We start from the raw sequence: 72,089 nt of genomic DNA, 5'->3' as shown, positions 1-72,089 counted from the left end.
CCAACAAAAGGAGCTGCAACCTAAAAGACATCCTGGTCCACACGAGACCTGCCCCAAAAAAAAACAGAGACATGACAAACTTATGGGGGAATCCACAGGTGACGGGACATTACCCATGCGGGTCATGCTCAGTGTGCAGTCTAACAAAAGCCACAAAAGAGTTACAATTACGACCCGATTTTAAATGGGACTTGAGGAGCCACACGAATTGTAATACCAGCCACGTGGTCTATATGATCACATGTCCTTGCCACCTCAGATACATCGGAATGACCTGTAGAAAAATAAAACAGAGAATATGTGAGCACCGAAGCAATGTGAAGTGCAAAAAGAGCACAACGAAAATGGCAAACCACTACCTTGAGATGGGCCACACGACTGAAGACCTAAAGTGGGTCATTCTTGAAACTTTGATTACAAAAGACAGAAATGCTGAAAAAATCCTCTATGAAAAAGAACAGAGGTGGGTGCATAGACTCCACACCCACAACAAAGGATTGAATGATAACATTTCACGGCTCAGTCTCACCAGAAACTGATCGGGTACAATAGAAAAACACACCTCGACAATCCCAATAATATATGCACATTGACGTGCCCCTATTCCGATCTTGTATGCACCTATCAGTTTTTCAACCCATAGCGATCAAGATCTAATCATCACAATGATCTACCAGGCACCATATAGCCTCTGCACAAACAAACATCGAATTTAAGCATATGTTTTTGTATATCCACGTAGTGATTTCGAGTAAAACATCGAATAAAAGAGACTGACTCTTGACGCCATGGTTACCATAGTAACCTTGGGAGTGGCCAATCAGCTCCGTTTACGTCAGAGCCCCGTCCTCTATCTCGACCCGGAAACTCTGACTCACTGTTTTCGGGTCAGAGAGAGCAGAGCGCGCCAACAAGCCGCCAGCAGAAGACGCAATAGGTGCTAGTCACACTGAGCACGATATCAACAAACCGCAAGTATAATTGGAAGAAACGAACCGCTAACTCACTATCTCTTCCTCTTAGTCTGTCTGAAGCTCTACTACCCGATTGGAACGCGTTAGTTAAGCGCGTGAGGTAACTGTGTTCCCCGTGATTATAGAATAGTCACAAATACACATACGATAATAATTAAATAATACCACCATGAAATGTTCACTTTAAAATATAAGCTGTGGGCATACCGCATGATCACCATTATTTGCAACGGTGAAGCACGCCCGCAATATTGGTGAAACACTGGCTGATCTATGCATGCATTGTTCAACCTTGAGTATGTTACAGTCCCACGCATGAGTTTGGAAAGGTAATGAATGAGTTGACATTGCCATACACTAGCGGGCCTATGAAGTATTGCCATTTTTTAGTTGTGAATGTGTCTATCAATGAATAGACTGGTGAAGCAGATTTCTGCTTTATATGTGTCCCACTGTACCCTGCCCTTTGTTTGTTGTTACGCCATTTGTTTTTCTTAATTTTACAGGTACACTGTGACCTCCATAACAGAAAAACAGGTTTAATATATCCTTATTTTCTATCACCATTTGAAAGAGCACTATTTCATATATTTTCCTCACTTTACTCACCCCGAGGTCCTGATGAATGTCCGTAAGTCCTAGTTTAAGGCTGTTGAGGCAGAAACATGTCGACCGTCTTTTAACCCACTACCGTTCATGATTTTAATACTCTGAGTGCATCTGTCACTCATAATCGGTGCCATATTATGCACTACTACAGAGTTTACCAGTCCCAAATACAGAACGAATAAAATTACCATCTGATTTTTGGGATTTTTATAATTCTAATCACTCTCCACTCCCTTATCACTGGCTCACTACTGTACCAACCTTGGGTAAGAACCTCCTGGTGGAGGCTGCATAACCACACTGACCTGATGATTATGCACACACGTGAAAAAAGCGGAAAATCAAGATATACCGCTAAATTTACCACCATACCCATCACGTGCATGAGGGTCTTTTATTTGGGACACCCCACGTTTTTCCTGCATACCAAAGGTTGTGCAGGACAAGTGATCCTTCCCCACTTGATTAGTATTTACACATATCCAGGAAACTGAATGGATCAGTCTTTCTACCTCCCTCTTATGATTAGATAATACTATCATTATCATACAAGTGTAAATTTAGCCCTTGCATCATACTTATATAGCATCTATTATGTGAGTATATGGTAAGTGCTCATATCCGGTGACATACATCAACTTCTAGTGTTGGGGTTTGTGGCTTTAATTACGTGCTCGGCAATCATTAGTCTACAGAGGGTTTCACCTTCCCTATTTATACCGTGTGTATTGATTAGAAGCAGAAATGAGGCTTACCCCAAAATCAGCGCACGATATGTGTGCACGCTGTAAAGATCCTTCTATTTTCAAAAAGCACGGATTGGTATGCGTGCTGCGTTGCGAACTGTATTATAGTCCGTGCTTGGATGCTACAAGGCAAATACAAAGGAGAAACGGGGACTACCATTAGTATCCGAACAAACATCCATATCTATGAAGAAAAAGGGTGCGTGGTGCGAGTTAACTCTAACCGGCGTCACTTCTAACCTGTATTCGGCATCCTCCGTGATCCTCACTCGTCTCCCGGCAACTCAGTATGGTCGAGAGTTCAGAGCCGGATGCCAGAAGCACTGTAAAAGAGTGCCAACCGTGCAATAGCTAGACCGTTTCGCCCGATTCGACAGTTTAGTAAACTCAGCCATATTGGATGAGTATGTGTGCCCAAATCTGGTATGATAACCGGAAATACCCATCTTTCAGTCCGAGGCCCCATATAATCGGTGCAAGTGTATTATAGTTAAGAGAAAGAGTAACTCAATACAGTAATTATTAGTTCACTTAATACATGGGCGTAGGAACTGTGGGGGACGCGGGGGATATATCTCCCCCAGATTTTGGAGTGGGGGGGACGCAGGGGACAAGGGTGAGGGGGACCAGGGGACAAACACATTTCCCTTCTCCCTCCTGAGAGGGAGATTAGCAGGCCTTTAGCGCGTGAAAAAAAATTGGGAGGGGAGCTGCCTGACCTAATGGCCCTGCACTTGACCTGGCGCCTCTCCAGTTACCTGTCTGTGAGCCGCCAATGATCCGATAGTCACAGAATAAGGTGACGTCAGAGGCCACTCGCCCCCCTGCCTCTGCCCTTCAACTCTTTGTGTGGCGCAGCACCCTGAGGCTCTGGAATTATTTATTTCTCACCTCAGCTGCCTTTAGCCAGTTGACTGATTGATTTGCTGACCTCGGACTCCTCTCCCCCGTGTCTGTTGCCGGCTTGAAGACATATACACATATACTTTGCTGTTTCATTGCGTGTGTGCTTTCAAATGGAATCGAAAAGGCTAACTGGATGTAAAACGTTGAGCCCAGCCCGTTCTTGGCCAAAACATTCACTTTAAAAGAAGCGTCTTGTTAACCAGGTCTAATCCTGTGTTGCTTTTCTGGCAATCTTTTGGCACCGGAGGAGGGGGAGACTGCTAATGACCAGAACACGACTGGTTGTTGTCTGTATCACTGTGTTTTTTCGCCCTATTTTTTATTTAAGAGAAAAATGCGCTTGGATCAAAAATGTATACGAGGATGCATTTCTCACTAACGCATAGCACTAAATGACATTTTTGTGTATTTTTGCTCAATTCTGGATTTGTCTTTTACCGTGTCGAAAGGCAACCGTGACGTGCTGTTTACTTCAGTCTAAAGGTCTATTAGACTTCTGTAGTATTTTGGAGCAAGCAGTATCTCAGATTTCTAACTGCAGTATTTTCCTGCAGATTCAAAGATGATGTAAGTGACTGGGTATTGGCTGCTTGTGTGTAACTCAAATCCAGGATCTTGGGCCTTGAAAAATAAGTTACTAGACCTGCAGGTGTAGTGACTCAAATGATCTACTCCGCCCGATTATAATGCTATTGACCCATTAATTGGCTTACATTTATGCAATTCAGGGCAAATATTTTAATTTCGCTGAGCCGCTATTTTCTTCTTTATCACGAATGAGAGCACTTTCAAATGCGGGAATTCAGCTTGTCAGCTGTACACAACACTATTGATATATTTTGAAATATATATGCTATTTGCAAGCTGTTTAAATGTCAGTATTTTTCTAACAGATCTTACAGCCATTTGTTTCCCAATGATTGTCAGATCACTTGACAAAAACCTCCTCACTGTAATAAGAGAGAGAAAAGTAAACTCAGTTTTCCAAGAGAAGCTTTCTCTTTTGATTGTTCTCTCCCCCTCCGCTACACTGCATATGTATTTCCCATGCTACATTTTTTCTCTGTTGTTTGCTTCCTTACTGCCGACCTACTATGTAATGTAATGTCTGTTTTTTACTGTATGTATGTAAAGCGCTCTGATACCTACGGATCAAGCTGGCGCTATATAAAACTTTTAAAATAAAATAAATGCTGCCTACCAGTGCCCTGACGTTCACACACAGCTTTGCGCTGTACACAGTACTTTTCAGGAGCCCTGCACCAAGCTGCATAGTTGAAGTTGCACTCTAGTCAGTGGTGACAGAGTAGCGATAGTGTCACTCATAGTCGTTGAAATGTCACTCAATTACACTGAAATTATGAACACGTCACACATAAGCAATTTAAAACCTTGGCCATGCATGGAGCTGAAAAAGCGTGTTCTGTTCAAATAAAAAAACATAAAGCAACACGCCTTTGCTCAGCTGTGACAGAACTGCGTGAAAGACTCAACGAGGCATCAGTAAACCACCACGGACTGGAGAGACACGCTAAACTCAAGTAGTGAAACGCGCCCCGCAGTTTAACAACCCTTCTACCCCCTCCCCTCCCCAGAATCACTGTTAAGAGTGGACTCTGCAGACAATCTGCACTTCGGTATGCGGTACAACGAGTGTAGGTTGGCTGAAGTGAAAGGGATAATTCAATCCTAGATCACTTTTCACATTACGAGTCTCACCCACTCCTAGAATATGTTTAGCCATATAACTGGCTCTCTGTCGACCCGGACGTAGTGACAATACGGACACATATTATTTAATGTTAAAAAATCAAAAATGGACAGCAAATTGCATTCACGGGCGGGCCTGTCATGGTGTGCTTTAGCCGAACACTGCTGAGGAAGGTACTCTCTGTTTCCATGGAATTCTTTCCACTGCAAAATTTAGTTTTCCCCACCTTGTGCGCTTGCAGTACTGCCAGATCGGCCTTGCCTGGCAGGGGAGTACTGTAAGGAAAAGGCCTTGGGGGCTTGTGCGGGAGCCCCGGGGGCACCAAAGAGTCCTTCTTCCTGGTCTCTTCCTCTGTTGTTGGTGTAAGGGCGAGGAGGGACTGTATATACCAATGGCCCGGGACTGTGGAGGGGAACTCGGGTGCAAGGAGGTGAGAGCAGAGGAGGACAACACAAACGTGGACGCGGTAGCAGGATGACCACCAGGAAGGCGTGCCGGACAAGGTGGCTTTGGCTCTGGCTCTGTCACAGACGAGGTCCATGGGGGTAAGTCATGAGGGGGTGACACCATGAGTTACTCGCACTGGGTGACACCAACCCTAGTGAGCCACTGCTTCAAGAGGTGAGCTTTCGGTGGGAGCGTTCTCCTTTACTGAGCACAATCTAATAGTGGGAGTAATATGTCCTTGAATCTGCCCCTAGGTGTAGCTAACAAAGGGCCCTGATTCCACCCAGCATGTTAAAGTGTTGTTTACTTTCCACGAAGAGAGCCCTGGTTCATTAAGCTATGGGTAAAGGTGAAGCCCAGCCATGTGGGTTGGTGCTGCCGAAAACTAAATGCATTGGCATGCAGCTTAGACAACAGTGAAACTAGCCATTCCGCCCTTAATCAGACCCCCCAGGATATAGCGGCATGGATTAGCAAATTTAGCGGCACAAAAATGAAAATTTAGCGGCACAAATATGGAAATTTAGCAGCAATTTTGCGGCATTTTATTTGGCCATTTTTCCTACAACAAACACATATATCTTAGTTTTTTTAGTTATTTAACAGCACGAAGCAATGTATATTTGTTTTATTTACAATGTAGACACTTTGTTTGGGTTGATTGAAATGTAGATTTAACATACGTCCGGTCCTACTCTTGCCATGTCGGACAACCTTAACCCTTGCCTTCTACTCTCGATCCCCTCGCTCACCCTACCACTATGCTTCAAAATGGTGCGGCCCGGAGCCCCTGAGAGTCAAGTTCGAAATGGTGCGGCTCGGGGCCCCGGCAGTCACCCGTGTATTGGTGCATATCAGACTTTTTCTCCTGGATCACTTCCCTCATTTGGCTCCGAGTCACTTTTAGTGCATTAGTGAATTAGTGCATGAGGCGATTGGACAGGTCTCTTGCTGGCGTTGGCATGCACATATTGCATTTCGGAGCTCTCTGAGTCTCCAGGGCCCGTGCCTCCCTTTTCACAGTGGATTCACGGCAACAGTAATAGACGCCCAATGATTCTTGCAGTGTGGGGAGAATTATACCGTTTAATGTGGGGGATCATAAATTCTTGTTACTATATGGCCCCACACTTCACTAGAGTGCCTAATATGGTCTCTCCAATGCAATACGTCTTGCAACATCACCAACAGTGTCAGCATCCCAGTAGGCTGATGTCTCATATGGAACATACATACTATATTCATGTCACCTCCTGGGATCGTCGTCAAAAACAAATTTGCCAGAGACCCTGAGGTCTTCATTCCTTTTAAATGAGTTCATAATAGTTTTTGCCAAGACGTTTTGAAGTTTAAAAAGCAGGTCCGCTTTGCATACAAAAAAATGTAACACCTCCTTGAAGCATATGCTAACATGAAAAAATATATTAATTTCTCTAAACATTAAACACATTTAATGTGTGCTGCACAGTATAGCACACAGATAATGTGTGGAATTGTTAAGAACAGTCTATGTATAGAGTTTTGTACTGGAAAAGGGGTGCTTTCAATGCAAATCAATGCGAGACAGCAGCATGCTCAAAGGATGTGCACTGCGTTAGGCAGTCTGTATGTGCGCCAGCAATAGGCAATTGTTTTGTGAATATAGCTCTAGGGTGCTTTCTTCCCGTGTGTAATGCAGTGCTAGTAACTTTGGTTGCTGTGCTAAAAAATAAAACAATCTCCCCCTTAGTTTGCATGTCTGGCCTGCAACCCTTAACCCTTGCACTCTAAAGCAGATGGTGACTATCCGATTGATAATTAATCTATCTGTGTCACTTCTCTCGCCTCAGTTCACCTCCCCTCTCCTCTCCTTAACACTCTCCTTAACCTCTCCACCTCTCTATTTTAGCGTTCTCTACCTCGCCTTTCTCTCTCAATATACCGCAATCGACTTTAACTCCTTCAGCCTCTCTATGACCTTGACCTTTTCACCATCACTCTGTGATTACATCTTGATCTCACTCTCAATTCTCTCTACCTCATTCCTCTTCCTGTGACATGCTGCTCGTTTTCAGCCTGACTTCCCTGTATCTCTCCCCATCTACTTCTCTTCTAATAGAATCTCATCTCTATTTTTACCTCAACTCTTTATCGCTTTGTTTTTCTCGCTACAACCTTATCTCGTTTTCTATCTCTCTTTCAGCCATTTCTCTGTTTTGCCACTCCCCATCTTTCTTACACCTTTCTATACCTCATTCCTCTCATTACCTGACCTAACTCTACTCAATGGTGTAACATAAGCCCAAGGAGCCCCTGTGGCGCAGGTCCCTGAGCACCAGGGGTCCCCGCCAGCACAGTACATGGACAGCGGGCCCCTAGCCTGGCAGCTCCTGACTGGGTCCATGGGTGAGGGGGCCCCCTACGATTACTTTGCAGGGGGCCCCCCCAAGCTTTGCTACGCCACTGAATGTCTGTGCTCATTCCCTCATGAGTTGTGCCCCCTCCTGCCTCAAAGATTTACCTCATGAGCCTGCCACTTCCAAAGCCCCCTTGTCCTGTCCTTTTTCCCTGGCTGGTGCTGTTGTCCCTCGCTGGCCGCAATGTGCTTCGTTTCCAGATCTGAGCACTTTTTAAACTCTGAGAATAATCTGCTGTGTAATTCCATAAATAACCACTTGATGGCGATATACTAATATCTATTATGGAAGAAAGACCAAGAGATTACGAGCAAAATGTTTCCCCACAAAACATTTCTGTGCCATCGAGAACGCAGAAATAAATCCCAGCATGGATTCACATTTTTCAAATTTCGCGGGCAGTTTTGTAAAAATCGCGGCATTTTTACAAAACGGACGTTTTCGCGATTTTTTTGCAAATCGCGAAATCGCGAAATCCTGGAGGGTCTGCTTAATGGGACTTAGTTCACATGTATGACATGACAGTGAAATCGTCCGGGAAGGGGGGGATGAATTACTACTAGTGAAACAGCAATAAAATCAGCTGACATGAAAAAATAGAATGATCCAGAAAACCAAGATGCTGTTGTGATTGGATATGTTCTGTGCCACACATTACAAGTTTTTTTACAATACATGTGAAAAACACATGACTTTAGTTTTGGTTAAAATTCTTAATTTAGGGGAACAATTATTAATTTAAGGAATAAGTTACTTCAAGTGAATTTTGACATTTTTACACATACCTACAGTCTCTGCAAAGATTTTGCCTCGTTAGCACCAGTGTAACATACAAATGCAGCAATGAGAAAGGTGACCAGTCAACCTTTGCGAAGGGCCCTCTACTTTGCAGCAACATAAGTCACATTTAATCAGTAATTTTTGATCCCTGTGAGCTACAAACCCCTTTTTAGTTAAAATTGTCAGATTATTCAGCAGATGATGAATTATGTGGCAAATATGGTACAACTATAATTATGATCAAAACATTTGCAAACTAGGATAATTTGCTATTCATATTTGAACTGTGGAAAAGAGAAAAGTGCTGATGACAGAACCTGCTTGGCTCAGAGACAAATGGCCTGTGATTCCACTTTTAAGCGTATTTGGGACATTCTGTGATTGGAAACATATCCCACTTTGTGAATGTATTTTAATGTCAATAACTCATATTAAACCTTAAATAAGCATATTCGGCTATTGGTTGAATTAGATAGCGTAGTAGTTTGTAACTGGTCAGTGAAATGCTAAATAAATACTAAATACAGGGAAGATTTGCTCTTTCGGCCACACCTCTGACTCCACCCATAAATCTAATCCTCAGGTTATTCTGGGCCTCTGATTCTCTGCCCACAGTTCTCCTACTTTGTTCCCCCACTCTGACCACTGCTTTCAGCTTATTATGTTTTCAATGTCGAACCCCCAGAAACTGGAGTATTATCAGAGTAAGGGTTAAGCGCGACAGTCGCAGATCATAGTTAGCTCAGGTGGGAACTGGTGTTTGAAATTAGGAATCACGGGCTGCATAGGGGCACGGGCACTTTCCCTGTGCCTTGCCATTTTACTAATGAAGCCCAATAAAGGTACCAGATGACACTATCAGGAAAAACGCTATTTTGTAGTCCCTGACTTTCCTTAACCACACTAATGCATCTTGGGATGCGTAGTCTTGCATTACATCAGCTTAACCAAGTGGACTAATACACCTGAGAGCAATTTCAGGAAAAGGGAAGAGCCATGGCTTGACCACTGTGTATCTAATGATATTATAGAGTACGCTGATAACATTAATGGTATGCTACATTTATTCAGGCAGAACCACTCTGAACCCGGAGAGAAATATGAGGGCCCTTTTTGCAGGCGTGGCAAGTGTAAACTGAGTTGCCCCATTATCAAGTCTTTTACCATTAATGGCCTGACAGTGTTCCCAAATTAAAAATTGATTTTCCCACTTGTACTTGTGTTTGTGATTCACAAAAAGTGCAAGAGATTTACTCACAGTCTTGAACCAGCATTTGAAATGTGAGTAGCCCATATGACCTTACTGCACCAGTCGGCGCCTGTCCACATTTAGAAGTGTCAGGCCTGCTAGGGCATCTTCTTGATAAAACATGTGCCAAGTGCCACATGCCCTCCAAGCTTTCTGTTTGTGTTTGTTTGTGACAGCTGTGGGTCATCTTGAATTAGGGGCACTCAAGTGGGATTTCAGGAACAATTATGCTTTTAAAGACTGTACAAATTAGATTTTCAGCTGAGTGTCTTTAAATTTTAAAGCTCCAAGTGGACAAGAATTATAGATGAGGTCATCAGCCACTTGTGGCTCTTTAGCCAGCAGCCCTTTGCATTCTGGTACTTGTAGTTTTATGTTTTCTACTATAGGCATGGACTTTGAAACCTAGCCTTATATGGTGCAGCTGAAAGTCAACCAGTGGTGTTAGAGTTAGCTGGTTTCTTGGCTATTAATGCTTTGTGAAGTAGTATTCTTTAAAGCGGTGTTTCTTAAATGTGTAAAATTTCCAACTACAGGGGTCACACCTATCATACAAACAATGAACATAGTATTTGCACTATTTTTTATTTGATTTTTAAGTCTGGGAATTGGCAATTTGGTACTCACTCCCTTACATATTTTGGGTGCAAGGGCAGGCTATGGCAGAGTACCGGTGAATTATAGGCTAGAGGTTACCTGCACCATGGTTGAGCCTTCGTGCATCTCACACACACTCTCTCCTAGTTCTGTGTTTCACAATTCTCTATTGCTCTTAAAACTATGTGGAGTTTTACACCTGATGGTATCTGGGCTCAGGATACTGCTAGTGAAGATTTTGTCTCAAGTCCCTCAGTTTCATTTCTTTGTACTTGTCACCATTTAACAACTGAACAGGATCATCTTAGTACCGCATTTGAGTAGCCAGTACACCTTCCAAGTCCACTACTTGCCTGCCTTTCTTAATATTTCTCTTCATAACTTTGCGATTGTATGCATTTAACGCGCGTACGGTCTCACACAATGGGCGATTTGTATAGGGTCACTGGAAAGTCCACACGGTTGTCCCTGTCCCCCCCAGAAATGAAGTCTCTCCTACGCCCATGACTTAATAGTATGTTCGGCCATGTCCACAAACACACATTCGTGCCCTCCGAATATGTATTGCTTAAATGACACTAATTTTACGCAGGTATAGGCACAGATCCAGCCCATATCTTAGTATCATCATCCTATTTGCACTGCAGGAGTATCTGGCGCAGTTCTGCCAAGTATCACGCATCAGGCGTGATTCTAACGCATTTCAGTGTGGTGATCCGCATCACCGCACTGAAATACGAGGTTACGCATATTAGGGCTTGTGGTCCTCAGCTGTCAAGCGCTGCGGTCGAGCCCTGGCCTGTTTAATTACTAATAAGGTATAGCAGCCAGCCGCGCAGCACGTGCAGCTCCACTACTTAGAGGGTGGCCTGGGTAAGCCCACTTCATGCATTCGATTGTTGAAATAATCACCGTGCAGCAGCGCGCATTCCGCACTTTCCTGATGTCACAGCTACTTCCGCCAATCATTGGTAGACACTGGGCGGGCAGCAGTTAATTCTCCACTGAGCCCGCTCGCTGTGAAATGAGGACTGCTGTGGTTCTGCAATTAAGCATGAGTCCGACCCCCATGGACGACACCACGGGGGGAACCGTGATCTTGATGCCCCCCGAGCAAACCGGACTGGCACCCCTGTCTGTAGCTCTCAGCTGGCACTGAGCCGGCCCAAGCGAGCTCGGGCAGTCAGGCATCACACAAGCGAGGCCGACATGGAAAATGCATCTGTACTCTCTCGGCCATCACTGCATAATTAAGTAAGTATATGCGGAAGGCAATTCCTGGACGCATAACATAAATTCATTGAAGAATGTTCATTGAAAGTTACAAATGTTGTGGCTCCCATAATTTAGAGCCTCTGCCTGCCAGCAGTGTCTTATTCAGTGATAAGAATTGTTTACCAAATGACCTGGATAGTGTTGGGGTAATCATTGCTACTTTACTAAACATGCCTGGTATCATCGGAGCGAACACTTTTGTTTAGAAACGCACATATCTGACAGTACCAGCTTCAAGCGAACAGCTCGTGTGTCCGATAAAGCTTTGAATTGTCTAGTCTCTGCTTTTTCCTCAGGGCACTCTGTTCCTCTTTTCTGGTCTCTTGGCCTCTGGAAGATACCCTCGAGGCGCCTTCAGAGCCATATCTAAATATCCATTAATGTATGAGACTTTTACTCTAGTGTTTACAAGGCTCAAGCTCTAAGATGGTAACTGTGGATGAAGCACTTGGTCAATGGAGCACGATTACAGTCTATTCTGAGCAAATATCTTAATGATAACTACAAGTAGTGTTCACCATGTTTGTAAGTATTTAAGTTTAAGAAGCACCTGCTGTCGCTTTCATTTCCTCCTGAAATGTTCATACAACAATAAAAATGGCACGATAACTCTGATTAATGTTCTTCTTGGAGTACGATCATTTTCTCCAGTGGAAGTTTTGACTGATTACAAAGTAGCACAGCAGATTAGTATACCTACTGCAAAATACGCGATCAATGCGTATCAGGGAGTGCATATATGGAAAATAGGTCAGTGCTTTAGTTAGAAAGGTCATTTTTTACTTGAAGTGTAAAAGTTAAAATCCCAGTTTAGAACAGGGAACTAATAACTGTCATAAAAGAGCTGGAAATAAACTGTGGAGGGGAACTCGGATGCAAGGAGGTGAGAGCAGAGGAGGACAACACAAACGTGGACGCGGTAGCAGGATGACCACCAGGAAGGCGTGCCGGACAAGGTGGCTTTGGATCTGGCTCTGTCACAGACGAGGTCCATGGGGGTAAGTCATGAGGGGGTGACACCATGAGTTACTCGCACTGGGTGACACCAACCCTAGTGAGCCACTGCTTCAAGAGGTGAGCTTTCGGTGGGAGCGTTCTCCTTTGCTGAGCACAATCTAATAGTGGGAGTAATATGTCCTTGAATCTGCCCCTAGGTGTAGCTAACAAAGGGCCCTGATTCCACCCAGCATGTTAAAGTGTTGTTTACTTTCCACGAAGAGAGCCCTGGTTCATTAAGCTATGGGTAAAGGTGAAGCCCAGCCATGTGGGTTGGTGCTGCCGAAAACTAAATGCATTGGCATGCAGCTTAGACAACAGTGAAACTAGCCATTCCGCACTTAATGGGACTTAGTTCACATGTATGACATGACAGTGAAATCGTCCGGGAAGGGGGGGATGAATTACTACTAGTGAAACAGCAATAAAATCAGCTGACATGAAAAAATAGAATGATCCAGAAAACCAAGATGCTGTTGTGATTGGATATGTTCTGTGCCACACATTACAAGTTTTTTTACAATACATGTGAAAAACACATGACTTTAGTTTTGGTTAAAATTCTTAATTTAGGGGAACAATTATTAATTTAAGGAATAAGTTACTTCAAGTGAATTTTGACATTTTTACACATACCTACAGTCTCTGCAAAGATTTTGCCTCGTTAGCACCAGTGTAACATACAAATGCAGCAATGAGAAAGGTGACCAGTCAACCTTTGCAAAGGGCCCTCTACTTTGCAGCAACATAAGTCACATTTAATCAGTAATTGTTGATCCCTGTGAGCTACAAACCCCTTTTTAGTTAAAATTGTCAGATTATTCAGCAGATGATGAATTATGTGGCAAATATGGTACAACTATAATTATGATCAAAACATTTGCAAACTAGGATATTTTGCTATTCATATTTGAACTGTGGAAAAGAGAAAAGTACTGATGACAGAACCTGCTTGGCTCAGAGACAAATGGCCTGTGATTCCACTTTTAAGCGTATTTGGGACATTCTGTGATTGGAAACATATCCCACTTTGTGAATGTATTTTAATGTCAATAACTCATATTAAACCTTAAATAAGCATATTCGGCTATTGGTTGAATTAGATAGCGTAGTAGTTTGTAACTGGTCAGTGAAATGCTAAATAAATACTAAATACAGGGAAGATTTGCTCTTTCGGCCACACCTCTGACTCCACCCATAAATCTAATCCTCAGGTTATTCTGGGCCTCTGATTCTCTGCCCACAGTTCTCCTACTTTGTTCCCCCACTCTGACCACTGCTTTCAGCTTATTATGTTTTCAATGTCGAACCCCCAGAAACTGGAGTATTATCAGAGTAAGGGTTAAGCGCGACAGTCGCAGATCACAGTTAGCTCAGGTGGGAACTGGTGTTTGAAATTAGGAATCACGGGCTGCATAGGGGCACGGGCACTTTCCCTGTGCCTTGCCATTTTACTAATGAAGCCCAATAAAGGTACCAGATGACACTATCAGGAAAAACGCTATTTTGTAGTCCCTGACTTTCCTTAACCACACTAATGCATCTTGGGATGCATAGTCTTGCATTACATCAGCTTAACCAAGTGGACTAATACACCTGAGAGTAATTTCAGGAAAAGGGAAGAGCCATGGCTTGACCACTGTGTATCTAATGATATTATAGAGTACGCTGATAACATTAATGGTAAGCTACATTTATTCAGGCAGAACCACTCTGAACCCGGAGAGAAATATGAGGGCCCTTTTTGCAGGCGTGGCAAGTGTAAACTGAGTTGCCCCATTATCAAGTCTTTTACCATTAATGGCCTGACAGTGTTCCCAAATTAAAAATTGATTTTCCCACTTGTACTTGTGTTTGTGATTCACAAAAAGTGCAAGAGATTTACTCACAGTCTTGAACCAGCATTTGAAATGTGAGTAGCCCATATGACCTTACTGCACCAGTCGGCGCCTGTCCACATTTAGAAGTGTCAGGCCTGCTAGGGCATCTTCTTGATAAAACATGTGCCAAGTGCCACATGCCCTCCAAGCTTTCTGTTTGTGTTTGTTTGTGACAGCTGTGGGTCATCTTGAATTAGGGGCACTCAAGTGGGATTTCAGGAACAATTATGCTTTTAAAGACTGTACAAATTAGATTTTCAGCTGAGTGTCTTTAAATTTTAAAGCTCCAAGTGGACAAGAATTATAGATGAGGTCATCAGCCACTTGTGGCTCTTTAGCCGGCAGCCCTTTGCATTCTGGTACTTGTAGTTTTATGTTTACTACTATAGGCATGGACTTTGAAACCTAGCCTTACATGGTGCAGCTGAAAGTCAACCAGTGGTGTTAGAGTTAGCTGGTTTCTTGGCTATTAATGCTTTGTGAAGTAGTATTCTTTAAAGCGGTGTTTCTTAAATGTGTAAAATTTCCAACTACAGGGGTCACACCTATCATACAAACAATGAACATAGTATTTGCACTATTTTTTATTTGATTTTTAAGTCTGGGAATTGGCAATTTGGTACTCACTCCCTTACATATTTTGGGTGCAAGGGCAGGCTATGGCAGAGTACCGGTGAACTATAGGCTAGAGGTTACCTGCACCATGGTTGAGCCTTCGTGCATCTCACACACACTCTCTCCTAGTTCTGTGTTTCACAATTCTCTATTGCTCTTAAAACTATGTGGAGTTTTACACCTGATGGTATCTGGGCTCAGGATACTGCTAGTGAAGATTTTGTCTCAAGTCCCTCAGTTTCATTTCTTTGTACTTGTCACCATTTAACAACTGAACAGGATCTTCTTAGTACCGCATTTGAGTAGCCAGTACACCTTCCAAGTCCACTACTTGCCTGCCTTTCTTAATATTTCTCTTCATAACTTTGCGATTGTATACATTTAACGCGCGTACGGTCTCACACAATGGGCGATTTGTATAGGGTCACTGGAAAGTCCACACGGTTGTCCCTGTCCCCCCAGAAATGTAGTCTCTCCTACGCCCATGACTTAATAGTATGTTCGGCCATGTCGACAAACACACATTCGTGCCCTCCGAATATGTATTGCTTAAATGACACTAATTTTACGCAGGTATAGGCACAGATCCAGCCCATATCTTAGTATCATCATCCTATTTGCACTGCAGGAGTATCTGGCGCAGTTCTGCCAAGTATCACGCATCAGGCGTGATTCTAACGCATTTCAGTGTGGTGATCCGCATCACCGCACTGAAATACGAGGTTACGCATATTAGGGCTTGTGGTCCTCAGCTGTCAAGCGTGCGGTCGAGCCCTGGCCTGTTTAAGTACTAATAAGGTATAGCAGCCGGCCGCGCAGCTCCACTACTTAGAGGGTGGCCTGGGTAAGCCCACATCATGCATTCGATTGTTGAAATAATCACCGTGCAGCAGCGCGCATTCCGCACTTTCCTGATGTCACAGCTACTTCCGCCAATCATTGGTAGACACTGGGCGGGCAGCAGTTAATTCTCCACTGAGCCCGCTCGCTGTGAAATGAGGACTGCTGTGGTTCTGCAATTAAGCATGAGTCCGACCCCCATGGACGACACCACGGGGGGCACCGTGATCTTGATGCCGCCCGAGCAAACCGGACTGGCACCCCTGTCTGTAGCTCTCAGCTGGCACTGAGCCGGCCCAAGCGAGCTCGGGCAGTCAGGCATCACACAAGCGAGGCCGACATGGAAAATGCAGCTATACTCTCTCGGCCATCACTGCATAATTAAGTAAGTATATGCGGAAGGCAATTCCTGGACGCATAACATAAATTCATTGAAGAATGTTCATTGAAAGTTACAAATGTTGTGGCTCCCATAATTTAGAGCCTCTGCCTGCCAGCAGTGTCTTATTCAGTGATAAGAATTGTTTACCAAATGACCTGGATAGTGTTGGGGTAATCATTGCTACTTTACTAAACATGCCTGGTATCATCGGAGCGAACACTTTTGTTTAGAAACGCACATATCTGACAGTACCAGCTTCAAGCGAACAGCTCGTGTGTCCGATAAAGCTTTGAATTGTCTAGTCTCTGCTTTTTCCTCAGGGCACTCTGTTCCTCTTTTCTGGTCTCTTGGCCTCTGGAAGATACCCTCGAGGCGCCTTCAGAGCCATATCTAAATATCCATTAATGTATGAGACTTTTACTCTAGTGTTTACAAGGCTCGAGCTCTAAGATGGCAACTGTGGATGAAGCATTTGGTAAATGGAGCACGATTACAGTCTATTCTGAGCAAATATCTTAATGATAACTACAAGTAGTGTTCACCATGTTTGTAAGTATTTAAGTTTAAGAAGCACCTGCTGTCGCTTTCATTTCCTCCTGAAATGTTCATACAACAATAAAAATGGCACGATAACTCTGATTAATGTTCTTCTTGGAGTACGATCATTTTCTCCAGTGGAAGTTTTGACTGATTACAAAGTAGCACAGCAGATTAGTATACCTACTGCAAAATACGCGATCCATGCGTATCAGGGAGTGCATATATGGAAAATAGGTCAGTGCTTTAGTTAGAAAGGTCATTTTTTACTTGAAGTGTAAAAGTTAAAATCCCAGTTTAGAACAGGGAACTAATAACTGTCATAAAAGAGCTGGAAATAAACTGGAAGGTACAGATTAGGGCACTATGATCCCCCCTCAGTCTTTCATTATTATAATGTTGCAGAAAGGGGTCATTTCGATAAAAAAAATAAACAGTTATTATTAAAGAGAACCCCCAACCACAGAGTAAGATGTTGAATTATGAGTTTGTTGCTTCTCCAGACCAAGTCCTCCTAAACTATACTGTCTATCAGTATGGATGCTTGTAGTTCTCTGTCTTAAGTAACATTTCTATACACTGATTTACACATTTTGAATGAGTGTATGTGTGTGATGTAAAGTGCTCTAACAGCCTACACTGGTATGAGTGGCGCTATAAACCTAGTTAAATGCATCCGAGCTACAGTGGTTATGGAGAATTGAGGGGACTGTTAAAGGGGTGGTAGTAAGGGAACCCGCAGCAAAGGTGGTCATTGGGGGTCCAGCAAACAAACAAGCCGGCCCTGGATATAATAATATACGTACAGCTGACAACAAGGCGAGTGCTCTTCTGCAATGGCCAAAGTCATACAACTGAATTGAATTACCACCTATCTTAGTGACTCCACTCTTGACTAAGCGTTCGTCCAGTATTAACAGGCTTGAGAGCAGCAATGAGCCTGGCTGACTGTAACTTATGTGCGCCTCAGTCTCACTCTCCTGAGGCTTGCCTGATGCGGAGAGTCTTTGACCGCTGACCGAACAGGTTACAAGGGCACTAGGTTGTGCCCTTCAATTTCTGGTGCTTTGCAGATATATTTTAAGATCTTTTTAGGAGTTTCTCGTTGCTCAAATGGGTGTCATTTCTTATAATTGTATGTTTCCCTCTTCTTCATTGCTTGGTTTTGCTTGTGAGAAAGTGTCACTCATAGTGGTTTAAATGTCACTCACAATTACACTGAAATTAAGAAAATGTCACACATCTGAAACCCTGGCAGCTGTGCTGGTGTATGACAAATGCGGCATCTTGCAGGGGGCTTTGGTTTTCTCAGAAAAGATAATCTGCAAAACCATGAAATGACTGACCCTCTTATGATCACTCGGAGGGTCTGTACAAGTAGTGACCGATGACTGACTCAGCTTCTTCAACACTTCAATGCTTCCCCCGCCCGTCCCATGACCACACTGGGGGCGCTGGCAGCCTGGCAGCTTCAAGCTTCTCCCAGCCCCAGTGGCTGTTTAAATGTCCCAGATACAAAGCGACCAACGCACCTTAGAAACGTGGATTGCTGCAGCCAGGCTTAAAATAGTCTTACGCGCCGTGCAACTGCGCATGCGCGGAAAACACACACTGTCTCCAGCATGCACAAAGAGTATAGTCCCAATGGAGCTTGGAAACTGGGATTAGAGTGCCTCACCTCTACTTTTGCACCGCTCAGTGGAGGCTGCAGGGCCTGGGGGAGAGGTGGGGGCACGCGGGGGGGCCAGCTGCCTGTGAGGAGTGTGTCCCGGTGTGTTATTGCCCCCAGAGTGACGCGCACGCTCACGCCGAGCCACAAGCGCGTACAAAACATGGCGTCTCACGGCTGCGCACGCGCAGGACCGCTCGTCACTGCTGCGCATGTGCGGAGCGAAGACTTTACTTTCTATCGCCGAGTTAGGACTTTGCACGGAGTGCAGCCTGTGAACTGCCCTGGACAGAAGACACTCAGTCTCACTGCGCCTGCGCAAAGGAGAGACACTCAGTCTCACTGCGCCTGCGCAGAGGAGAGACACTTTCCTCAATATAGAGGAGCCAACCCGAGACGCTTTGCACTGAAATCGCAGCGTTTGCTGTGTCGCGAGGCGCCTCGTGGTCCTTGGTGGTAGAGGTGTCTGTCCTCCGCGCATGCGCAGTTAATCCAAGGCCACTTTACCCCGCGCTCATGGTTCAGCAGAGAGCACAACACCCACATGAAACCCCAGGTGAAGCCCGACCAGGTGAGGTCATGAGGTGGAAAGATTGTCTGCTGCTGGAGGGTCTCGAGCCTGCTCTCCGGGGTTCATTTGTTGTTGTTGTTGCATCGATGGATGATTATTTTGTTTCAACAATGCTCATTGGCCCTCACTGCTGGAGTTGGGTCGCTCTTTTCAAGGCCTCAGCAAACGGTGATATTTTGTCTGTGTGATGAGAAGATCGACTTGAATTCCGTTTTTGTCTTTCCCCAGAGTAAAGGGGGGCAGCCCCGTCAACTGAAAGTGAAAGAACGCACTCCCAGCCAGCACCGACTGCGCCTCATTGCACCTGGCCTGGGCCTGCACAGCATCATCTGATGAGGCTAAAACTCCCCCAAATATGTCTCAACCTCACTAGGGCCTCAGTAACCAGGCAGCGGTCAGCCAATGCCCATCAGGTAAACAAGCATTGGCATCGCCAGTAGATCTCGCCTTTGGGACCTTATAAGTGTTTAGTTATCCAGCACAATATCCTTGGTGCAACAACATCAACTGCTGCATGGCGAAACATGTATAAGGTCCCAAAGGCGCTACCTATTAGCTATGCCAATGCTTGTTTTTATTGGTTCCTGTTTGTGCCTTTTAGAGATGCAAGCTTCTGTTTCGTCATCGAGTCTAACTACTCCCGCATTTTGTTGATCTAGGTCATGGGTACTCATAAACATTTTCTCGGGGCCGCAAAGTTTGGTCTATGGTGTGACCGAGGCCCGCATTGATGCCAGCAGGGTGTAAAGTCTGGGATGGGGAAACAAAGCATGTATATCTAGTAAATGTAAATGTAAATGTAGTATACTTGTAAAGCGCACAGCTGCCCCAGCAACGGGGCGTCCCGGCGCTGTATAACTCTGGGGAACCCGTCCTGGCTTTCCCTGTGGGATGGTCCCTTGCTGGGAGTCCCCAAGGTGGAGCCAGGCATCCCCGGAATTGGTGGGGCCGTTGTGGAGATTAGGCAAGCTAATGCCCAGAGTTGCCGAGTGGAACCCCTGATTAGAGTAAGCACCGAAGCGAGAATTATCAAGTCCGCTGACCAAGGTCCACGACCCTGCCGCGTCGGGAATTGAACCCTGGTCCCGGGCTGACTTCTGCTCTCAGGCCTGCTGCCTCTAACCAGAGAGCCACACTACTCCACTAGTGGCTGCCTTTAAGAAGGAAGGTGTTCCTAAAGTTAAAGGCCTAGTTACTTCATTTTCCTAACTGCAATTAACCTTTAATTAAGTGTTTGCTGTATATGTACGTTTCTTTTTCATGTTAGTTCTGAGTCGAGTAAACAGCAGCCCAGTGCTGCTGCTGCCCAGGGGTCCGCAAGTAAAGACCTGAAGGGCTTTAAGCGGCCCCCGGGCCGTACTTTGAGTATCACTGATCTAGATCCTCCCGGCGACCGCCCCAGCTACATGTGTATTTCCATGTTCTTCGAAAAGGGGTTGCAGTTGAGCAGACAGGCTCGTCAAGTCTACAAGGAAGTGTGAGTGTGACGAGGCTGGTGTATTTATTCACCACTTAACTAATCAGTCTCCTGTCTCTCCGTCCTCACGTAAGTCACAATTTGTGACACATTTGCTATTTTAAGGATTGTAATAACATCACTTTTGTATATTTAAGTCCATACAGGTACTGAAAACAGCAAACCACAAGTACAAAAATGAAAAGTACAGGGGGCACGAGCTGTAAACAAAACAAAAAATAGGTTCCAAAGGGGCAGGGTTTGCAAATTAGCATAGGCAGTGTGCAGTAATGTCACAGAGAGGGACATTGCAAGTCTAATATGCCTCTCTTTAATGGTAATGAACCGTGATTCACGTATTATAAGCACGCACTTGAGCAGTGTATACCCTCATGTACATAAATAAAGAAGGCTTAAATGTATTTTGGTACAACAATGTGGGAGAGTTTTAATGAAACGTGGGGGAACATGTTAACATTGACTTTTCTTGGGCAGAGCAAGTTTCTAGTGGGAGAAAGCTAAAATATTGTAATGCATGATATAGAATGAATATAGTGCTCTCTGAATCTGACTTGCATATCTATGTACTTTTTTTACTGCATTGCACATATATTCTATGCAGTAGTCTATTATTATTTTCCTTTTGCATGATAGCGTTTATTACAGTTAGCTTATAGATGCCACTTCTTCAGCTATTCACTAATGGTGAGCATTTTTATTTTGTTGCCCGTAAATATTCTCTATCTCAGTGCGACTCTGGTAGTTGGCAGCCCACTAGCGATTCATTTGATGTTTACTAAATACCAGGCAGTTGGGGTAAACCTGCTACTTGCTACCAAATGGGTGTTTGGACCCACAACAAACTGGAACAAGCATTTGCAATGCATTTGGTCTCACATTTACGTAAGTTTGGGCTATTGGCATTGTAAATGACAATGCCTTTTATTTATGTTTTGGGTTTCAAAACATAAATAAAATGCTTTGTCATTTACAATCCCAATAGCTTAAACTCGTGTAAATGCGCAACCTGTTGCATTGCAAATGCTTGCTATCTTCAGTCTCATGGTCTTTTTAGTAACATTAGAAAACTTAAATTTGAAGCTTTTGTGTGGGCTCTTATGGCCTAGGGCGCTGTACACACAACCATACATTTCTAATTCGTTGTCAACAAAGTTTGAATTTGAATGATTCTGCCCAGGTTTAACCAAAAGCTGTCAGTTACTGAAACATTTTGCATAGTGTATTTTCCTGTCAACAAATAAACATGTGTGTGGCATAAATGCCTCAGTGGCCGCTTACTTCTTTGAAGTACTATTGTCCTTATAGTAAAGTCCCCAATTTAATTATATTCAAATGGCATTAGATTTATGGAATTCCCCCTTCCCACAACAGAACCAATCCTATGGATTACCTAGATACCTGTGTGTGTGGTTTGATTGCCACAGTTGTCCTTGAGGACTCCGGTTCTGGTGTGCATTACTGGGTCAAAGGTGAAGATGGACATATACTGTTTGAAGAAGTTATGTCCAGTGGTCCTTTTGGCAGCGGCTATAAACCACTCGCGCCTCTTTGTCCCATGCTCCACTGACATCCCACTGATTTTTCATGGAAGATTAAATCTGCCCCTGTAAGTGTATCCCGCCCCTGGGAAGCCCGTGGGATCTATTGAAAGCCAATGGCCTGTTAAATTAAACCACGCGAGCTACCGGGGCAGAACCCACAGATGGCCGCCGCGGTGCGTGCATCTGCGGCGCGGCGGCCGTGCTCTCAGGGCTTCTACGCGCTTGGTTTCTTGGCCTCCAGGTGTAATATTACTGTAGCACCAAGGCCGCAGGCCACGGCTCTCATTCAGTCCATTTTTTTCGTAAATGTATTGTTTGGGTGAGGGGTTAAGTTTCTCTAAATTTCAAACAGGAAGAGGACTTTTCTGCAGATGCGCCACTGAAAAATCTGTTAATGTTATTCATTGCATAGGAAATTAAGGTGGTGGACATGGTGGTGGTGGATGCGGTGGTGGTGGACATGGTGGTGGTGGTGGATGTGGTGGTGGACATAGTGGTGGTGGTAGACTTGGTGGTGGTGGATATGCTGGTGGTGGCGTGGTGGTGGACATTGTGGTGGACGTGGTGGTGGTGGACGTGGTGGTGATTGACGAGGTGGTGATGGACGCGGTGGTGTTGGACACAGTGGTGGTGGACGCGGTGGTGGCGTGGTGGTGGTGGATGTGGGGGTGGACGTGGTGGTGGACATGGTGGATGTGGTGGTGATGGACGTGGTGGTGGTAGACGTGGTGGTGGCCTCGTGGTGAATGTGATGGTGGTGGTGGTGGTGGTTGTGGATGTGGTGGTGGTGGTGGATGTGGTTGTTGTGGACATGGTGGTGGTGGATGTTATGGTGGTGGACGTGATGGTGGTGGATGTAGTGGTGGACGTGGTGGACATGGTGTTGTTAGTGGACGTGGTGGTGGACATGGTGGTGGTGGACGTGGTGGTGGTGGAGGTGGTGGACGCAGTGGTGGTGGATGCGGTGGTGGTGGACGTAGTGGTGATGGAGGTGGTGGTGGACGTGGTAGTGGTGGTCGTGGTGGTGTACGTGATGGTGGTGGACATGGTGGTGGTGGACGTGGTAGTAGTGAACGTGGTGGTGGTGGACGTGGTGGTGGTGGATGTGGTGGTGGACGTGGTGGTGGTAGTGGATGTGGTGGTAGTGGACGTGATGAAGGACGTGGTGGTGGTGGATGTGGTGGTAGTGGTGGTGGACGTGGTGGGTGTGGTGCTGGTTGACGTGGTGGTGGAGGTGGGTGTCATGGTGGTGGTGGTGGACATGGTGGTGGTGAACGTGGTGGATGTGGTGGTGGTGCACGAGGTGGTGGTGGAAATGGTGGTGGTGGATGTGGTGGTGGATGTGGTGGTGGTGGACATGGTGGTGGACGTGGTGATGGTGGTGGACGTGGTGGTGGTGTACATGGTGGTGGTGGTGGACATGGTGGTGGTGGTGGTGGATGTGGTGGACATGGTGGTGGTGGATGTGGTGATGGTGGACATGGTGGTGGACGTGGTGGTGGAGATGGTGGTGGTGGACGTGGTGGGGGTGGACGATGTGGACGTGGTGGTGATGGATGTGGTGGTGATGGACATGGTGGTGGTTGTGGTGGAGTTGGTGGTGGTGGATGTGGTGGTGGTGGTGGACGTGGTGGTGATGGACGCAGTGGTGTTGAACGCAGTGGTGTTGAACGCGGTGGTGGTGGATGCGGTGGTGGATGTGGGGGTGGACGTGGTGGTGGACGTAGATGTGGTGGTGGTGGCCTCGTGGTGGTGATGATGGACATGGTGGTGGTGGACATGGTGGTATTGGTGGATGTGGTGGACATTGTGGTGGTGGATTTAGTGGTGATGGATGTGGTGGTGGTGGACGTGGTGGTGGTGGTGGATAAGGAGCCTCGTATACCACACATATAATAATACATAACAGAGCCCGTTTACACACTTATCACACTATCTGCTCCATCCTTTTGTTGTTGTTAGCCACTGCCATGGCACTCCTCACTGTGGTAGTGCCCCCAGCCTCCGCTCTTCAATGCCCTCGATGAAGTCTGCATCGATCCCCTCTCGTGCACAGCTCCCAAGTACACGTCAGTGTCCTTCTCCCACCAGCAATGTCCCCTCTCCCTCCTTGCAGGGCATCCCTTGCCCTCTGCAGCCCCCGTCCCCGAACCCTGTGTTACCCTTTTAACCCCCGAATTACTGCTTGTCTACTACAGTGCCCTTTAGCTCCCTCTTCAGCACATCTGTTACCCCCACCAGGCTCAAGCAGTGCAGCTTTCACACCACCTGGAGTTCTTTCTCACCTCTAGAAGAACCCCTCTCACCCTTAGTAGTGCCACTCTCATCCCCAGCAGCACCCCTCACAGCGTCCTCTCACCACCCCACAGTGCCTCTCACATCCTCGCAGCACCCATCACACCCTCGCAGCGCCCATCACACCCTCGCAGCACCCATTACACCCTTGCAGCACCCATCACACCCTCGCAACGCCCATCACACCCTCGCAGCACCCATTACACCCTTGCAGCACCGCTCTCAATACAGCTACAGTTCTCTCACCTCTCGCAGCAGCCCCCTCTCACTCTTAGCAGCCCCCCTCAAGCTTTGAAGCCATCGCTGTTGCATATTTATCTTATGCAACTAACAACCATTGACAAAGCCAATAGTCCTGGCTTGTAGTAGATGTAATGTTACTTGTTATATATGGATGGAATGCCGAAGCAGCAAAATACCAGTGGGGCGACACACTATGCCGAGCATGTATTTTCAGTTTGGGTTTTTAAGCCTTGCCCTTCATTACACCGACCACGTCCCTCTGGGAGCCATCACAAGGTTTTTCATTTCACTTAAAGCCCTTTCTCCGGTATAGTGACTTCCTGCTGAACAGGGAGAACAAGTTCACTCAGACTTGGCAGTCAGCTCCAGAGAGACTAATCCATGCCCGGGCCCCTCATCCATTGCCACCTTGTGATTCTTACAGCGTTACAGTTCATATCTCATTCCCCTTATTGGATTTTGTCATTTTAGTGTCATTTTGTTCAATACATTTTACTTTTTTTTTTCTATTTTGGTTTGGGTTTTTTATTGTTTTTCATTTTGACTTTTACTTTTTTGGTTTCTACATACATATTTTACATATTACCTTAAGGTAAGCCTGCCTGTTCCGTGCTTAGGTACCAGGGGGTTGATCCTAGGTTAATTGAATGGCTTTGAAAGTTCACTCTGACAACGGTTGTGATTGTTCCTCATCTACCGTAAATAATAATTCAGTTTCTTACAGAAACTATGTGAAATTATCTGCAAAACAGGCAGTTGATAACCTACCAGGCTTGAAGCACCCTGTGGACAAACTGGAATATGGGAATAGTATTGTGTGGCAATAGAACCTCTAAAAAAATTCAGCTTGGATATGAACCAAGAATCACGCTTGAATATCACAACTTTTTAAAACAAGGTAGTCAGGAAAGATTGGCGTATATATTGCAGCTCTTTGCATTTTGGCAGCCCCAAGCAAATTTGAGAACAGAGTGGATGTATGTAGCAGAGGCGAGTCTGTTCACCCAATGTGAGTGGTGATATCCGCTTTGCTGATCTGCCTGAAGTTATGATGCTGCTGACAGTGGCCTGTCTGCTAATAGCGATGGCGTGACTGGTGGATCTATGAAGCCAAATAAGAGAAAGTTATCTTCCGACACCACAGTCTTCGTCACTGAGACCAGTAATACTGAAGACTCTGAGACTCACAGCAGTAATTTCTCCTTTCAGAGCGTTATTGCTGGAGATGGAGTAAAGCCCAGAAGTAAGCACATTACTAAGGTACCAACATAGTTTAATATTGTTCATTTGTATTAACTGTTTCTCTTTTGAAGCATTTGGAAATGCATTTTCTAGTTTTGTAGTTTTTATTGTAGGCTGTTATCTTCGGTTTAAAGGGAATGGTGTTGTAGTGTGTGACCTTAATGTTGCAGTTTGCATTTCATTACCATCATTTGCTTACCCTGGAGAATCTCCGGGGTGCAGGAGGTTTGCTGTTTCAGAGTTCTTTCTTCAGCTTCTGGGCAGTTGTTGCTCTGTGGGGATCTGTGATCCTGTTTCTCTGCTCTTCTTGTAATAGCTCTTATCAGAGCTCCATCCTCCCGCCAACGATAATAAGATGCCAGGCATCACCCAGCACACACCACAGCCTATGATGGGCTACGTCTATCTGCTCGGTGCAGTTAGAGCGTGGATATAGTTCTCCGGACCCATCAGGCTGTGAATGTAACCTAAGGGCTTAAGATGAAATGTAGAGCTTACCTCCTTCCTGAGTGGCTCAAGACTGCTGTGTGCAGACCCGATAGCTGGTAGCACCCTGGAGTATGTATGTATAAATCAGATTATGTTGGAAGTAACCTGCAATATAGTGGCAGGCAGCACCCTGCCATAGAGTAGGGTTTCTCATAGTATTTTATTTCCTGACACATTAATGGAGATTGTTTTTTAACAGGCAGAAGACCAACACTGACCGTACATTTTTCTGGGTTTGTCTTTAAAATGACGTACACATTAGGAATGGCATTTCGTTCTGCTGGAATAATAACACAAGTTATCTTGCACTCTGCTATGATGTTGCATAGTATGTTGGCTGCAATGCATTCCATGTTTCATTCAAACGTGCTTTCTAAAGGCCACACACATGATTTGCTGCTGTAGAGAAATAATGCTCCTGTGTACTGTGGCAGACTCAGAAATATTGAAAAACTTAATGATTTTCTTTCAGCACTTCATGTAAAGCCTTTCACATTTTGACTCAGTCATTTGGCAGAAACATAACTTAGGACCATTAAAATAGTTGTGATGGGGAACATTTGTGTGGGGTTAGGACTGGCTCGACCAGAGTGCTTGCTGTCTTGGAAGAGTATGGAGTTGACCACCTTGCCTGGTCCGGTGTGGAACCAAGCCAGCGATGCTTTGCTGCAGGCTCAATTGGCCTGATAGCTGGTTAACAGTTTGAGGAGGAGGAGGTGAAGAGCTGGCTAAGTGTGCCATGAGGCTGGCATTTCAGTACATCCCTGAGAAGTGAGCTTTGAGTCGATGTAGTGTTTCTCTTATACCACGTGCAATTCATCCTCCCCAAAGCCTCAAGAATTCCTGGGTGTGAAGGGCGGCTGATTCTGATTGGGTGCTTGATAGTTTTCCAGTTTTCTCATGTTCTTGATTGTTCATGTTTGTCAGTAGTTAATTAAACACGCCCAGGTGTTTTATCTCTTCAGTTGGCACAAGCTGCAATAAAAGTTTCTTTGTCATTGCAAAAAAATATGAATGGCCGACGAGCCTCTGTGGGTCAAAGAATGGAAGGGCTGGGGAACTGTCATTCATCCCACTGCTAAGCAGAGCAGTGTCATGCTTCATCCTCCGTCAGGCCTCTGATTTTGACCAACATCGCTTAGAACACTGAGACTTTAGAGACCATCCTTTTAATGAGAAAAACAAAACTACAAGTCCCATAAGCAATAGTGGTGGAAGGTGTCATGCATGACCTGGGACAACATCCGATTCAGCACTTCCAGTTCCATTTTTTAAGTATTTGAGACAATATTGAATTTATAACCTTTGTTTTTTATGGTCATGAGTCACCAGAATACTAAAAACCTGTCTTTTATTTTCAGGGTCAATTAAGTAATGGTCACCAGCTTGGAAGCTCTGGTAATTCTTCAGTATTTGTCATTGATCTCCATATGTGACTGGTTTGGGTCTGCCCCTGCATCGTTCCCGATAACTCGCACAGGTAAGGAGCTTGTAGCAGCAACGTGATAACCCCATACTCGTCTGTAAGAAGTGCACTCGGAGGCAGGTGTCCGATCATTTTTGTGAAACAAGCAAGCGCGAATATCTGCTATGTACATTTGTTAAAATAAAACAGTCAAATCACTGTATATTGTTCCGGAGGTTCGTCCCAGAGACATTATCTGTAACTGAACGCAGACACCCTAGGAAGCAGGTGCTTTTAAGACAAGTTGCGTTCACTCACCTGAAGGTGACATGCTTCATCATTGGGCTCTACTCTTCACCAGGCCCTCGCTACAATGCCTGGTGGGCACCACCAGAAGGCACTTTGTCGCAGATCTTTTAATAAGTACGCCGGATGAGTATAGTTGGACAGAGGGTGTTGTGTCATAAGATGTGAGATTGGTGAAGTCTGAATAAAAGATCAACTATTGACCAGTTTCCGCAATTTAGTTAATGTGATCTTCCTGGTCTATGTTGAGATTAAAAACAGTGGCAGAGAAATTGAGGAACTAATGGCCCCTATCACTGTGTGAAAGTGTCGATCACCTATGGACCTGCTGGTAAGCTGGGGTCTATACTTTAGGTCAACGTTTTACATGCCTTGTGTAGTCATGGAGCAATCTGTTGGCATTTCATCAGGACCAAATATTGGAAAATGGGTAAATGTGACCTAATCTTCTCCACAGCGTGAGGAGCTCTGTAACTCAAAGCCCTGCACCATGCATAGGTGATAAGGTGCCTATTACCATCGTACTACCACAGGTGAGCGCTGTCTAACAGGGTGCACTAGATACTGTAACCCTCCTAAAATTCAGGGCATATTGACTTATCCAATAGCAAGGACGCCACATCAGAGGGCAACTGGTTTGAAAAGCACATGCTTCCTAGGGTGCCTGTGTTCAGTTAGAGATAATGTCTATGGGACTGAACCTCCAGAACAGTATACTGTGAGTTGATTTATATGAAGAATGTGTATACTGGACTGTCATTTTCCTCGTCATCTCTTGTGATATGTAAAATAAAACACAACACACCTGGAGGCCAACAAATCTATTATGAATTTAATGCAAAAATAGCAAAAGGCCAAGCAAACTAACAAGTCACAATTGTCTTTGCAATGGACGAGAGCATCCACCCTAAAGCAAGTTGGAGTATATAATGCTAATGCTACACAATGTATTTTTTATACACTTTTCTCCTAATACAAGTCAATGAAACCTGAACACATGATAGAAACAGTTACTGAAACGACACTAATGAGTAGGAGGCAGGATCTTCTCTCGAGAGGAATGTGAGGAGTCTGTGAGTTGCAGATAAAAGATACACAGACAAGCTGCAGAATTCACTGTTTCTGGAAATAACACTTCTGTTTGTCAATATTGAATTCATTACAAGATGCAGGAAAGTGTGCAGATGGACATCACTAAATAAAAGGGTTCTGGGCCCTAATAGAATCATGTAACTTTGCAGGTTATCATTCTATCCGACTTGAGCCATTAGTAGCACCTTGGGACTAGTGATCATACTAACCAGCTTCAGTCAGTATTGGCTACCTGAGACCTATTATCCTGCTAAGTAACTCCAGTCAGTAGTGACCCCTGTACCTTAAATCCTGCAAATATTCAAAACCAGAGGTCAACTCTACTGCCAACCAGTTCCGGTCAATATTGACATATATTGTTACCCTGCCTGTAATGAATTCCAGAGGCCAGCGTTGTTGCTAGCCAGCTCCAGTCACCAGTGGCCCGTCACATATTATCCTCAATAGGATCAATGCCCAAGGCCTGTGCAGCTGCTAACCTGCCCTAGTCAGTAGTGTCCTCCCAGACCTGTTATTCTGCATATAATCAGCAAGGCTTCGGCCCTAATAACACTCACCCCCACATCCTTACCGTATAATAGCAATGTAATTTATTTACTTACATCATACGGTAGGTACCGCACTTTTTCACACGATCCCAAAAACAAAGAAAATCACAATTTGCCTAATTGTTCAGCACTCCACCATGTCAAAAATGACCAAATCACACCAAGCACTATAGCCTGCCACATCACATGGCACACTCAGCCACAACATGACAAGATACCACGGCTGGGATTTGGGGCCATTAATCCTCTTTTCGAGGCTTGTGTGCTGTAGATGCACATGCTTTACATACTCCTGCCATCTTGTGTTGGGTGCGGATGTTTGCAAGTTATTTTCCTTTGAAGAAGTCTTTCCAGTCACGAGGTAAGGTGACTCCACCTTTCGGTGATAGTGCGCATGGGCATCGACTGCATTGTTAGATTGTTTTTTACCCCAAACGGGTTTGGATGTGTATTACTGCACTCCGAAACCGCTCTTCAGGTTCCCCTCAGTGCGCAGTCCACGCTACCCTCAACTGTATTGTTTCAGTACACGTTTCCCTGTTCTCCGCATTTCAAATCAATTGGCAAACTCTCCATTTTGTGGGCAACCGTCGGGCCTTGCTGTGTAGATCAAGTTTGTAACTTGTGCATCTCTCCGGGGCACAAGAAGGAAGACTGCGACGCTTGTAAGTCGTTTCGGTCCAAGAGGACTCTACACGATTATCAGGCTCGATGATGAGAGAGACAGCGTCAAAGCATTCAACACACTCTGGATATCTTCGGGGAAGAATCTGACCAAGACGAGATAGAAGCATCCGCCGTAGAAGAAGAGGCCCATCTCTATGCTAGAGCGCAATCGCTGGGGCATGCTGGGGCAGCCATGTGATTGCAATTCTACGTCATACCATTACCATAGGCGACTGACCAAATGTATAGGTTATCTTGCGCCCTTCTGACATCTAAACAGGTCTAATAAAAAGCATTTGGGTGTCAGCTCAATACTTAGTTGTGTGGCATGCACTATTTCTTTGACAGCTAGTTTGATCACACATCAGAGTACTGGCTGATAGGTCTGACGACTCCAGGAGCAAAATAAATATCTGCATTTCCAACCACAGATTGGTATTATCAGTTGACTGTAATGCCCTTTGGTTTGAAAAATGCATCTGCCACTTTTCAAAGGTTGGTGAACTAAGCCCTTGCTGGATTGGAATCCTTGAGTGCAGCATATCTACACAATATTGCTGTCTTTAGCTCCACCTGACAGGATCACCTGATTCACCTTAGGAAAGCACCGGGGGCTCTGAGAAGTGCAGGCCTCGTTATCAAGGCATTCAAGTGCCAGATAAGGCAGGGAAAGGTTGCATACTTGGGTCACTTTGTTAGTGGAGGCCAGGTTCAACCATGGCAACCCAAGATCTAGACCATTCTGGACTGGATGGCTCCAACTACCCAGACTCAAGTGAGGGCCTTCCTTGGCTTCCCTGGATTATGTCAAGCAATTCATTGTGCAGACCGATGCCTCTGAACATGGTATAGGAGCAGTGCTATCCCAAAAACATGACCACGGTCAAGATCAGCCACTGGCTTTCATCAGTAGAAGGCTAATCCCCAGGTAACAGCGTTGAAGTGCCATTTAGATGGACGCCTTTGCTGTGGGTTGGTCCCTTGAGAAGTTTAGGTCAAACCTCTTTGGCTCCCCACCATTCCTGAGGCAGTGGTGTTTGCCGGAGGTGCAACAGGTCCCCCACTCTTCGGTTCCTGCTTCTAACTTCCAGGTCTGGCCTTTGCCCGCCCCGCTTGGCTTCGGTGACGGCCGCCTTAGTTTACAGCCGTCGCCCACAGAGGACCTGTTTTCTCCACTGTGGGGCCCTACGGAGGCGGGTGCGGCCTTCGCTCACGCAGTGTCCACGGCTCTGGGTTTTCTGCGCATGGGGACCCGGTTGCTCATTTCCCGGCAGACCATCTTTTGGAGGTTCTCCACCAGGGCTCTGGTGGGAGGGAGCTATTTCTACCCTTTGAGGGTTCGCTCGTTTCTTCCCTGATGGAGACCTGGGGGCGTCCCGCCACAGGCGATCCGGTGCTCCAACACCTCCTGCACCGGCACCTTCCAGCGCCACGTGACCTAGCATGTCTTTCCCTCCAACCCTCTGCTTCCAGTCCACTTTTGCGGACTTCTTTTCCCTCCTTGCCGCCACTGTTGTCTCCGCCATCGCGGGAGGCCCGCTGGCTGGACTCTTGGGGACACAACATGTTCGTCTCGACCAGCGATGCTTTGCGGGCCCTTAACACCTTATGCGTGTTGGCTAGGGCCACCTCTTCTTTTTGGGACTCGGCTGAGTCCATGGGATTCGCCGCGTCACAGGAGACTGTTTAGGTCGACTTACGGCATCATGCGTTTGATGGCCGGGAGCTAGCAGCGTTTATTCTCCGCTCCGCTCTGGACATCTCGGAATTGCTGGGCCATGCCATGGCTACCTCGGTCGCCCTCCGTTGGCATGCTTGGCTTCGGGACAGTGTGTTCCCTGAAAATGTTCGGGAGCGGCTGGTTGATCTTGGCCCGGTAGCTCTACCATCCCTCCCATATCTTTTACCATTTACAAGGGCAGCCCCTGCTGAGATACAACCTGTGTCCACCTGTTGACACCAATCAAGATCTGCTTCCCAATACTCCACCCTGGGGGTGGGGGGCGGGCTGGCTGGCTCCCCAACCGCTGCAATATTACGCTTGCCAACCGCCGAAGCCAGGGCCAGTCATATTCTGCTAAAACTTTGCCATGTCACCTCACTCGTGATATTCATTGAATTACCGGACAACTCCACACCACATTAAAAAAAGCCCCCCCTCACATTCCCTTACTCAGAAAGGTTGTCGCCCACCCTATTCAGTGCACAAAGCTCTGGAGTAGTAGGTCCTATGTAGATCTGTAGTTAAATTAGACCAAAACGAGTTCTAATTGCCACCTCCCTGGCACCCTGAATGGCCTCAACCCAATCGCCATCGCCAAGTGTGCCTAGATCCCTCTGCCACACAGCTCTCCGCGTCCCCAAGGGATTCGGAGAACTGTAGATCAACTTCCTATAGATGGGCTTTTTCAGTCAGGGGATTAGTTAGTAGCTGGTCCTCCAGTGGGGATGCATCAGGCAACTGCCCCCTTCCCGGATGTGACTTTGCAGAGCGTGACCCACCTGCAAATGTCAGAACCGTTTTTAGTCACCTAATTTATACTTTTGTGGTAGGATCGTGAAGGACACACGCACCTGTCCCCTCCACACATCGCCCGGCGTTCTAAGCTAATCAATCCCCATTATGTGAAGCCCTGCAATCCTCCCACTGCACTTAAGAGATCACTATCATACAGTGGAGTCATTTCAGTCCATTTACCTTCTCAGCCTAAACACTTGGTAGCCTCTCTCCACACACTTACCACTGTTTGGCTACGAGTAGGTAGGGTGCTCTCAAGCTTTCTTCGATAGAGCGCCGGGGTGGGGTAACCTCTCTTGCCCATGGCCAATCTATCTACCTGGTAAGCAGGATCCTTACGGTCCGCAAAAACCCAGTTGTTGACTGCCACCAGCTGCGTGACCCAGTAATACTTCTGAATGCTCCGGACCGCCAGTCCACCTTAATGAACTCCCCTCTGCAGCTTACTCAGCATGAAGTGCCACCATCCCACAACAGCAGCCAAAGTTCTCAGACTACCTTTTGAAAGAAAATCTCTAGTGGGATCTTAAAGGACTTTTTTTGCACGATGTACTAGAGGCCCTGGAGGGTGATCACTTAAAATAGGGCGACCCGGCCCAGTAAGGAGTGCCCACTAGTGTGGGGCATCCCTGCGAAGACGATCTAATTTCAGGAGTATGTTCCTGACTGTGGCCCTCTTGTAATAAACACGCCCAAATATTTAATGCCATGTAGTGCCACCCGAACTGTGCAGCCGCAGGGTCCCTGCCACCAGCAGGAATATTAAGGACTTCTTCCAGTTGATCTTATATCCTGAATAATCTCTAAATATGTGAAAAATGTGTAGGATTCGTTCACTCAAGAAGGCTGATTACGTGTCCTACAGCAAAACGTCAGCGTAGGGGGAGATTCTCTCATCCCACTCCTGATCAACTGGAATACCCCATATGAGAGGTCCTTGCGAACCCACTCACGTGAGAAGAGCATAGGAGACAAGGAACATCCCTGTTGGACGGCAAAGACTCGGGAGACTGTATTATTGACGCACATGCACGCTAGAGGGTCCACATACAAGAGCTTGACAGCAACGCCACTGGTTCAGCAAAGGAATCCCCTGTCGCATGTGGTACGCCATTAAGGTGTCGGAGATTTAAGCGCGTTCCCTGGTGTGGCATAACGCCCGATTGATCAGGATGATCCACTGTTACAATTACTGTCCGCAGGCAGATCGCCAAGGCCTACTCAAGGACCTTAGTCTCAAAATTAAGCAGGGAGGTAGGTCTATAAGACCCACACTCAGTTGCTGGTTTGTCATTTTTTGGGATGACCACCACCTCAGACGTTCTTTGGTCCTCTGGGAGACACCCTTATTTTCAGGCAGTCTGAAACCTCCTCTGGAGGCACTTCCTGATTTTATCCATCATGCTTTTATATAATTCTAAGGGGAGCTCATTAGGCCCTGTTGCTTGCCCTGTTTGCAAGGTTCTTATTGTCTTATTTATTTAGTCTACTGTCAGGTCTTGCTCTAGTGCGTCTCGTTCCTCATTTGTTAGCATTGTCAGGGTCAGGTCTTACAGGAAGTCTCTCCCAGTATTTCCGTCCCCTTGTTGTCAATAACCTCAAGGATCCAGTTCCGTCCTTTGTCTCGTCTTTTTAGCCATGTAAGCAACTTATTGGCTTTATCAACGACATCATAGAGACCATGCTGGGTAGCCAGCGCATGAGTGCATGCTATTTTCCATTAGTGCTCTTAATGTGTGCTGCTTCAGTTGATAGTGTAATGGGAGAGAAACTGTTTCCCCACATGCCAAGCGAGCCTCCAGGAAAGCACATTCCCTTTCCTGAGCCTCGCACTTCAATTTACGTTCCTTCAACATTCTCTCAATCAAGGCTTGTGTCTGGTCTTGAATCACTGCCTTGAATTCGTCCTATAGCTCGCAAGTTGATTCAACAGGCCGCCCGTTCTCCTTAAAATAGAAGTCTGCTCCATCTCTCATATGAGCTTTGAACGTCTTGTCTTTTAAATATCACAGATCAACCCTTGGGGGTAGCATGAAGTCAACAACCAGACCATCGAGTTGCACCTACACCAGCGAATGGTCTGAGGTTCCCCCTGCTATGTGCGTAGCAGCTCTAAAATCATCTTTATGGACAGTCTGGGTGAAAAGATAGTGCAGGCATGTCAGACTACCATGTGCTACAGACAGGTGCGTCCGGTTCTTATACCCTCTTCCCCTCTAGGGGCATTTAGGAGTATCATGAATATAGTATAGGGTCAGTTCTGTCACTTCAGTCACCCCAATGCGTGTATACTCTTGTATACTCTATCGTAAGTGTCTTACCCTTTCACAGGATGAGTCAGTCTTGTCTGGGTCTCTTTCCTGTTTCCCGGCACTTGAATGGCACGCCTGAACACTCGAGAGAGCAGTGACCCACCAGCAGGCTTTTGTGGAGCGCTTTTGTCATGGATATAGTACTGCATTCAGTAGGGCACCCACTCTTTTCTTTGCAGTTGCCTGAAGATCAGCAGTCCCAAGGTAGCAGTCACACCTAGCCTGTCTGTAAGTGCAGCCCCCTCTGGAGGCCTGACCATCAGCAATTGAGCCCACATTGTGGCTGGCTGGACCACAGGCGTAAGCTCAGACAGGGTGTTCGACACTGGAGTAGTTGTAGTCCCTCATGGGCCTCTAACACAGAGTAGTCAGAAATTCAGCAGCTAAGAGCCCAACACAGGCTCTCCAGGAAGTCAGTAGATTCAGACCCTGATGTGTTAGGAATTTGGCAAATGCAACCTTGAACGGGACAGTTAACAGCACACACTCTCCTACTGGGCCTCAACAATCATGTTATCATAGAGTTTTATTTTCACCCTTGAACTGTTGGGAGAGTCAGTTGTGGGGGTGCGGGGTCCCTCAGACTAGCTGGTCCTGCTGAATGGCTTTCCGACCCGCCCTACATATAACTGGGATGAGTCAGACCTTGCTTCTTCCAGGACAGCCTTGTCCTCCTGCTGGATAGTCAAACTCCCTTCCCTTTCTTACCAGACAGGCAGGCTTCTAGGCAGACTTCTAGGCTCTTCAGGACAGGTACACAGCTTCTCCATTAAGTAATTCAGCCTGCAGGTGATGTCCCTTCAACTTAGATAGACTGTCAGGCTGACACCATCCCTGATGGCACAGCAGGCACCTGAGTACTTTGTAGAGCACTTTATTCGTTGGTAACAGAGGACTTTGAACTGGGGTATACAACAACTGGGGTATACAAGAGGGATAGATGGTCCCACTTGTATACACAACTGGCAGGCAGGAGATGCAGTTTACTCTGTTGCACTCTCACATTGCATTTATGCTACGCACACCAAACCCTAAACACGCACTTGATGTTAGCGCAAAGTCTGGGCACAGGTATTGAAATGGAGCATTACATGGGTGTGTCAGTAGGACGCCACTCCACTGACCACGATGCAAAGATCTTATCAGGCTATTGATCCTTACAACAGGGTGCATTGCCTCCACCGCTCTAGCTGTTAAACCCATGACAGTCCTCTGCCTTAAATGAGGGCACACTTGGTGTGACCCTTCAGGTCACAGGGTCGGTCCAAGATCTCATAGTCCCTTGTTAGAAGTTGCACAGTACTGGGGTGGCAGAAAAATCTCATGTAATTGTTTTGTGGTAGATTTATCCCAGTAACGTGCAGTTACAAGTTTGACGCCATGGACTGGGGTGTTGCCACGAGGAACAGATTCTTCTGCCTGTCAAACCACATGCCATTCACTATTTCATAGCGTTTTTCTGCTTTTATTTACCACTTGTTTTAAGCAGGTGGTAGATATATGCAGGTGGTTGGTTGGGGGGGGGACGGGTGAAGCAGGGGAGGGAAGAGGAAAGCATATTCTAACAGAGGGAAGAATTGTGTGTTTTCCCCAGTTAGTATTTCAGTTTCAATTTCAAGAATACTTTATCCGGTATAAAAACAATACCATACAAAGTGCATTATTATAAAAAAGAAAGGCATTACAACTGGTAAAAGTTAAATGATAAAATGGGGGTATATGTAAACAATCTCAATAAAGTTTTTTCATGCCTTAAATGTCCGGTTAAGAACGATTTGTACAATAAAAACAGAATCCTGGGCCATTTAGTGCAGCCAACCCTTCTATCACAAGAGATGATCAAGGACAGTTATTCGTCACCTCTAGTATTCCTTAGTCTCACAGCCGATCTCAAGAAGTTTACCATACTAAACAATGTTAGAGGATCTACTGACAGTTTCAAAAACAGTAGTGCCACCTTTACCTGGTTGAATCTGGCTTGCCTTAAAAGCGGTTTTAAAAACAATGTCCTGGGGTACGCATAAAAGGGGCATATTAAAACAAAATGAAGAGTGTCCTGCGGAGACCACTGGTCGCAGCCGCACGGCCCTTTATGTCGATATCTGGTGTGTACCCTACTGGAACTGATAAAATATGGTGCAGGAGATTCAACCTGAATATGGTCATTAAGAATCTGTTGTGTTTATTCTTCGTGTTGGACAGGTAAAATTCCATTCTTGGGGTTGATTTGGTTAGCAAGTGGGCTCTTACCGAGGATTTCATCAGTTCTCTGTCCTCCCTTTCCAAAGCTGTTTGCCTTATGAATTCTATCTTTATGATACCCTTGTCTTTAGGTCTGAGTTCAGCAGGTTCATCAAAATACTTAGCATAGCCCAGCCCTTTCAGGGTATCCCTTACATATTTAAGCCAAGGTATCTTTAGTCCCCTATCCAGGGCAATGCAGTCCGTTAGTATTTACCTGCTTAGTGTGGCCTCTGGGTTCGTCCATATTTTAATCCACTAGGTTATGAGTTTGAGTCTTAACCTGTCGCTAATATTAGAGAGGCCTAACTCCTCGTGAACAATATGGGAAGGCGTGATTTGTGGTACCTGCAGAACCCTTCTCAGGAATTTGTTTTCCTCGTTTTGGAGCAACGAGATGTCTCTAAAACCCCATACCTCGCTCCCATACAAGGTCCTAGCACAGCATACTGAGGTGTACAAGTGCATGATTTCCTTTGGTGACCAGCGGCCTAATCTTTTTGCAAAATTCATGATTGAGCCCACCGAGCTAATTTGGGATCTACATTTGTCATTAATCAGTGTTTTGAATCTAAGGTGATAGTCAAATAAACTCCCTAGGTAATTAAATGCCTGCACTTTTTCTAATTTGTGAGACCCGATTGTAAAGATAACATTCTTAGACGGTCTTTTCCCTGTTTCCATAATATAAGTTTTAGTAAGATTGGGTGTTAGGTCTATATCCTCCATGAAGCTGACAAAGCCGTCAATAAGGGACTGTAGTCTCTGAGCTGTGCGGGCCAGGAGTACCGCATCATTCGCGTATAGTAGGACCGGTATGCCTCTCCTACTTATACTTGGACAGTCCACCCCTAAGTCTCCTAGCGCCTTGTCCAATCCGTTTATGTATAATGTGAATAGAATCAAAAATACTTTATTCGGTTTTCGTAATTTAGAATAACCATAAAAGTACATTAAAAAAAACAGTTGATTGTACAATAAAAACAATTTTTTAAAAAGAAGAACAGTATCAATATACATATAAAATACAGTACATGCGGTTTGATGTCTAAATCATTAAAAAGTTAATTATTGCATTTAAGAAATTACACATAAAGTCAACTGTAACAATTTCCAGTTCATAGTAGAGACATATTACTCTCTGCGCTAGTCCTAGATCTTAATACAGATTTCAAAAATCTAGCTAGCTGGTTTGATGTGACCTCATCCTCCAAATATTGCAATCGGAGGAAAGCTGGGCGACATCTGCGTAAATTAATTAATTTTAGTATCGGAATTAACCATCGTTTTCTTTGGGCCGAATAAAATTTACAAAATAGGACAACATGGATGGTTGTTTGAGTTGATGTTTCATCACATGGGCATAAGAGTAATCTTCTTGACCAATCATTTGTTCTAGGATAGGTGACAAAATGATGGAAAATATTAAACCGGAACCTAGTTAATAATAGCCTTTCATAGGATGTTAAATTGAAAGTTAGATACGGCTGGATAAGCAAGGACGTTTGAACCATTATAGAGTGCTGTACACTCTTTTTTCTGACCCCACTGCTGAGGCACAGCTGTTCTAGGTGGGTCAGACAGGTTAGCTTAAATGATTTCCTTGACAATCCTGCGATCTGTGTGGGGTTATTAAAATAGTCCACCATTCCTAGATCATCAAGAACATTTCTGAAATAAGCAATCCAACCTATCCTGTGCACTTTTTCAAGTGAAAGACAATCCAAGATGAGATTTTGTGAAAAATATGTTTCTGTGGATGTTCATATGCGATGCCACAACATGAGGGGCTGGATTGCTATCAAATCTGTCAGAAATGGGAGTCCTAACTCCATGTGGCAAGAGTAAGTTGAAGAGCCCTGAGGCAGCGCAAGGAGATATCTCAAAAAGGTGTTTTCCACTCTTTGTATTGGTTCCACCTTCACGTAGCCCCATAGATTACGGTGGATATGCATTTTGCCTTGTAGATGTTTAGTAACTCAGTTGGAGGCCGCTTACCCAGTCTGCGTGAAAAACTAATTAAGGCCGCAGTTGCTCTTGTATACGACAACTTCCTTGCGTCAATGGCCTGTTTCCATGTCTGTTTATTATCTATGACAATACCCAAATATGGATACGTAATCGCTGATTCCAGCTTAATACTGTCTAGGAAAATTGCTTTGGACCGTTGTTGAGTGTTTCCTAAGGTCATTACAAATGGTTTTTTTATATTCATTTTTAGGTCCAGAGCGGCCATAAATATTTGATACCTGTCAAGGGCATTTTGGAGTTCCCGGGAAGTACGGGCTAGAATGACCGCGTTTGTGGTAAGTCCTGGCACCCTTTCACCATGGCTCGCTCAAGGGCATTGGTGTAGAGAGTAAAAAAGAAGGGTGCCAGGACACATCCCCGCCTTACTACCCGCCGTACTTCGAACGACGCGGTCAACTGTCCACACACACCGTACCTAACTCGTGGAATTGGCTCCTGAGTAAAGTACACGTATGAAATCCAGTATGACAGGTTCTACCCCCATGTCCTGCATGACTGCCCATAGCTTGTTGTGGCTAACGCAGTCGAACGCTGCTGATAAATCAACGTATACTAGGTTGAGACACCTGCCCTTCGCAGACGCATACTTCCCCGCTAATAGTGTTAGATTCAGGACCTGTTCAGTGGTACCTAAGCCCTCACGAAAGCCAAATTGGAGGTCTGATAGTACCTTTTTTCTTCTGCCCAAAGTTGGAGTCTCTCTAGGATGATGCGGCCCGCCACCTTCCCCAGAGAGTCCAACAATGATATTGGTCGGTAACATAAAGGGGATTGCCTGTCACGCTCTTTAAAAATTGGTACTAGTATACTAGCGGATCATGTGGTAAGCAAACCGACCATACAAGATGCTTCCAGTACCCAAACTAAAATGGGGGCCCGGAGTTCCATATTAAATTTAAATAGGTCTACAGGGACTCCTTCCGGGTCTGGTGCTTTACTGGTCCTACTTGCTGCTAATGCAGACTCCACTTCCTTTAAGGTAATGTCAAGATGTATTGGGAAGGGAGTGGGATTGATCTTATTATTGCTATCCCCCATCGCAGTTTTTTGGAGAAGCTTTTCATTTTCGGGTAAATCAAAGATCGGGGCAATATGGTTAACTCAGGTTTGTTTATCACTTGCTACATCCACTGCTGGATTGGAATGAGTGTCCGCTAGAAAAGGTGACTTGACTATGGCCCAAAAGGTGGTATTGTCATTTATGGCACAGCTTTTATGGAGTTCTTCCCACAGCTCGTCTTTTAATTCCTTTTTCCTTAGTTTTAATACACAGTTATATTCCTTTCTGAGGTGTGAGATTTCATTTTTATCCCTTACCGGTCGTTGAAGAGCCCGTTTCAGTTTGGAATGGGCTTTGGTGCACCATGTGTTAAACCACCCGTTTGATTTTACAGTCTTTGATCTTACATTGGCCGTCAGGGCTTCTTTAGCTGCTTGGTTGATTAACTGAAAATTATCCAGAACCAGCTGGTGGTTACTTGTGTCATCTAGACTTTTTTTAATGGCTCCAAGGGAGTTGGTCACTATATTAGTTGTAATTTGTAGTGGGCCTATTTTTCCCCATTTAAGGGTATAGCCATTTAGTCGGTTTATCGACAGATTTGTCTGCACCAAAAACTCGAATAAATTCCCTCTATCTACAGATGGTGGCAAAGATAAAGTTATGCTGTTTGGATAATGGTCGCTTAGTGCGATATCGTGTGTTAGAAATTTTAATAGCCTGGGGGACGAAGATGTAGTGACCTATATGTAGTCTATAGTGCTAGAGGATCCTCTCCCATTATAGGTGTTTGTTAGGGAAATTGGAGGCTGCACAAGTTCATTTGCTAAGCCCATTTCAAGATCGAAGATTTTTTCATTTAGGACATTTCCCATCAGGGTATGATTGAAGTGGGTAAGTGGATTATCGTTTTCGTCCTCAATGCCACACAATCCGTCAGCACTATATCCACAGATATATTGATTAAAATCCCCACCCCATATTATATATAGGTCCTTCCTTACTTTTCTTTTTAGTTCTACCAGACTGGTATAGATCTCTGTTAGTACATTTATGACCTCATCTGCAGCGAGGTTATTGTAGAAATTAACAAGGGCTATGGGGGTAGTTTTATTTATGTTTAAGGTTATAATTTGATAGTTAGATGCTACCTTAGATACATCGATTTTCAATGACCTTATAGTATTGGAGACGAAAATGACCAGTCCGCCCTTTGCTCTCCCAGAAATCGAAGGCAAAGCCATAGAGTAAAAACTTTTATAGCCCTCAATATGGATCTGGGTAGTTAGCCATGTCTCCTGAAGACATATGATGTTAAATTTGCTAATAAAATGTATCCAAAATTCATTATTTGCTTTGGATTTCAAGCCTGCGATATTCCAAAAAAGCAACCGTAGCTCGGCCCTATCAATGTGTTCAGTTTTAGAGGGCCCTTCTGGGGTCACAGTGGAACTACCTACGGGATCCTGTCTGAGTTTAGGTTCCACCATGCTTTCATGAAATTGGTCCTCCTGATAATGTTATATCTTTTGGGTCTCTAATAGGGAGTCAGTTTTGTTTTTCCAATCCCGATAGTGGGGTAAATCGATTTACTGTGGGAAACATCTGTTAGAGATCATGTCTCTTACAATTCTCAAGTGAATGGGAAAATGGCATACAGGTTAAAGGGGGATAGAAAAAAAGCCCAGGGGAAGTATGTTAATTTCACCTCTGACAAAGTAACTTCTTGACAGCTCATAATGAATTCAGTTTACTACCCTAGGTGATCCAAAGTTAAGCACTATACAATCGCCAGGACATGATCTTGGGCCAGAACCCACCCACTGCACCCTTCTTGCCATTTTAAAATCTCTGAATAGTGCCTCATCTAGACCTATTTTTGAACCTATCCAATGTAGGGCTTTATTTCTAAGCGATTCCCATCCCTCTTCATCTGAGGTAGATTTACCTGGGACGTTTGTCAGCACCACAACATAAGGTGTTGCTGCCGGTGGAAGATTCAAAATTTCATCTGGCCTTAGTTTTTTCGTAATCTGATTATCGGGCGTTGATGAGAGAATCTGTTGTAAGCGAGGGGGAAGCGCGGGGGTACCTGATAGAATAGTATCTGTGGTTGCCTCAGCAGAATTATTGACCTTTCCACAAGCTTTAATTTGGGAAGGTTTAGATGACTGAGTCTTTGGTCTTAAACTAGAACTTGTTTGGTTTGACGTATGTTCTCATTTCCTTCTTGGCTTATAGTTTGATTACTTTGTGGGGAGTAAATATTTTTATTAAGCAGCCCTGAGTAAGAGGATAGCGTATGCTCAATTTGACTCAGTCTGTTTTCCATTTGGTCCAGCCTTAACCTAAGATACATAACCAGCCTTTCTAGTACTATAGTAAGGGACTTAATATCGTTATTTACACCAGCACAGCCCTTGTTGTGTGCACCCTGAGCTTGTGTCGATGTTTTAGATATCCCTCCTTTCTTCTTTCCTTGCTTGGTGTGTTTCTTTCTAGGGGTTACTGCTTCTATATCGCTGTCTGGAGGAGGGGGATGTGCGCTTGTGACGCTTAGGGGGTTCGCATGGAGCGTATTGGCCTGATGACCCGGATGTTTCCGTTTTTTTTGTGGGGGTTGTTCGATAGAATCTGAATCGCTTAAAGTGATTCTATCATCGTTTTGCTGGACACAACCATTTACAAAGGGTTTTGTTGGTACTATCTGTCTTTGGTTCGATGACTAGGCCGATGGATTAAGTTCCAAAGAATTTGCATTTATCTGTTCCTCAGCTGTACTAATCTGATTTTCTAGGGCGGCCATTGCTCCCGTTAGGTAGCTTGGCAGTGTTTTTTGTGTATCCGCAACGGCCCCCCTCCCGTCCTTAGCATTGGGGCTGACATGCTTCCTTTTTTGCCATCCCTATGCTCTCTAGGTATGGTCCTACCGTCACAAATTACAATTAGGGTAAGGTACAGGAAATAAGTATTAGCCAAGGGGAATGGCCCAGCCCAGCCCCGGTCGGCCACTGACGGGCACAGATGGGCCCGAACTTGGCCCAGGCTTAGCCCGGCGCGGCACGCGCGTGGTCCCGTGACGCGGGGCTGTGCTCGATTTTAAACGCCTCCAGGCGTGGGAATGGCGATGGCGGCTTCCGCCGCAAAGGAGCCTGCGGGTTGTGGTCCCCCTCCGCACTGCGGCTGCGAAAGAATGGAGGCTGCGGCGGCGGGAGGTAGATGGCCAGCGGCAAGGGCAGGCAGCAAGGTCAGTGTCCAAATGCCCCCAACAGTCTAAAAACAAACACCCGCTCCACCGGGGCTGTGCTCGATTTTAAACGCCTCTAGGCGTGGGAATGGCGATGGCGGCTTCCGTCGCGAAGGAGCCTGGGGGTTGTGGTCCCCCTCCGCACTGCGGCCGCGAAAGAATGGAGGCTGCGGCGGCAGGAGGGAGACGGCCAGCGGCAAGGGCAGGCTGCAAGGTCAGTGTCTAAATGCCCCCAACAGTCTAAAAACAAACGCCCGCTCCACCGGGGCTGTGCTCGATTTTAAACGCCTCCAGGCGCGGGAATGGCGATGGCGGCTTTTGCCGCGAAGGAGCCTGGGGGTTGTGGTCCCCCTCCGCACTGCGGCCGGGAAAGAATGGAGGATGGGGCGGCGGGAGGGTGACGGCCAGCGGCAAGGGCCAGCAGCAAGGTCAGTGTCCAAATGCCCCCAACAGTCTAAAACCAAACACCCGCTCCACCGGGGCTGTGCTCGATTTTAAACGCCTCCAGGCGCGGGAATGGTGATGGCGGCTTCCGCCATGAAGGAGCCTGGGGGTTGTGGTCCCCCTCCGCACTGCAGGCGCGAAAGAATGGAGGCTGCGGCGGCAAGAGGGAGACGGCCAGGGGCAAGGGCAGGCAGCAAGGTCAGTGTCCAAATGCCCCCAACAGTCTAAAAACAAACGTGTGAATAGAAAAGGCGCCAGGATACATCCCTGCCTCACACCTCTTGAACAAGGGAAGTGATTAGTTGTGTTCCCCTCTTCATTAAATCTGACCTGTGCATCGGTGTTCTGGTGGAGCACTCTCAAGATATTTATCACGCATGGGTCAACACCGAGCTGCCCCAAACATTCCCATAGTTTCCTCTGATTAACCCGGTCAAAGTCTGCCGTCAGGTCCATGAAGGCCAAGTACACCGTCCCCTTACTTGCCACGGTGTACTTGGCCACCAGGTGGTATAGATTAAGGCATTGGTCCGTTGTGGATCGGCCATTTCTAAACCCATACTGAGTGTCCGAAAAGATGTCATGTTCATCCGCCCAATCTGTCAGCCGGTTAAGGATAACCCTTCCCAGGACTTTCACAGTCAAGTCTATTAACGAGATCGGACGGTAACATTGTGGGTCGCTCCTTTTCCCCTTTTTAAAAATCGGGACTATAGTGGCCAAGGACCATGACCTGGGCATCCCTGCTTCCACGGCTGTACTAAGAATTCTTGTGATTATAGGGGCCCCGAGGTATGCCTGGCTCTTAAAGACATCTGGCGGGATCCCATCGGGGCCTGGGGCCTTGTTACAGGTCAGCCCGTCTATTCCTGCTTTGATCTCTACCAGGGAAAAGATGATCTGCATGCTGATTGCGTTTTCTACATCTGGGCTCATTGAGTCTTCCGAGCCAGCATAATTGTAAAGGCCTTTAAAATGCTCCTCCCACAATTCTGGGAGAATATGACAGACCACTTTTGGTTTATTTGATTCCTGGAAGCAAGGATCGTTAATTACTCTCCAGAATCCATTCGTATCCCTGCGCTCTGCAGCATCTTTTAGTGTCTCCCATGCCTGATTCTGAAGCCTGGTCTTACGCTGTTTATGGCCCTTTTATAATGTGCCCTGCACTCTACCACTTTACTCTTATTTGTTGGGGATGGTTTTAAGTGCTAGCTTCAGTTCTCTCTGAGCCAGGGTGCATTCATGGTCAAACCATCTAGGGAGCAGTGGGTCAGGTTTTATCTTTTTGCCCCTCAGTAACCCGTCGGTATGCTGCGCTGTGCTCTCAAATGCGCTGATCAGATCAATCCCCTCCACTGCTGGGTCTAAGCATTTCCAAATCTGGCTTTCCGACTTGGTGAATAGCGTTCTGTAAAACGCTTCCCCATCTATGTTCTTCCATCTCAATCTCCAGCCCTGATCAGTGGCTTGAACTAAGCCACTAGATTTCCCTTGAACGGGCTCAGTCATTGGGTTAGTATCCCTGATGGATAATGCCAGTGGGTTATGGTCACTGAAAACGCTGACCTCTATGCTGACATTCGTAACCCTTCGTTTAAGTGTGTTAGTTTCGAATATATAGTCAATTATAGTATCCCTTCCCCTACCTTTAAAGGTTGGGATGACTGTGTTATTTTCCCCCATTTTGACAAGATCCATCGTGGGTATGAGGGCGTGTGAACCCAGGATCTTGCTTAATTCCCTGCCCTCTTTTGTGTGTTCTAAATGCCAACCCTTATTAGTTGGGCATGAATCCCATTCTCCCCTGTCCCATTTCAGGAATGGGCATGGGTGGCAGTTGAAATCGCCCACCAAGATCAGCTGGGAGGATGCGTCCCCTGCCTCCTGTATACCAGCCAGCCTGTTATGTAGCTCCCCCAGTGTTAAAGTGGTTTTTCCCACCACCATTGCATTGTAGAAGTTAATAAAAATTAATTTTAGTCCCTTTTTGCAGTACCTAATTCCCTGCATGGATTCCGAATTCCAGCCCAAGTGTTCCCAAGTCCCTTGCATACTCAGGTCCACATAAATAATTAGGCCGCCCTTAGCGCTTTCCATGGTGGTTTTGCGTGCCGGGACAAAAAACATTTTATATCCTTCTAAGTGAGGGGCAGTGATGTTGATTTCCCAGGTTTCCTGAAGGCAGATGATATGAAATTTCCTGATAAAATCTAGCCATTCGTTATTTTGTATTTTAGCCGATAATCCTGCAATGTTCCAAGAGACCGCTCTAATCTCGCTGGTTGTAAGGTTATCCATGCTATTCCCCTTGGTGCCCTTCCCTAATGTTAAAAGTGTCTCCGGCCGCCTTGCCAACAGTTCATTTCCCTCCCTCCACGCTTCCCCACACCCTTCCAGAGAGGTTGGGTTACTTGCCTCTGTTGTATATACCATTCCCTTTGCTTCAGTCCTGAGCGGGCTGTCCTGAATTATCGCTTCTTCAGGTCCCTCCCCTTCCCCCTGTCAATCTAATTCGTCCATTGTAAATGCATTAGCAAGTGGCACATATCTGTTGGTTACTGGTTTGGACCAGTCTTCTCATTCCGGAGTGTTCATTCGCCGCCTATAGAATGCATTACCTACTTCTCTGGCTGTGTCCCTGTAAAAAAAACTCAGGGGCAGCATTTTGATGCAGGAGCCACCTTCTACCTCATTGGGGCTCCACTGCCTTGAGGAGCGCAACTCCCGAACTAGCTCTGGGTATCTAAAATTTACAATTACACAATCTCCCGCGAACTTCTTCTTACTAGCTCCTATCCAAGCCACCCTCCGTGCCATGAGAATGTGCCTATGACGGAATGTACTTACGTTCATGTTTTTGACCATCCAGTGTGCTGCCTTGTTAATCAGGGTTCTTGTTGTTTCTTCTCTATCCTGGCTACATGTTGGAACCCCTGTCAGTACTATAGTGTAGGGACAGGATGCCGGCGGTAGATCCAAGGTCTGTAGACCCTGGGTACTACGTGCATGGTCAGATGAGATTGGGATTGGAATAGTGACAGTCATTCTCTCCCCATTATGTGTGGTAGCTGTAAAGGGATTGGAAGTATTACTTGGCCCCGAGCTTAATTGGTTCCTAGTGTTTACCCTTTGTCCCTCCTTGGCTACCTCGTTCCCACCTATAGGCTTGCCAACGTTAAAGTTCCCCTTCCCTATTCCCTTATTGCTGTTAACTGGCTCCAGGCAAGGCAAGGACCCTGTCCTCTCATCCGCCGCCCTTACACTAGTCACGGTGGGTTGTCCCCTTTCTTGATCTAGTATCCTGCATATTTTCCCCTCTAATCTATTTATTTCTTCGAGCACTGGCCCTAGTTGTGCGACTAAAAGTGATTCCAGCTTTAACTCTAGAGCCGTAACAATTCCCTGGGACCAATCCACTCCTCCACAATTTGGGCAACTTTGACATGCTGTGCTCGCGGTCCCCCCCCCCCCCATCTTTGTTAGTCTTGTCCCCCCTTTCCGTTTGGTTGTAATTTTGGGTCTTGTTGTGTGTGACCCTCCCTTAGCTGAGTTACCAGTAGCCCTGAAGACAACTGGGGGGGCAACTATAAAGGCGGAGTTTGTAGTGAGTAGGAACTTTTTGGAGCGTGTCACCACTTCCCTAACTGACCCTTGTGAGGAATCTGATTCACCCACATCCAATGTTACTAGGGCTATCCCTTCCCCCAATCCACTCATCTCCAGTGACCCTGAGGGGATGGCCGCATGCCCATTTCCTTCGCCCATAGGCGTTTGTACTAGGTTTGAATCGCTTCCCGTCTGCTCATTTGATTTGGCTAACTCGCCAAACCCTCGTTCTAGCGAGTTGGTGTGAACTTGTGCCTTAGTGCATTGAGTAGATGTAGTGTGCACAGTGTTTGCTTGATCTGAGGGGGTGTCAACTCTGGGGGAGGGGCAAGTCGCTAATTTGCCCAAAGAGGATCGTTTCCGTGCAATCAAGGTGTCCAAGGACAATCGCTTTTCAGTCAACTGTATTTCATGTGTGAGAAGGGACTCTGCTCTCAATATAAAAGCATCCAGGGTCCCCTTCACTCCTCCCCCACCCTGGTCAAGTCAAGTCAAGTCAGAGAATTTATATAGCGCACTACCTACCCATAGGGTCTCAAGGCGCTTAGAAAGGGGAGGAGGATTATTTGTCAAATATCCACGTTTTAAGTTGCTTTCTGAATGCTAGGTGGTTCTGGGTGTGGCGAAGGTGAGCGGGGAGTGAGTTCCATGTTTTAGCAGCCAGGTATGAGAAGGATCTGCCTCCCATGGTGGTCTTGTTGATGCGAGGTACAGTGGCGAGGGCTTGGCTGGAAGAACGTAGTTGGCGGGAGGGGGTGTAGAAGGACAGTCGTGAGTTGAGGCATTCTGGTCCGATGTCGTAGAGTGATTTGTGTGCGTGGGTTAGCAGTCGGAAAGTGATTCTCTTATTGACGGGTAGCCAGTGGAGGTCTTTCAGGTGACCAGAGATGTGTTCGTTGCGCGGGATGTCTAATATGATCCTGGCTGATGCGTTTTGGATTCGTTGGAGTTTCTTCTGGAGTTTAGCGGTAGTACCTGCGTAGAGGGTGTTTCCGTAGTCCAGTCGGCTCGTGACTAGAGCATGGGTGACTGTTTTCCTTGTTTCGGTGGGAATCCAGCGAAATGTTTTTCTGAGCATGCGAAGAATGTTGAAGCAGGATGAGGATACGGCGCTGACTTGTCTGTTCATTGAGAGTGAAGAATCCAGGATGACGCCTAGGTTCCGTGCGTGGTCTGTCGGGATGGGTGCTTTTCCCAGGGCTTCCGGCCACCAAGAGTCGTCCCATGCAGAGGGGGATGTACCTAAGATGAGGACTTCTGTTTTGTCTGAGTTCAGTTTCAGACGGCTTTGTTTCATCCATTCGGCAACTTCTTTCATTCCTTCGTGTAGGTTAGTTTTGGCGGTGCTGGGGTCATTGGTGAGAGAAAGGATTAGTTGAGTGTCATCCGCGTAAGAGATGATGTTGAGGTTGTGTTGACGGGCGATGGTCGCGAGGGGGCTCATGTATACGTTGAAAAGGGTGGGGCTGAGTGAAGATCCTTGTGGTACGCCACAGATGACTTCAGTGGCCTCTGACTTGAATGGTGGGAGGCGGACTCTCTGGGTTCTTCCGGTGAGGAACGAGGTGATCCATTCAAGTGCTTTTCCTTGTATTCCGATGTTTTTGAGGCGTTGTAAGAGGGTGCTGTGGCAGACCGTGTCGAAGGCTGCAGAGAGGTCAAGGAGGATGAGGGCGACTGTGTCTCCATTGTCCAGTAGAGTTCGAATGTCGTCTGTTGCTGCGATGAGGGCGGTCTCAGTGCTGTGTTTAGCTCGGAAGCCAGATTGTGAGGAGTCGAGGGATTTGTTGGCTTCGAGGAAAGCGTCGAGTTGGTTGTTGACAGATTTCTCGATGACTTTGGCCGGGAATGGAAGGAGCGAAATGGGGCGGTAATTTTTGAGTTCGGTGGGGTCCGCTGTGGGTTTTTTCAGAAGGGCGGTGAGTTCAGCGTGTTTCCAGCTTTCCGGGAAGGTGGCGGAGTTGAAGGAGCAGTTGATGACGTCTCGGAGGTGCGGTGCTATGATGGAGTCTGCTTTGTTGAAGATGTGGTGAGGACATGGGTCTGTGGGGGATCCTGAGTGGATGGAGTTCATCAGGCGGATGGTGTCCTCAGTGGAGATTGGGTTCCAGTCGTTAAGGATGTTCAAGGGGGGTGAAGGTCCTGCAGCAGGTTGGGTGGGTTGGTCTCCGGGTTGGTTGTCGAAGCTGTTGTGGATGTCTGCAATCTTGTTGTTGAAGAATGAGGCTAGGGAGTCGCAGAGGGCTTGAGAGGGGGTGATGTCGTTGGAGTTGGCCGAGGGGTTGGAAAATTCCTTGACGATGTTGAAGAGTTCCTTGCTGTTGTGGGCGTTGTTGTCAAGTCGATCCTTGAATGCTGTTTTCTTGGCCTTTCGGATTAGTTGGTGGTGAGTGCGGGAGGCGTTTTTGAAGGCGTCCTTGGTGCTAGTGGTTGGGTCTTTTTTCCAGGCCTTTTCAAAGGAGCGGCAGAGTTTCTTGGACTTCTTAAGATCATCGTTGAACCATGAGGCCTTCTTGCTGCCAAGTTTGCTTTGACGTTTTTTCAGTGGTGCTAAGGTGTCGGCGGTGTTGGATAACCATAGGGTGAGGTTGGCGGCGGCTTGGTTTGGATTAGAAGAGTGGGCTGGGGTGTTTAGAAGGAGCGATGCGGAGATCTGGTCGGTGGTGATTTTGTTCCAGTTTCTTTGCAGAGTTGGTTGGAGGTGGTTGGTGGGTTTTGGCTTGTTGTAGGTGAAGTGAACGCAGCTGTGGTCAGTCCAGAGGAGATCCGTAGTGTGGCTGAAGGAGACATGATTGCTGGAGGTGAAGATGGGGTCGAGTGTGTGACCTGCGATGTGGGTGGGGGAAGTGACCAGTTGTTTAAGTCCGAGGTTGGCAAGGTTGTCCAAGAGGGTGGTGGTGTTGCGGTCGTTGATCTTTTCAAGGTGAAAGTTGAGGTCTCCCAGAAGGATGTAGTCTTTGGAGGGGAGCGCGTGTGGAGTGATGAAGTCCGTGATGTCTTCACTGAATTTAGCGCGGGGTCCTGGTGGTCTGTAGAGGAGGGTGCCTCTGAGTGTGGTCTTGGGGTCGATGTGTATTTGGAAGTGAAGGTGTTCGGAGTTGGCGAGGTTGGCGTCAGAGCTGGTTGAGATGCGGATTGATTTCTTATGGACGATAGCGATTCCTCCTCCTGTGTGGCCGGTACGGTCCTTGCGTGTGATCTTATAGTCTTCAGGGATGGCAATGGTGATGTCTGGGGCGGAGGAAGCGTTCATCCATGTTTCAGTTAGGAAGGCGACGTCTGGAGAGATGGTGTCTAGTAGATTCCATAGGTCAATGGCGTGTCTGTGGACCGAGCGGGTGTTGAGAAGGATGCATTGTAGGTGGTTGGGGTCGGGAATCTGTGGAGTGGTCGTGGCGGAGATGCAGTCGGTGCCGCAGAATTTGCAGGAGTAGCATGAGAAAGGTCCATGAGTGTGTCCAGGAGCGGCTTGGACGCAGATGGGGGCGCGACCGGGGTTAAGGGCTAGGAGGGTGGCGGCATCGTAGGTGATGCGGGGGGCAACGCAGCACGAGGGGCAGGGGGTCTGGCGCTGGGCGCGGTCCAGGCGCGGACGGGCGTAGACGGGCTTACCTTTGGCGCACCTTCGGCGCGGATTGGGCGCGGACGCTGCGCGTAGACGCTGCGCGCGGGAACTACTGTCATATATGGATGGTGGAGGGGGAGGGGCGAGGGCGTCTCAGCTGGGAGGCGGGGCGGGCACACGAGGACAACAACAACAGTCAAAATGGAGGCGGAGGGGGGAGCACAGCGGAGCGCTACAGGTAGACGCGCAAAACAGCAGTAACAATCACCAAACAATGCAAATCAAGCAAAGAGGCAGGCAGCAGGCAATAATAGTCGGCAGATGCACAGGCAAAGCAGCGCTACGATACCAAAACCAGCAGGGGACGCTGGGAGCGACCACTCGGCTCGAGGAGAGGAGTGAGTCACAGCGCACTAAGGTGGAGAAGCGCTATTTGAGGACAGTGGGAGGGCGTCTCAGCTGGGAGGCGGGGCGGGCACACGAGGACAACAACAACAGTCAAAATGGAGGCGGAGGGGGGAGCACAGCGGAGCGCTACAGGTAGACGCGCAAAACAGCAGTAACAATCACCAAACAATGCAAATCAAGCAAAGAGGCAGGCAGCAGGCAATAATAGTCGGCAGATGCACAGGCAAAGCAGCGCTACGATACCAAAACCAGCAGGGGACGCTGGGAGCGACCACTCGGCTCGAGGAGAGGAGTGAGTCACAGCGCACTAAGGTGGAGAAGCGCTATGTCTGGTCTGTGTGGGTTTACAGTTCATCATACTCGGGTCTAGAAAGAATCCTAGCTTTACTCCAATGACAAGAAGCAGTACCTTTAGTAATCTCTCCACGGACAAATGAGCTGTCAATTAGTTGCACTTCCGGAGGCTGCTAGATGTCTGTCCCCCCTGGAACGTTTGACAACAATAGGCAGATCCTGTGGAGAGTCTTAAGGGGGTGGCCCGGCCCAGCCTCCTCTGGCCCCGAATGGCCACAGATGGCCGGCCCTTTGCCCGGGCTTAGCCCCTTTCTCCCGCGCACGTCCCGCGACGCGGAGGGAGCGCCGCTCCTTTGAGCGCCTTCGGGCGCGGAAGTGGGTGGAGGTGGGCGGGGTGATGCAGCAGAGAGAGTTCTGGGGGCTGTAGTCTCCTCCCTCGGCGGCCGCGTGGTGTTTCTGGCAGCGGCGGCGGGGGAGACCAGCAGCCGATGGCCAACAGTGTTGGCGTTGCGTCAATGCAGGTAGGAGGTCACCATTGATCGAGTGCTTGCCCCAATGAGATTAGAAACAGGAGCTCCCGCTCCACCGAGGGAGCGCCGCTCCTTTGAGCGCCTCCGGACGCGGAGGTGGGCGGAGGTGGGTGGGGTGATGCAGCAGAGAGAGTTCTGGGGGCTGTAGTCTCCCCCCTCAGTGGCCGCGTGGTGTTTCTGGCAGCGGCGGTGGGGGAGACCAGCAGCCGATGGCCCACAGTGTTGGCGGCGTGTCAATGCAGGTAGGAGGTCTCCAGTGATCGAAGGGTTTGCCCCAAATAGATTAGAAACAGAAGCTCCCCCAGTTAGTAAAAAAACAGCATAAGTCTTGGCTGCTTCTGCTGCACCCAGAGTCTTGTGGGTCTTTTCTGTCTAATTTTTCTGTCTGGAAAAAAATTGTGTCCTGTTTTTCTGCACCCGGTAAATCCAGGTGCAGAAAAGCCTAACAACTGATAATCAGGTGGAATAAAATGAACACATAAAAGTACTCCTTAATTTCATTGCCCTTGATTCATACTCTGTACCATAGTTGAGGAATAGGTCTAGGCATAGTCCTCGCAATACACAATAGATTTGCGTGCGGCAGAGGCCAGAGCTCAAAAGTCAGGATACCAGATACAAGTAGGTGGTAACTTAGGGCAGGGGGAACGCCTGTTGTCCGTAGAGGGGAAATTCCCATCCTAGAAATCTACATTAAAAATTCATTAATAGTATTCTATTTTAAATATCTGTTTGGTGCCAGTCCATGTGGCTTTAATTTCTGCTTTTGGGATTCTATGTTACAAGTCCATAGGGTACATGTATCCTTTGTGAGCGTAATAAAATGTTGGAAATTTTACAAATCCTCACTCCTACATCCAAGTACTCTCAGGCTACCATTCTACACTCTGCTCTGTCTGAAGAATAGCACAACTTTTTCAAAATTCTGCAATTCTGCATTGATATGGCTTGCAAATTATTTTGGGGGAAATTTACATGTATTAACTATTTAATTTTAATACTATAGGTGATTGAAATTACTGACGAAGAAAGCAAGAAAACAAAAGGTTTCTTCTGCAAACCATCAAAGAAAAGACACTGAAAGAAGACTCCGAAGCTGACACGCTAACAACCAAAAGATTGGAAAATCACCGTTGTTCAACAACCGTTTTTAACCAGTTACGCAAGTTTGAGACTATCTGCCTCGGGACATAACACCTCGACCCACTCTGCTCACTTTGGCGAAAAACTTAAAAATTCACCACTTTATTGTGTTCATGACCATCTCAGATTGTTTCCTTTTTATTGTGTACTGTTCTGTAATTCTATGTAAATCGCCTCAACATTATCTGTTGTGCAGGAGTGATATGTAAAACTGTTAAATATAAAAATGGATTAAGAGAGCACCGTTGATCTACAGCTAATGTAAATAAATCCTCGTCTTCAGAACTACAATCCTTAACCTTACACCAAACATAGAAAGGGTAAAAAGAACTGATGTTCTGCGACTGGTGAGCCACAATATTACTGTGCATGTTCTAATGTTCTCAGTTACTGCCATTACGCCAGTGCAAAAAGGTACTTCTCAGTTTAATCATTAAATATCAGACTAACACCTTATCACTGCATTGCTAAGAACCTATTCAAATAGATTTGAGAAAAACTTCAGTCACAAAATAAGTTGTTGCCGGAGAGGCTATAACCAAAAGACTGATATCTGCTATAACATTTTGACAGGTTTTAAAGGGCTGCATTCAGACATATTTTGCTCAATTCAAGTGTTAAGAAGATTACACACAATTTCTTTTAGAGATAAATGCTGAACATTATCTAAACAAGCCCGATTCTAAAATCAGGTTCACTCTTACCGTGGCATATAAGCAAGAGAAAACTAAATGTAGAGATATTAACTCTAGGAATACACCTTATAAAAACACGGGCTGTGAGAACAAATTCAGTGTTAAAACCCGCCTCAATCAAAGCAAAATAACCCAAGTTGGGGAAAAAAGTTACCTGTGCCAAATAAGATTCAGCCATAAATCTCATCTCACTGAATTTGAGAGAATGCACACTGGGAAAAACCTCTCTCAGTGCTCTGAATGCCAAAAAAGTTTCAGAGATAAATATTATCTCACTGAGCATATGAGAATCCACACTGGGGAAAAACCTTATCAGTGCTCTGAATGCCAGAAAAGGTTTAGCTTAAAAGTGAGTCTGTATCGACATGTGAGATTCAGCCATAAATCACATCTCACTGAATTTGAGAGAATGCACACTGGGAAAAACCTCTCTCAGTGCTCTGAATGCCAAAAAAGTTTCAGAGATAAATCTTATCTCACTGAGCATATGAGAATCCACACAGGGGAAAAACCTTATCAGTGCCCTGAATGCCAGAAAAGGTTTAGCTTAAAAGCGAGTCTATATCGACATGTATTAACCCACTCTGTGGAAAAACCTTACCAGTGCTCTGAATGCCATAAAAATTTCAGTGAAAAAAGAGACCTTACTGTACATACAAGGACCCACACTGGGGAAAAACCTTATCAGTGCTCTGAATGCCAGAAAAGGTTTTGTAAAAAACAAAGTCTTTCTCTACATGTATTAACCCACACTGGGGAAAAACCTTACCAGTGCCCTGAATGCCAGAAAAGGTTTTGGACAAAAAAAAATCTTTCTCAACATGTATTAACCCACACTGGGGAAAAACCTTATCAGTGCACGGATTGCCAGAAATGTTTCACAACCAAAACCTGTCTCACTCGGCATAGAATAACTCACACTGGAGAGAAACCTTATCAGTGCTCGGAATGCCAGAAATGTTTCATTGACAAAAACACTCTCACTCATCATATAAGAACCCACACTGGGGAGAAACCTTTTCAGTGCTCTGAATGCCAGAAATGTTTCAGTGTAAAATTCAGACTCACTGAACATACAAGAATCCACACTGGGGTAAAACCTTATCAGTGCTCTGAATGCCAGAAAAGGTTTTGTAAAAAGCAAAGTCTTTCTTAACATGCAATAACCCATTCTGTGGAACAACCTTATCAGTGCTCTGAATGCCAGAAATGTTTCATTGAAAAACGCTATCTCATTCTGCATATAAAAAAGCACACTGGGGAAAAACCTTATCAGTGCTCTGAATGCCAGGAATGTTTCAGTATAAAAAGTAATCTCACACGGCACATGAGAATCCACACTGTGGAAAAACCTTATCAGTGTTCTGAATGCCCAAAAGATTTCAAACGTAAATCACTTCTAACTGCACATGTGAGAGTCCACACTGGGGAAAAACCTTATCAGTGCTCAGAATGCCAGAAATGTTTCAGTGACAAAGGAAGTCTTTCTCGACATACAAGAACCCACACTGGGGAAAAACCTTATCAGTGCATTGAATGCCACAAATGTTTCAGTGAAAAAATCAAGCTCACTCATCATATAAGAACCCACACTGGGGAAAGTCCTTATCCATGCTCTGAATGTCAGAAATGTTTCAAAAACAAACTCCGTCTCACTCTGCATATACGAACCCACACTGGGGAAAAACCTTATCAGTGCTCTGAATGCCCAAAAGGTTTCAAACTTAAATCACTTCTAACTGAACATGTGAGATTCCACACCGGGGAAAAACCTTATCAGTGCTCTGAATGCCCAAAAGATTTCAAACTTAAATCACTTCTAACTGCACATGTGAGATTCCACACTGGGGAAAAACCTTATCAGTGCTCTGAATGCCAGAAATGTTTCAGTGAAAAAAGAATACTCACTCGGCATACAAGAACCCACACTGGGGAAAAACCTTATCAGTGCATTGAATGCCACAAATGTTTCAGTGAAAAAACAAAGCTCACTCACCATATAAGAACCCACACTGGGGAAAAACCTTATCAGTGCTTCGAATGCCAAAAATATTTCAGCCGTAAATCTAATCTCACTGCACATGTGAGAATCCACACTGGGGGAAAAACATTATCAGTGCTCTAAATGTCAGAAAAGAATCAGAGGTAGAGATGGTCACATGCACCATAAGAAAACACACCATCAAAAATACTTCAGGACTCCAAGTGCCAGAAAAACATCAATTTTAAACACAATCTCACTCTACATGAGCAGACACACACAGGGAAAAAACATTACCTATGCTGTGAATGCCAGAAATTCCTATTTGATAGGTACAGTCTCACTAGGTTAGTATCTCCCCGTACGCCTGGACAAAACAGCAGATAGCGCGCTGCAGGGCGAACTAGCTGCCAACGCAATTGTGTTTTAAAATTCCCGTTTTTCTATTTTGTTTAATTTAATTTGTTCTTACCCTGTTTTTACTCGCGCCGAGCAGTCCCTCCACCTGCACTATAATTGTAACTAGCACCGCGCTTTGGCGGGTCCCTCGAGTCACCTCACGCTTTTGGCGGCCATCTTGGGGGTAGACTTGGACGCCTGGCGGCGCCATTTGGGTTAGCAGACCAGCTGTCACAAGGACACGCTGACCTGCATATAAGGTGGGCATGTTAGGCGGGCTCTCTTGTTAGTATCTCCCCGTACGCCTGGACAAAACAGCAGATAGCGCGCTGTAGGGCGAACTAGCTGCCAAGGCGATTGTGTTTTAAAATTCCCATTTTTCTATTTTGTTTAATTTAATTTGTTCTTACCCTGTTTTTACTCGCGCCGAGCAGTCCCTCCAACTGCACTATAATTGTAACTAGCACCGCGCTTTGGCGTTTCCCTCGAGTCACCTCACGCTTTTGGCGGCCATCTTGGGGGTAGACTTGGACGCCTGGCGGCGCCATTTGGGTTAGCAGACCAGCGGTCACAAGGACACGCTGACCTGCGTATAAAGCTGCCCCTATTACGCGCAGCGCTTGCGTGCAGCATTTGCGCCGTAGTAACGCCGTAGTACCGCGTAGTAACGCCGGAGTCACGCCAGAGTCCAGCCCGTCTGTGCTAAGGACGGGCTAATAGGGCGGGAGACTCCAGTCCTTGGCTGTATCTGATATGTCTCTGGCAGGTCCTTTGTATTCTTACCAGGATCTCACCCATCTAAGACCTACACGACTACCATGCCATTTTTCTTGCTCTCCGGAGACTCTTCGAGACGCTTTCTACTGCAACTGTTTGAACATCTGTGGTAAGCTCTCAACAGTTTGCTCTACTAGGCCCCCCCTGTCCTTGGCACTTCTTCTACGTTGCCTCCCCTGAAAGATTCGGGCTTTCTGATTAACACTAGATCTCTAGTGAAAAATAACATCGCTTTTCGTGATTTTGTCACAGCAAGAAAGCCCATATGGGTGTTCCTTACCGACACCTGGGCCACTGAGTCCTCTGGTCCTGACTTGGTAGAGGCTGTGCCGGAAGGATATTCTCTATCCAGATTGGATAGAGTGGGGCGTAGAGGAGACGGCCTTGGAATCCTTTACAAGACCTCCCAAAGTTTTCACACCACTCAACTTTCAAGCCCTTCATTTTCTTATAAAATCTCCCGATGCTGCTCCTTTTGTGGGCATCCTGGTGTACAGACCTCCTGGGCCCAGGACAGATTTTAGTCAGTCTCTTCTTAACATCCTAGAGCCCTATTTCGGATCTGCCAATCTGACCGTTTTGGGTGATTTAAACTATCACTTAGATAACCCTGATTCAAAAGATTCCTTGGCCCTTTTGGACTCACTATCTGCATGTGATCTCGTGCAACTGGTCAAACAGCCTACTCATCAGGCGGGCCATATATTGGACGCGGGTTTTTCTAATGATGATAGGCTCAAAATAGGCGATCCCATCCCATTAGCCTGGTCCGATCATTTTACCATCCCTTTGGAGCTTCGGGTCCCCTTGATGCCTGCAAAGACTGGTGTCCCCAGTCAAACTATATCTAGGAGGAATCTCAGGAAAATCACGAGCGCCACGCTGGCACCACTGATGCAAAATTACAATGCTGATCTTTTTGAGGATGTCAGTATAGCTGCTTCGGAATTGTCTAAAGCCATTAGTTCAGCAGTTGACGTGCTAGCTCCTATTTCTTCTTGCTACTCTGCGAGAAAGAAACCCTCGGCACTCTGGTTTTCGGAGCCTCTTAGGCTCATGAGACAGGGGTGCAGGAAGCAAGAAAGGGGTTGGCGGACAAGCTGGAATATGAAGAAGAGTGATAAACACAAGAAACTCCTCAAGGAGTACAAGATGGAGATCATCAGAGTGAAGCAAGAGTACTTTGCTAACCTGACAATGGCTCTTTCCTCTCCCAGGGATCTTTTTAAAATAGTGGACCCGCTTTGTACATTACAGTTGCCGGACCCTGTCGTAAGCACCCAGGAATTCTGTGATAAAATCGCAGGATTCTTCCACTCGAAGATCGCAGACATCTATTCGAATCTTGAACTACAAAGATCAGTCACCCCTCCTCCGCCGGTCCCCTCCTCTCTGCTCTTGAAGGAGGCTCTATCTACCACCTCCATGACTTTGTCCGAGTTTCCGCCTTTATCTTATCAGGAGCTTGACCTGCTCTTAAATAAGATAAGGTCGGGTCCCCATTGGACCCATGCCCCCTTAAAGTCCTGAAGGAGTGCAGAGATTCCTTACTGCCCTTCCTGCTGGAAATCATGAATAGGGCTATAAGAGAGGGCACTTTTCTATCTCAATGGAAGAGGGCGGTGGTTAAGCCCCTCCTAAAGAAGCCTACACTAGATCCTGAGGTGCTCAAGAACTATCTCTCCATCTCCTTGCTTCCAACTCCCGCAAAGATGATGGAGACTTATCTAAATTAACATCTGTCGGCTTTTCTTGACTCCTCGGGTCTCCTGGATCAATCTCAACATGGCTTCAGGAGGCATCATAGCACTGAGTCAGCCCTCACGGTCGTTCTGAATAACATCCGTACGGAGGTAGACGAGGGTCATACCACCGTCTTGGTCCTTTTGGACCTGACAGCCGCCTTTGACACCCTATCCCCTTTGGTTTTAACATCTCACCTGAGGGAGATAGGGGTGGAAGGGGCGGCTCTGAGTCTGCTGGCCTCCTTCTTGGACGAGAGGGAACAGAGGGTTAAGGTGAGAGAGTTTCTATCTCCATCCCTACCTGTGCAATGTGGGGTCCCACAGGGGTCGGCGTTAAGTCCGACCCTGTTTAACATCTACATGACCCCGCTTGCCAGGTTGGTTAGATCTTTTGGGATGGAGGTAGTTTCGTATGCTGATGACACAGAGATCTTGGTGTCCCTCTCCCACCTGGATAACTCCTCACCGTTCAACTTTAGGAACTGCATGGAAGCAGTGTCCCAGTGGATGATTTACAATTCACTAAAGTTGAACGGTGAGAAGACTGAGATCTTGGTGTTCGGCCCAAACAACAACATCTGGTCACCTGAATGGTGGCTGCCCTCCTTGGGGACCTGTCCTACTCCTACGGAGTCGGCACGGAACCTGGGAGTATTGATTGATCCCGCCCTCTCCATGACCCTGCAGGTCAACAGAACTGTTGCTACCTGCTGGGGTAGTATTAAAATACTCCGAAAAATAAAACATTACCTGTCTCCTCAGACACGGAAGCAAGTGGTGGTAGCACTTGTCGCTTCGCGACTTGATTACTGTAACGCCTTATATACCGGCATGAATAAGAGCCTGATACAGCGTCTTCAGACAGCCCAAAATGCGGCAGCGAAATTTGTTCTGGACGCCCCCAGATTAGCGTCAGCAACGGCAGCTAGGAAGGCCCTACACTGGCTTCCTATTGAATCGAGGATCATCTTTAAAACGCTCTGCCTGACCTATAGTGCACTCTCTGGTAAGGGGGCATGGGGTGTTAAGAAACTACTGCTACCCTATATATCGGTCAGAGACTTACGCTCCTCTTCAAAGAACCTGCTGGTTTTACCCCGCTTCCGTAGGAATAAATGGGGCGGTAGGGCTTTCTCTTCAATTGCCCCGAAGTTATGGAATACCCTTCCTTGTGAAATTAAATCTCAGTCTTCCGTTTTGCTTTTTCGGAAAGCATTGAAAACATGGTTGTTTGCAAGGGCGTACCCGTAGTTACTGTTCTCCTTTTGTTCTTATGGTTTTGCTGTTAGGCGCCTTGATGCCTTCGGGCTTAGTTGCGCGATACAAGATTCTTTTCATTTCATTCATTTCACTAACCATAAGCGACTCCATACTGATGAAAACCTTATGAGTGCTCTGAATGCCAGAAAAGCTGCAGAGAAAAATGCTATCTCACCATGAGAAACTCCACACGGGAGAAAATCCTTTTGCCATAAAAGCTTGAATCTGAAAGACAGAGTTATGCTTCACGAGAGATCACACTCTGGGGAAAAACCTTATGAGTGCTCGAAATGCAAGCAAAGTTTTGGTCACAAATGACTTCTCACTTGTCATGAGTGAACTCACACGGGGGAAAAAAGCCTTATGTGTGTTCTGAATGTCAGATAAGGTTTAATCACGAATACAATGTCACTTCACATGAGAGAATTCACACTGGACTAAAGCCTTATACAGGAGGGGAAAGCCAGAAACGTTATACTCAGAAAGGAGATCTCACTAAACATGAGAAATGCACCCACACAAGGTGAAAAGTAAGGCATATCTTGAGTTGCAGAAAAGCTTCTAACAACCTGACTTTACATGAGAGAGCACATATTGTAGTTGCAATAGGATTAATCAAGAATTTCTTGCAGGATAACTTAGGCTGCCCGCATGCAACCTCCAAAGAAATTTCAGGCCTTGTAAATGTTTTAATTGCATCAAAATCCACAATTTGACTATCTGAAAGTTACAAAACTCTCAAGGTCTTTACTTGACAAAGAAAAGTGTTAGTACTTGCAAAAATCAACTAATTACTACAAAATTCACAATATTAATGTCTTAAATTTTCTCGCCCAGAAGGTTTCTACTCACCCTTGTTTCTTAACATATGACTGAAATCTAGATTTTCATGATAAGATTAGGCCTAGGCGGTGTTCCTCAATGAAGAACTCCGCAAAGTGTCAAAAAAACTCAACCGCTCTACGCGGAGTTCTGCGAGCAGCGTAGTGTGTTAAGGTCATGCAGTTCGTTGATTTTTGCTCGCCAACTAGAACTTGACAAGCGCGAGCAAGGAAAAATCCCATCAGGAGGTGGATTTTCCTCGCTCCAGTACATGGTGTTGAAGACCTCGCTACGCTCCACAGCGAAGAGTTTTTAGGAACTCCGCAAGCTCCGCTGATTACGGATAACTCTGCTAGCGGAGTTCACCGTATACGAAAGCAGGAAAACCTAACAAACCAGTTACTTGCCTTCGGTAACGCTCTTTCTGGTGGATACTCCTTTACCTGGAGATTCCTCACCTTGTGAGTATTTCCCACATGCCAGGATGAATCCATGAAGTTTAAAGCAGTCCTGCTGCACGGGGGGCTCTCCCTCAGCAATGGGAGCCCTGCACAGGCAGGCGCCAGCATTTTCCTTCGGGCGGCGGCGAGCGCGGGACTTCCTTTCGAAACCGAAAGTCCAGCCCGCCGCCAGGCACTACAGTGCCTGACTTCCTGTTTTGCCGCGGGCTGCGGCGGGCTGCGGCGGTGATCTTTTCCAGCAATAAAAGGGGTAGGCTCCCTCATAAGTACAAATATACAGCGGGGTGGGCACCCGCATAATCAGGCAAAGTCGCGGGGTGGGCACCAGCGCATACATTAAAAATAGCACGCTTAGACGCAGGGTGGGCACCTGCACACCATAAATAACAAGATAAGCCGTGTGGGCACCCACAAGGCTCAAGAGGAGAGGGGAATCCCTACAAGGGGGATTCCCTCAGCCCAGGCTGCAGCTCTGCGCTGCTCAGACCCCAGGCTCTCCCTCGCTGGGGCACTAAATCAAAAGCGTGCCCAGTCTTCATATAAAGCGCAGGAAGGCTGTAGCAAGTCTTGGTTAAAGCAGAACACAGAGCAATAGGTCCAAGAAGTCCTGGGCATCAGGGAGGGCAGTGTAGGACCCATGGGCCAGCACACAGGGCACTCCAGCAAGGAGACAGCCCCCATGGGGTCCCTCCTGGGCCCCACCAGCAGCAAGCCCCTCTCTGTCAGGATCCAAATGTAAAAGGGTCCCCAAGAAGTCCTCCAGGAATCCAGTGGCAGGGCAGGGCCCAGGGAGGCAAGTCTTACCCTGGGCCCCAGCAACAGCACGCCCCTGGTAGATTCAAGTAGCAAACAAGAACATTTTCATGGGGTCACAGCCCCTTATTTATACAGCTAAACCCTTTGTGACACTGCACAAGGCTAGGAGAGAACCAGTTATAACTGGTTCAGGAGCACTTGAGCACTTTGTTTTGCTCAGCTCCTCTCCTCTAGTCACAGGACAGGCCAGGGACATCAGACGCACCACAGGAGGTGGAGCCAGCATTGTGGAGGGAAGGCCCAGCCCTATTTAGGTCCCAGATGCAACTCCTCCCTCCCATCTACATGCAGATCTCCCTATTCACCACCGGGAAGACCCATCCTGGCTCCTGGAGCCAAGCACACCAGCCAGCTCCTGTCAATCACAAGCCAGACAGTAAATTCACATTCACTGCACGCAGAAATGCCAACTTCTAAAAGTGGCACTTCTCCACTAGTCACATTAAATCAGCGCACACCATTGCGTAGCATTTAATCTCTAGAGTCCGCACATACCATAACTTGCCCCTTGACTACTCTCACATCAGAAATTATCATGGACATTCATATCCCCCATGCATTCCTACGGGAGGGCAGGCCATTCTCACCACACGCACTCAGAGAGCGCACACACTTTACACTGGGCCACAGTGCTAAAGTGCGCAGAGGCCGCAAATCAACTAACATCAGGTCAGAGTTCAAGGCAAAAAGTTCAGGGGTGAACCTGCTTAAAGGGCCAAGTCCAACAGTTTGGCAATAGGGACAATGGTAGGGCAGGGGTCAGTTTGGGTGGGGGTGGCAGGTTAGAGGGCAGCGTTATGGCAGAAGCAGATAGTGTAGCCATATAGTGTTTTGAGGGTAGGATGCAGTGTGGGGGATTAGTTTTAGGGCGAGCAGAAAGGGCCAGTGTTTTGTGGGAACAGATGATGGCGGTGTTTTGGGGCAACGGGCTATGGTTTACAAGGTTAGTGTGGTGGGGTTGGTGGCAGTGCTGTGGGGTAGGATGACATGGAAAAGGCTAGGCTATTCTAACTCCTATTTGTTCTTGTGTAGAGTCTTGGATGCTAGATTCTGCTGGTTATAGAGCTCTTGGGCTGTAACTACAATATACTCATGTTGCTTCAAGACTCCGGTCAGTCTGAGGTTCAGTACACTTCTGGGAAACTCAGAACCTTGTGGGCTGGATCCATATTTTTGAACTCCCACTTAGGAATTTAGGAGAGTCAAACTTGTACATGAAACCTAGCTCCTCTTCTCCTACTAACATGGCTTTAAACATGCAGTCTATCAGCGAACTGTCCGGAGAGAGCAATAGCATTTACAGTTCTTTAGTTGATAAGCCCAACAGTACAGCTGGAAGTCTGGTAGGGCCACCCCATCGCTGGAATTTGCGCCTTAATTTCTTCCAGGATAACCAGATCGCTTTACTTGCCCAGATAAAGGAAGATATCTTGCCCTGGATTTTAAGGATATCAGATTTTCCAATTTCTAAAGGAATGTTGTTAAAAAGGTAAGCGTATTTTGGGAGGACACACATCTTGATGAGATTAACTCACCCATACAATGATAGTGGGATGCTCTGCCATCTTTTTATTAGGACATTGACCTCCTTTGATACTCTATCTAGATTAATCTTGGGGATTAGGGAGGGGACCTGAGATATTATAACTCCTAAGTATCTAAGTTCTTTAGCAAAATTCCCCTCCTGATCGGTTATGTTCCAGGCCATAACCTCGGTTTTCTCATTGTTTATCTCATAACCTGACAGGCTTCCAAAAGTATGGGTTTCAGCTTCAAGCTCTGAAAGTGTAGTGCTGACATTGGATGATAGAAGAAGCAGGTTGTCAGCATACAGTGCTAACTTTCAAAAACCCGTTTATTTAAAAAGGGACAATCTTCTGATTCAACCTTATGCTCTGAGCTAGCGGCTCTATATATAAATGGGGGAAAGCGGGCGGCCCTGCCTAGTTCCACGCCCTATCTTAACTACCAGGGAGAGATTGCCATTAACCAGAATCTGGGCCCGAGGAGATTTATATATTTCTTTCAAACACTTACCTAAAACTATCGGCAAAACCAAAGACCTTAAGAACCCTATCCAGAAGGTGCCAGTTCACCTGGTCAAAGGCCTTGGCTGCATCAACAGTAATGATTGATAGAGGGAGACCCTGCGACAAAGCCAAGTCAATCGACCCAATTAAGGTATGTATTAAATTGGACATCTGCCGGCCTGGCAAGAAACCATTTTGATCCGTGTGAATTATTGGCCCAACAACTTTGTTAAGCCGGGCATTCAGAATTCTAGGAAAGACTTTATAGTCAACATTGAGCAAAGAAATTGGGCGGTATGACTGACATTGAGTTGGGTTTTTCCCTGGCTTTAAAATCAGTGCAATAACTGCATCACTCCAAGAGTCAGGCAGGCGAGATGTACCTTCTAAGATCCCATTAAACAGTTTTAGCCAGACCGGGATAATCTCCTCCCTCAAAATCATTCGAAACATTATCACTAATTAGGAAGATAACAACAAGTGGTCCTGTGATGCTTGCTGGAATGGAAAGTGTTTAATTAAAAGGTGGTTTGAATTCAAGTTTAGGTGACAATTTTACAAAAATTTATGGATTTTGTATATATTTAAAATTGTTGATCTCCAAAAAGGCCTAAATCAATAAATCGAATTGAAATTCAAGTTTATCACTTGAATCCTATTGTTGGAAAAGATGTGATTTTGAACCCCATGAGGCGGTTCCTTTCCAGAAGGCATTCAGGTTGTAATCATGAGTCAAATAATGCTGAGGAGGTTAAAATATTCAAATTGAATTCTAATTACACATGAAATGTTCATTGTTCAATATATTTCTCTTAGTTTTTTAATGTGAGGACTTTATTGCTTAAGGAAAATAATTAGTATTTGTTTTTCTATATGTAGGAAGCATTACATTAATGAAACCACTGTATCCCACCTTCTTTCTTTCCTTTCCTGTTCTTTATGAATGTTTCTATTGTGTAACTTTAAAGATTGCCCGAAATTAGGAATTGTGCTCTACATAACTTTGCTAAGTTACAGTTTGTTGATTTTTATGTACAACTTTCGTCTCTTATGTGTATGGCAACTGATGTTCTGTTTTGCTTTAATAATCATCTTATGTTTATTAGGTTTTATTATTCAATAAAATGTTTCAAACACAACAAATGGTAGTTGATATGTATTTACAACTGCAGCATTTTTATTGTATGGGCCATTTCAAAGGGGCCAAAAATATGGTCTGCGGGTTGACGGAGCACCACATTGGTATCAGCAGGGAGAGGTTTGGGCAGGTGATTGAGGATACATGTAAAGTTGGAAGTAGGGGGAACAACGCATGTACATTGTGTGGACTGTGACTCCTGAAGTTATTGTGAGGGATACCTTGCTACCCTGTAAATGAATCCCCTAGTGATTATTATCAGCAAACTTTATTCGGTTTTATAAAAGAAAACCATAAAAGTCATACATAAAATAATAAAAAAAATTCAAAGTTACAGATTGACAAATATAATATGCACAAGTTAATCAAAACACAAGATAAAAATTCATGAATTACAGTACAGAAGTTAATCGCAGCTTGACCTGAGTCTAACAGCGAACCGTAAAAAGTTAAGCGTATGCAAAACAGTGTCTTTAGAGTGGAGTTGTAAAAAGATAAGAGCTGGTCTCACCCTCCTAAAACCTGTTTTTTTGAGAATGGGAATAATAAATAACTTTCTAGGGACAGCATGAAAACTACAAAACATTATAAAGTGCATCGTGTCCTGACGAGACTCACTGTTGCAGCTGCAGGGCATGAGGCACTGACTGGCCTCTGTGGAAGCCGCGAGGGTATGCCATGAGGTAATGGAAGAGGTTGAGCCGAAACCTGGTCATTGAAAATGATTATGGATGCTTTTAAGCCCTAGAAGATAAGGTTCGCTGGTTAGTACGGTTTTTAACACGATGTACATACGCACACTAGCCTTACACAGCTCATTTCCCTCTCTATCCCAGTGTCTCATTCCTAAACAACACTCTTTGACCAGAGAAAGGTCACTCTTACATCTTCCTACCTACCCTGGAGAGGCCAACTCTTATATACTGGAGCCATCGGATACGTGAGACACGGTCAAGTGAAAGGCATTCCTGTAGGATGTCTTTGCTAAGTGTATTTTCTTGTTTAGCCCAAATAGTAAGCCACAAAGCCAGGGGACGGAAAGCCAGTGCATCTGAGAGGAAAAGCATTCTCTTCCAGGGGATACTCATTAATAGTCATAAGCACTGAATAATCGCCCATGAGCGGGAACCCGGAACATATAATAAAATAAAATATATATATATATATATATATATATATATATATATATATATATATATATTTTATTATATGTTCCGGGTTCCCGCTCATGGGCGGAGATTATTCAGTGCTTATGACTATTAATGAGTATCCCCTGGAAGAGAATGCTTTTCCTTTCAGATAGTACTGTGTACTATTTGTATATTATATATTTACACACACACACACATACATATATATATATATGTGTGTGTGTGTGTGTAAATATATAATATAAAAATAGTACACAGTACTAAACAACCTATACACATATATATGTATATAATATGCAGCCCAACATAACCCATAGGCTAATAAAGCCCTAATTACATACTTTCTGCAGTATGAAAATAAACTATATAACCAATCCAATAAACAGGCATGAGCCTAAATAGCATTCCATAATCAGCAAGAAACTTTTTATTTTCATCAAAGAATTTGTAATAAAAGGCAATTAGCCTAAAAAGGCTGCATACAGAAAAACTATCCCTGTACAGAAAATCAGACTGACACCTCGCCTTTAAAGGCCTCAGAGAATCTGAACACTTTGCCTTTAAGGCCTCCGGGGGAACTCTGTTCCCATCATGCACCACAGGTGACAGTTAGGTCAGTTCTTTTTTCCGGCTTGTTCTGTGAGGAACCTGGAACTTGAGCTCGGCTGACTTTGACTGTTTTCAGTCAGAATTTGTTTTTTTCCTTTCTTTTTTGACAATTTTGGTATTGGTGGTGTTTTTTCTACCTTTTCTGACTAAATCTACAAAAAAAATGTAGTCAGTTATGCCACCTTTATTCTATAAATGTCCTTCCTGTGGGAAGAAGATGTCCAAAACAGATCCTCATTCTGTTTGTGTGGTTTGTCTACCTTCCACACATGATGTGGAAAAATGTTACCATTGCCTCAAGCTTTCCAGCAGAACTTTGAAGGAAAGAGAAAAGGTTTGGCTTTTGGGGCTTATGGAGAGAGAAGGACGTCGTGAAAAGGGGGCAAAGAGTGTCTTGTCATCTGGAAGGTCCCCTTCTCATTCAAAACGTCGAAGATCTGCTTCTCCTAAAGGTAAAAGCAAGAAAAAACGACATCAGGAAGCGTCGACGTCGAAAAAAGTAAGTGCAACATCGAAACCTAGGTCACCGTCAACGTCGAGACCAGAGAAAACTGCATCGACGTCAAAGACATCGCTGGTGAGGCATAAGTCGGCGTCGAGAAGCTTATCGACGTTGAGACATCTGGTGTCGGTTGCTGTGAGGATGACATCGAGAGTAAGGCGTTCGACGTCGAGAGAGAGAGTGCGATCGACGTCGAGAGGAAGAGTGAGGTCGAGAGACGAAGGTACGACGTCGAGACCGGAGAAGAGAAAACGATCCAGATCGCCGTCGAGACATGGTTCGACGTCGAGGCATGCCTCGACCTTGAGGCTTGAGAAAGTCCAGTCGGCGTCGAGAAAGTGTCCAACGTCGAGGTCTCCGCCACCTGTCTCAGGGTCGGCGTCTAGGCATTATAGATCAGCCTCTTGGACCTCTTATAGGTCTTTGTCAAGGTCTGAGTCGGCGTCGAAGGTGATGGATGACCCTCCAAGGTCTGCGTCACACGGCCTACAGTCAAGGGCATCTGTGGGCAGGTCACCAGTGGTCGAAGCCTCTCCACACCAGGATTCTTCAGTGGTGGCGCATTCTGACTCGATGTCAAGGAAGTCAGTGTCAGGAGAAAGGCAGTTGGTTCCCAGAGAGGTGCAGACTCCAGCTTCTGGGTCTCCACATTCAGCTCGGAGTTCTTCCTCATCTGCTTCTTCCTCTTTAATGGGAATACAAATCGTGCAGGTTTCACCGGAGGGCTCTCCGATGCGTAAAACACCACCTGTACGCATGTCTCCAAGATGGCTAGAGAGCATCCGTCATTGGAAGATGCAACCAAGGCCTGATCGAAGGCCACTTACTACGGAGGCGTCGAGACCACCGGCTGGTGGGTCTCCAAGGAGGTCCAGATCTCCAGTGCGAAGACGTTCAGGCTCTAGGGCGCACAGTAGACATCAATCTACTACCCCTGAGAGAAAACATAGATCTCCTGCTTCTTCCTCTTAAACAAGGTCTTCTTACAGAGACTATTCACCCACGATTTCATCAACGCCACCTTCTAGGGTTTCTCCTGTGGATGATTTAGGAACCTTTAATGAGGTAGTGTGTTGTGGAGCTGGCAAATTCAACATTACTGTGACAGTTCCTCAGGTGAAGTCTTCTGTCATATTTGAGACTTGACATCATAAGTCTTCTGCTAGACCTCTTCTTCCACTGGCGCCCGGTTTGTTGGAACCGGCAATGAAGACATTCTTGACGCCAGCGACAGTGGGATCAGGGCCCTCAGGAATTGCAAAAAAATATAAGGCACCTGATCAAGACCCCCTTTTCCTGCATACAGATGCACCACCAGATTCTCTCATAGTGGCGGCAGCCAGGAAGGCCCATTCAGCTACGTCTGTCTCATCTGCTCCACCAGAGAAAGACAGTAAAAATATGGATTCCTTGGGCCGAAGGATGTGTAACACAGCTGGTTCTGTCATGAGAGTGGCCAGTGCTGCGGCTTTGCTGGGTCGCTATGATCGCCTATTATGGGACTTTATGGCAAGATTTGCGGAGAAACTTCCAAAGGAAGATCAGAAGGATTTCCTGGAGATTGTTGAAGAAGGTGGATTGGTGGCAAATCAAAGTATCAGTGCGGCTGCGGATTCGGCTGATCTTGCAGCTCACGGTTATGCCCACGGCATATGTTCTAGGAGATCGGCTTGGCTACGTCTCACGGGCCTTAAGCCGGATGCCCAAAGAAAAATAGTTAACCTACCCTTCAACGGTTCGACATTATTTGGATCTCATGCGGATGATGAGATGGCCAAGATGAAGTCAGAGCTGGACACTGAAGGCAGTGGGCCTGGAGAACTAGAAAGACTTCCGCCGTCGTAATTTTCGTCCTTACGACAAGAGGTCGTTTCAGCAACGTGGGCAATCGTCAGACTGGTCTTCCCAAAATCAAGGCCAGAACCAACAGAGGTCTCAGTTTCAGCAGCGCAGACCTGGGCAAGGCAGGGGAGGAAACAGACAACAGTCCTCTGCTGCAAAACAGCCTCAGAAGCAATGAGAAGAAACTTCCTCCGCAGCCGTGGTCCACTCCGGTAGGAGGAAGCATTGCGTCATACTTGGACGAGTAGGGAAGATTAACAAAGGACAGGTGGGTCATCGGCATTATCCAAAATGGCTACCTTCTAAAATTTAAGAAACCTCCTCCCATTATCAGTCCGAACACAATGTTTCATCACAATTTAAAGCTTTTTCAAAAAGAAGCAAACATCCTTCTGTGCAAGAACGCCATAGAGAAAGTTCCTCGTCCACAGCGAAACCAAGGTCTGTACTCCCGTTTTTTCCTGGTGAAAAAGAAAGGTTCCAAAGCAGAATTCAGGCCCATACTGGATCTGAGACTGTTGAACAGATTCATTCGAAAGGAGAATTTTCGAATGTTAGCGCTCCATCAAATATTCCCCCAGTTACATCAGGGGGACTGGATGTGTTCCATCGACCTGAAGGATGCATATTTTCATGTCCCAATCTCCAAATGGCATCGCAAATTTCTAAGGTTTCAAGTGTCTGTTCATCACTACCAGTATGCAGTGCTTCCATTCGGGATAAAGTCAGCTCCCCGAACGTTTTACAAGTGTATGGCGGTGGTTGCTGCCTTCCTGCGGAAACAGAGAATTTTTATTTATCCTTACTTGGACGACTGGCTCCTAAAGTGTTCGTCCCCATCTCTGCTGGAAGATCATCTGTCCATATGCCTTCATCTCATGCACAAGTTGGGTCTCCAGGTCAATTTCAAGAAGTCGATTATGAACCCGACTCAGCAGATCCACTACCTTGGAGCTTTTCTGGACACAGAAATAGAAAACGTGTGTCCTTCGGAGGAGAGGTGGTTATCAATCAGTTCAAAGTGTCAACTGCTTCTTCAATCCACTTATCCAACAGTTCGTCAAGTATCTTCTCTTCTGGGATCCTTGGCATCGTGCATCTTCATAGTTCCAAACGCAAGATTGCACATGCGTCCTCTGCAACAGTGTCTAGAGAATCAGTGGAGACGGAGGACGGGGTGCTGGGAGGATCAAATTCGTCTTCATCAGTCCGCCAAGGACTCCATCAGGTGGTGGATGAAGAGATCACACTTGATGACAGGTGTTCCGTTTCATCAATACCCTCCTGTTCAAACTCTGATCACAGACGCTTCACTCCAGGGTTGGGGTGCTCATATGGGCTCTCTGCAGGTACAAGGGCTATGGTCCAACTCCGAGCAGGGCCATCACATCAACCTGCTGGAGCTACGGTCTGTTCATCTAGCCCTCAAATCACTGTTTCCATCATTCCAGTCTCGGTCTCTCCTGATGCAAACAGACAATACAACGACAATGTATTATTTAAACAAGCAGGGGGGTACCCGGTCCAGGACTCTGTCCATAGAAGCCCAGACCATCTGGAATTGGTTACTAGCGAGAGACTTGTAGATAACAGCTGTGCATCTGCCGGGAACTCGCAGGCGGATTTCCTAAGCAGAGACTTCGTCGAGGCTCACGATTTGGTTCTCAACGAGGAAGTCACAAACAGTATTTTCCAGGTATGGGGAACACCAGATATCGATCTGTTCGCAGAAACGGAAAACGCAAAATGCCCCGTCTTTGCGTCCAGGTTTCCCCAGAGCGGGTCTCAAGGGAATGCCCTTTTGATAGACTGGTGTCAGAACTTACTGTACGCTTTTCCACCGACCCCATTGATACCAACGGTAATCAACAGGATGTACAGAACGGACTCCAGGATGATTCTGATTGCTCCCGAGTGGCTAAGCCAATGATGGTTTCCAGATCTCCTTCAATTGTCGAAGTGCCACACAGGAGATTGCCGTGTAGCCCGGATCTTCTGTCCAAGCAGAAGGGGAGAGTGTTCCATCCCAATCTGT

General features: G+C 46.1%; 1 protein-coding gene across 4 annotated transcripts; it reads left to right on the top strand.

The window, feature by feature from the left end:
- The first annotated feature begins 19,069 nt into the window (after positions 1-19,069).
- On the top strand, positions 19,070-65,932 carry LOC144829511 (uncharacterized). Of its 4 annotated transcripts, none has more exons than XM_078688759.1 (4): positions 19,070-19,180; positions 25,946-25,996; positions 27,829-27,947; positions 53,690-65,932. In XM_078688759.1, exon 4 carries the CDS (start codon positions 54,727-54,729, stop codon positions 55,675-55,677), a length of 951 nt encoding a protein of 316 aa, XP_078544885.1. In that variant the 5' UTR covers positions 19,070-19,180; positions 25,946-25,996; positions 27,829-27,947; positions 53,690-54,726; the 3' UTR covers positions 55,678-65,932. The 4 variants fall into 3 exon arrangements, with proteins under 4 accessions (XP_078544975.1, XP_078544885.1, XP_078544983.1 ...); XM_078688849.1 differs by having other exon boundaries at positions 25,946-25,979; XM_078688841.1 differs by lacking the exon at positions 25,946-25,996 and having other exon boundaries at positions 19,092-19,180.
- The last annotated feature ends 6,157 nt before the right edge of the window (positions 65,933-72,089 follow it).

Source organism: Lissotriton helveticus, chromosome 1_1 (genome assembly GCF_964261635.1).
Source record: "Lissotriton helveticus chromosome 1_1, aLisHel1.1, whole genome shotgun sequence".
Classification (NCBI taxonomy): domain Eukaryota; kingdom Metazoa; phylum Chordata; class Amphibia; order Caudata; family Salamandridae; genus Lissotriton; species Lissotriton helveticus.
The sequence above is the reverse complement of the archived record's forward strand: the minus strand, read 5'-3'. Positions and strand labels throughout refer to the sequence as shown.

Coding starts and splice junctions, on each gene's coding strand:
- LOC144829511 (XM_078688849.1), top strand. CDS start 54,727: ATGCACACTGGGAAAAACCTCTCTCAGTGCTCTGAATGCCAAAAAAGT.